Source organism: Oryctolagus cuniculus (assembly GCF_964237555.1).
Source record: "Oryctolagus cuniculus chromosome 16 unlocalized genomic scaffold, mOryCun1.1 SUPER_16_unloc_1, whole genome shotgun sequence".
Taxonomy (NCBI): domain Eukaryota; kingdom Metazoa; phylum Chordata; class Mammalia; order Lagomorpha; family Leporidae; genus Oryctolagus; species Oryctolagus cuniculus.
The window spans coordinates 649,853-710,800 of NW_027208201.1; the positions used below are offsets into that span (position 1 = coordinate 649,853).

A 60,948-nucleotide genomic window follows, 5' to 3' on the forward strand; every position below is an offset into this window, starting at 1 on the left:
CAACAACCCACTTAAGAGATGGGCCAAGGACCTCAATAGACATTTTTCAAAAGAGGAAATCCAAATGGCCAACAGGCACATGAAAAAATGTTCAAGGTCATTAGTAATCAGGGAAATGCAAATCAAAACCACAATGAGGTTTCACCTCACCCCGGTTAGAATGGCTCACATACAGAAATCTACCAACAACAGATGCTGGCGAGGATGTGGGGAAAAAGGGACACTAACCCACTGTTGGTGGGAATGCAAACTGGTCAAACCACTATGGAAGTCAGTCTGGAGATTCCTCAGAAACCTGAAGATAACCCTACCGTTCGACCCAGCCATCCCACTCCTTGGAATTTACCCAAAGGAATTTAAATTGGCAAACAAAAAAGCGGTCTGCACCCTAATGTTTATTGCAGCTCAATTCACAATAGCTAAGACCTGGAACCGACCTAAATGCCCATCAACGGTAGACTGGATAAAGAAATTATGGGATATGCACTCTTTAGAATACTATACCGCAGTAAGAAACAATGAAATCCAGTCATTTGCAAAAAGATGGAGGAATCTGGGACACATCATGCTGAGTGAAATAAGCCAGTCCCAAAGGGACAAATACCATATGTTCTCCCTGATCAGTGACAACTGACTGAACACCAAAAAGGAAACCTCCTGAAGTGAAACAGACACTATGGGAAACGGTGACTTGATCAGCATAGCCCTGACTGTTAATGAACAACTTAATACATTATCCCTCTTAGTATTTTTTTGTCTGTTCTACTTAATATGACTGGTTTAATTCTGTAATTAATACACAGTTATTCTTAAGTGTTAAAAATTAACTGAAATGTGATCCCTGTTAAACATAAGAGTGGGAATAAGAGAGGGAAGAGATGTATAATTTGGGACATGCTCAAGCTGACATGCCCCAAATGGTAGAGTTAAAAACATACCAGGGGATTCCAATTCAATCCCATCAAGGTGGCATGTACCAATGCCATCTCACTATTCCAAGTGATCAATTTCAGTTCACAATTGATCATAATGAAAGGACTAAGAGTCAAAGGGAGCACATAAACAAGTCTAGTACCTGCTAACACTAACCGATGGAATAAATAAAGGGGAGAGTGATCCAACATGGGAAGTGAGATACTCAGCACACTCATAGAATGGCAGATCTCCTAAATAGCACTCTGGCCTCAGAATCAGCCCTAAAGGCATTCGGATCTGGCTGAAAAGCCCATGAGAGTATTTCAGGCATGGAAAGCCAAGACACTCTGGCAAAAGATCTCTGTGAGTGAGATCCCAGTGGAAAGAACAGGTCTTCAAAGAAGCAGGTACCTTTCTCTGAAGGGAGGAGAGAACCTCCACTTTGACTATGAGCTTGTCTAAACAATATAAGAATCTGAGAACTCAGAGGGCTTCCATAGCCTTGGAAACTCATGACCGGAGCATAGGGAGACTACTGATGCCATAGACAGGAGTGTCAATTGGTAAAGTCAACAACAGGAGTCACTGTGCACTTACTCCTCATGTAGGATCTCTGTCCTTAATGTGCTGTACATTGAGACTTAATGCTATAACGAGTACTCAAACAGTATATTTCGCTTTGTGTTTTTATGGGGGTGCAAACTGTTGAAATCTTTACCTAATGTATACTAAACTGATCCTCTGTAAAAAAAAAAAAAAAAGAAATTGTCAACTCCCAACTTGACTCTCACTGGGATTAAACATGACAATAGGTCTGATCTGATTTCATCATCATTTTTAAAAATCATCTATTATTTTCACTTTATGTTTCTGTGTGGGAGCAAACTTTTGAAATCCTTACTTAATGTATACTAAGCTGATCTTCTGTATATTAAGATAATCGAAAATGAATCTTGATGTGACTGGAAGGGGAGAGGGAGTGGGAAAGGGGAGGGTTGTGGGTGGGAGGGACGGTATGTGGGGGAAGCCATTGTAATCCATAAATCGTACTTTGGAAATTTATATTCATTAAATAAAAGTTGAAAACAATAAATAGGATTTGGTAAACAGAATATCTGTATACAGAACGAATGAACTAGATTCGCATTCCTTACCAAGTGAGGAACATGATGATTCTTCTCCCCCATCTGTCCCCCAACCCATACTTTCTCCTTTCTTCCTCCTCCCTCTTCCTTTTTCATTATTATTTTTTTACAGGGATCAATTTTTCAGTTAATTTTTATACTCATAAATTAACTCTACACTAACTAGAGAGTTCACCAATTACTATGAAGAAAAAACAAAACAAAACAAAACAGACAAACAAAAAAATATTGTTCCTCAACTGTCAAGGCAGGGGCTGTTCAAAATCAATACATCTCAAAGTGTCAGTTTTGCTCCTATAGATTACATTTTAGGTACTCTATTAGTTACTGCAGATCAGAGAGACCACAATTGGAACAGAATAGACACTCCAGATATTAATCCACACACCTACAACTAACTTATCTTTGGCAAAGGAGCAAAAACAACCCCTGGAGCAAAGAGAGTCTCTTCAACAAACGGTGCTGGGAAAACTGGATTTCTCTACATACAGAAGCATGAAACAAGACTCCAACCTTACACTTTACACAAAATTCCACTCAAAGTGGATCAAAGGTATTTATCTACATCACAATACCATCAAATTACTAGAGAACATTGTGGAAACCCTAGAAGACATTGACATAGGGAAAGACTTCTTGGAAAAGACCCCAGAAGCACAGGCAATCAAGCCAAAGTTAACAACTGGGATTACATTGAAGTAAGAAGCATCTGCACTGCAAAAGAAACACTCAGCAAAGTGAAGAGGCAACTGACAGAATGGGAGAAAATATTTGCAAACTATGAAACACAAAGGATTAACTTCCAGAATCTATGAACAGCTCAAGAAACTAAACAACCACAAAACAAACAACCTACTCAAAAAATGGACAAAGAACCTGAACAGACAATTTTCAAGAGAGGAAATTCAAATGGCCAATATACACATGAAGAAATGTTCAGGATCACTAGCCATCAGGGAAATGCAAATGAAAACCCACAACAAGGTTTCACATCATCCTCGTTAGAATGCCCCTCATACAGAAATCAACAAACAGCAAATGCTGTTAAGGATGTGGGGAGAAGGGTACTTTAATCTTTTGTTGGTGGGAATGTAAACTGGTAAGCCATTGGAAGACATTTTGCAGATATCTCAGAAATCTGAATATAGACCTGCCATATGATCCAGCCATGCACTCCTGCGAATTTATCCAAAGGAAATGAAATTGGTTTATGAAAGTTATCTTCCCCCCATGTTCATTGCAGCACAATTTACAATAAAAAAGATATGGAATCAACCCAGATGTCCATCAGTGGTTGACTAGATAAAGAAATTATGGTATATATACACTATGGAGTATTACTCAGCTGTCACAAAAAGCAACAAAAGCCTGTCTTTTGCAATATGACTGTCACAACTGAAAACCAGTACACTTAATGAAACAAGCCAGTCCCCAAAAGACAGAAATCATATGTTTTCCCTGATCTGATGTAACTAATAGTTTATCAGAAATGTAATGTACTAGAGTGGAATAGACATTTTGAGAATAAATGATTGTTTATAGCCCTTTTCATTTCCATTGAGGAACAGTGTTTCATTTTGCTTGCTTTCTCTTCATACTATTTGTTGAACTCCTTTAGAGTAGGGTTAACTATATGATCATTAAGTATACTAAAAACAGATCATTGCAAAAATGACCTGGAGTGAGGGAAAACCTCACTGTGATTTGGTTTGCATTACCCTGAGGTTAGTGATCCTGAGCATTTTTGCAAGTGCCTGCTGGCCATTTTAATTTATAATCTTGAAAAATGTCTAAGTCTTTTGCCCATTATTCACTGGATTGTTTGTTTAGTTGTTGAATATCAGGTGCTCTTCTTTTTAAAAAAATATTTTATTATTCGAAAGACAGAGTTACAGAGAGAGGTAGAGACAGAGAGAGGTCTTTGATCTGCTGGTTCACTCTCCAGATGGTTGCAATGGCCAGAGCTGCACCAATCCAATGCCAGGAGCCACGAGACAGGAGTCTCTTCCTGGTCTCCCATGTGGGTGCAGGGGCCCAAGGACTTGGGCCATCTTCTGCTGCTCTCCCAGGCCATAGCAGAAGCTGGATCAGAAGAGGAGTAGCCTGGACTAGAAACAGCAGCCATATGGGCCAGGGCTTTAACCCACTGCGACACTGTGCCAGTCCCTTGTGCTCTCTTAATAGATTCTGGATGTTAACCTTTTATCAGTTGTGTAGTTTGCAAATATTTTCTCCCATTCTGTTGGTTGTCTCTTCACTCTGCTAAGTGTTTTCTTTTGCAGTGTAGAAACTTCTCAGCCTGATGTAATTCCATTTGTCAATTTTGGCTTTGATTTCCAAAATTTGGGGGTCTTTTACAAGAAGTCTTTGCCTGTGCCAATGTCTTGTGGCGTTTCTCCCATGTTCTCTAATGATGTAGTGGTATTGGTTCATAGATTTAGGAATTTTAACCCATTTTTAGTGGAATTTTATGCAAGGTGTAAGGTAGGTGCCTAGTTTCATACTTCTGCATGTGGAAATCTGGTTTTCCCAGCAACATTTGTTAAAGAGACTGTCCTTGCTCCACGGATTGAATTTAGCTCCTTTGTCAGATGTAGTTAGTCATAGTTGTGTAGGTTGATTTCTGGTGTTTCAGTTCTGTTCCATTGGTCTATCCATCTGCTTTTGTGCCAGTACTAGGCTGTTATAATAGTCTCTTGGTGGAGTCTTTTGGATTCCCTAGCTATAGCATCATGTGATCTGCAAATGGAGGTTGTTTGATTTCCTACTTTTCAATTTGTTTTTTTTTTCTTCCCTCATGGCTCTGGCTAAAACTTCCAGGACTATATTAAATAGCAATGGTGAGAGTGGGCATCCTTGTCTAGTTCCAGATATTAGGTGGAATGCTTCCAGCCTTCCCCCATTTAACAGGATGCTGGCCCTCGGTTTGTCATACATTACCTTAAACAAAGGAATGTTCCTTCTATACCCAATTTGCTTAAGGTTTTCACCATGAAAGGGTGTTGTGTTGTATCAAATGCTTTCTCTGCATCTACTAAGATAATCATATGGTTTTGTCTTGAGTTTGTTACTGTCATATATCACATTGATTGATTTGTGAATATTGAATGCATCCCTGCATCCCAGGGATAAAGCCCACTTTGGGTGAATGATGTTTCTGACATGTTGTTGGATTTGATTAGCTAGGATTTTGTTGAGGATTTTTGCATCTATGTTCATCAGGCATATTGGTCTATAGTTCTCTTTCTCTGTTGCAGCTTTTTCATGTTAGGAATTAAGGTGATGCTGGCTTCATAGGAGTTTGAGAGAATTCCCTCCATTTCAATTGTTTTGAATAACTTGTGAAGAATTGGAGTTAGTTCTTTAAATGTCTGGTAGAGGGGCCGATGCTCTGGCACAATGGGCCAAGCCTCTGTCTGTGGTGCTGGCATCCCATATGGGTGCTGGTTTGAGTCTCAGCTGCTCCACTTTGGTCTGGCTCTCTGCCATGGCCTGGGAAAGCAGTGGAAGATGGCCCAGGTCCTTGGGCCCCTGCGCCCACACTGGAACCTGGAAGAAGCTCCCGGCTCTCGGCTTCAGATCAGTGCAGTTCGGGCCTCTGTCAATTGGGGAGTGAACCAGCAGATGGAAGACTTCTCTTTTTCTACTTCTCCTACTCTCTCTATGTAACTCTGATTTCAAATAAATAAATAAATCTTTAACAAAATGTCTGTTAGAATTCAGCAGTGAAGCCATCTATCTGGTCCTGGGGTTTTCTTTGCTGGGAGGGTGTTTTTAACTGATTAAGTTTCTGCTTTGGTTATTGGTGTATTTAGGAATTCTATATTTTCATGACTCAATTTTGGTCAGATTTATGTTTCTAAATATCTAACCATTTTGCTAAAATTCTTAATCTCCTTATTACCACTCTTATATTTAACAGAGATCACTTTTCAGTTAAGTTTAAACACCTTAGAATAATTGTGGGTTAATTAGAGAGTTCAACCAATAGTATTAAGTAGAAGAAAAACATTGAGGTGCAGAGAGCTTTTTTGTTTGCCTATTTAATTTCCTTTAGGTAAATTCCAAGGAGTGGGATGGCTGGTTTCCTCCTTCTTCTTCTTCTTTTTTTTCACAGGCAGAGTGGACAGTGAGAGAGAGACAGAGAGGAAGGTCTTTCTTTGCCATTGGTTCACCCTCCAATGGCGCACCGTGTGGATCCAATGGCAGGAGCCAGGTACTTATCCTGGTCTCCCATGGGGTTCAGGGCCCAAGTACCTGGGCCATCCTCCACTGCACTCCCTGGCAACAGCAGAGAGCTGGCCTGGAAGAGGGGCAACTGGGACAGAATCCGGTGCCAAAACCGAGACTAGAACATGGTGTGCTGGCACCGCAAGGTGGAGGATTAGCCAAGTGAGCCACTGCACTGGCCATCCTCCTTCTTTGAAGGCCCTGTTCTTTCTACTTGGATCTCACTCGCAGAGATCTTTCATTTAGGTCCTCTTTTTTTGCCAGAGTTTCTTGGCTTTCCATGCCTAAAATACTCTCCTGGGCTCTTCAGCCAGATCCAGATGCCTTAAGGGCTGATTCTGAGGCCAGAGTGCTGTTTACGACATCTGCTATTCTATGAGTCTGCTGTGTATCCTGCTTCCCATGTTGGATCGGTCTCTCATTTTTTTATTATATCAGTTAGTATTAGCAGACACTAGTCTTGTTTGTGTAATCCCTTTGACTCTTAGTCAAAATAAGTGTGATCAATTGTGAACTGAAATTTATCACTTGGACTGGTAAGATGGCATTGGTACATGCAACTTTGATGGGATTGTACTGGAATCCCCTCGCACATGTCTAGTATATGCTTTGTGTTTCCTGTGATCTTTTACTGGGAGGTTTTATTCCTTTACCTTCTTTCATATAGATGGCCCTGTTTCGGTGTCTCTCTGTGTAGCACATCTTTAAGCATCTTTTGTAGGGCTGGACAAGTGGCGACAAATTCTTTCAATTTCTGTTTGCTGTGAAAGGTCTTTATTTCACCTTCATTCACAAATGAGAGCTTTGTAGGATATAATATTCTGGGCTGGCAGTTTTTCTCTTAGTTCCTGGGCTATATCTCACCATTTCCTTCTAGCCTGTAGGGTTTCTGATGAGAAGTCTGTTGTGAGTCCAATTGGAGATCCTCTGAGAGTAATCTGACATTTCTCTCTTGCACATTTTAGAATCTTTTCTTAATGTTTCACTGTGGTGAGTTTGATTACAACGTGTCATGGTGAGGATCTCTTTTAGTCATGTTTATTAGGGGTTCTATGAGCTTCCTGTACTAGGATGTCTCTGTCCTTCTCCAAACCCAGGAATTTCTCTGCTAGTATCTCACTAAAAAGGCCTTCTAATCCTTTGTCCCTCTCCATGCCTTCAGGAACTCCTAGAACCTGAATGTTGGGTTTTTTAATAGTATTCTGTATATTCTCCAGAATATTTTTTAGATTTCTAATTTCCTCTTCTTTTCTTTGGTTTCAGTGTATACTATCTTGTGCTCTGTCTTCTAAGTCTGATATTCTCTCTTCTGCTTCACTGATTCTGTTTTTAAGGCTCTCTAAGGTGTTTGTCATTTGATCTATTGAGTTCTTCATTTCATTTTTATGTCCCTTCACTATCAAAAGCTCATATTCTACTAGTTTCTTCATTTCATTTTGATTCATCCTTGAGATTTCACTTTAATGAGAGAGATTTTATATCCTGTCCAGTAAGGATTTCTATAGTTCAAGAATCTGTTTTTGAGAATTTCTAGATGTTCTTATCATAAAGTTTTTGAAATCTATATCTTGCATTTCTTCTCTCTCATCATCTTCATAGTCTTAGATTGGGGTGTTTTGTTCATTTCAGGGCATCATAGTGTCTTCCTTGTTCTTGTTTCCTCTGGTTCTGCATTTGTTGCTTGGCATTGTGGAGATATTCTTTGATTATTTCTTCTCTCACTGTGCTGTTTTTTCTCGTTATGCTATGACTATATTAAGTGGACTGTCTTCTTTTGATGGATCCTTAGAGGCTTCTTATGGGTGTGGCCAGAGAGCTCTGTTTGATTCTTCAGGCTTAAGCTTGCACCAAAGCTGACACACCCAGATTAGGCATGGTAAATCTCTCTCTCTCTTTTTTTTTTTTGATTCAGAAGGGAAGTAATTCTGCACAGCTGAGTGAATTGAAGGCAATCAATTTCTGATCTCTGACTCCTGTGAGTATAATATTCTTCTGCTCTATCCCAAGGACCACACAAAGGATTTATGCAATCCTCAGTGTAAACTCAAATTTCTCTGCTGTCTCCCACTGGGTTGCTAAAGTTACTGAGGTTGTGTACTCTCCAAAGATCACTCAGATCTCCATGAGTTCTCTCCCACACCTTCAGTACTTCACAGTCTCAATTCATTAGCTCCACACATTGACCAGGTCCCAACCTCCTGTCATTTCACACCACCAGAGTCAGGTTTTTCTGCTTGGCTAATGCCGAGTGCAACCCCTACATTGTCCAAAATGGCACCTGCTCTTTGTCTTGCTCGCCCTTGAAAGTTGAGTGGAGAGAGAGACTCGTGTCCATACTTGTCCCTTTTTTTCCCTCTCTCCTCTAGTTAGCCTGGTGAACTTTCCCCCATGGGGCCTCAAGCCTCATTCCCTCTAAGCTCCTCCTTCAGCTTTCCCACCGGTATCTTGGGCTACTGAGCTTCTGGCTCACCTTCCTTTCCAGCACTGGTGCATAGATTCTGCAGCTGATGTCCCTAGCTGTGGGTGGCCATGCCCTCCATGTAGGACCACCATGAACCTGCAGTTCCAAAAGAGTTTCCTCTGCTGTTTCTTCCCTAATTCTTCCTTGAAACTGCAGTATCTCCACTTTTATTAAACTGTCTTTTCCCGGACTGTCAATGTGCCCTCTCTTTTGCTTCACTGATTCTGTTTTTAAGGCTCTCTAAGGTGTTTGTCATTGGGTCTATTGAGTTCTTCATTTCATTTTTATGTCCCTTCACTATCATAAGCTCATGTTCTACTAGTTTCTTCATTTCATTTTGATTCCTCCTTAAGATTTCACTTTCATGAGAGAGATTTTCTTTCCTGCCCAGTAAGGATTTCTGTAGTTCAAGAATTTGTTTTTGAGAACTTCTAGATGTTCTTATCATAAAGTTTTTGAAATCTGTTATCTTGCATTTTCTATCGCATCACCTTCATAATCTTGAATTGTGCTTTATTCATTTCAGGGCATCATAGTGTCTTCCTTGCTCTAGTTTCCTTGGTTTCTGCATTTGTTGCTTTGCATTGTAGAGATATTCATTGGTTTCTTTTTTTTTCCTTACTGTGCTGTTTTTTATCCTTATACTATGACTCTAAATTAAGTGATCTGTCTGCTTTTGATGGATCCTTAGAGGACTGTGATGGGTGTGGCCAGAGAGCTCTGTTCAGTTCTTCAGGGTTAAGGGTGTGCCAAAGGTGACACACCCAGGTTAGGCCTGGTAAATCCTCTCTGTCTCTGTCTGTCTCTCTTTTTTTTTCAGAAGGGAAGTAATTCCACATAGCTGAGTGGAATTGAATGCACAGTGTCTGAGCTCTAGCCCCTGTGGATATAATATTCATCTGCTCTGTCCCAAGGACCACACAAAGGATCTGTGTAGTCTTCAGTGTAAGCTCAAATTCCCCTGCAGTCTCCCACCAGGTGCCAAGGTAACCGAGTTTGTGGCATCTCTGGAGGGTACTCACATCTTGGGTACTCCGTGAGTTCTCTCACACACCCTCAGTTGTTTTATTTTTTCACAGTCTCAGTTAATTAGCTTCACACATTCACTAGGTTCTAACCTCCTGTTATTTCTCCCCACCAGAGTCAGTTTTTTTCTGCTTGGCTGATGGCGGGCACAGCTTTGACCTCAATATCTCCATCCTTTTTTTATTTTATTTTATTTTGGACTAGCAGAGTGGACCGTGAGAGAGACAGAGAGAAAGGTCTTTTTTTCCCATTGGTTCATCCCCAATGGCTGCTGTGGCCAGCGCACTGTTGCTGGTGCACCATGCTGTTCTGAAGCCAGGAGCCAGATGCTTCTCCTGCTCTCCCATGTGGGTGCAGGGCGCAAGGACTTGGGCCATCCTCCACTGCACTCCTGGGCCACAGCAGAGAGCTGGACTGGAAGAGGAACAACTGGAACAGAATATCTGGCACCCCGACTGGGACTAGAACCTGGTGTGCTGGCACTGCAGGCAGAGGATTAGCCTATTGAGCCATGGTGCCAGTCTAATATCTCCATCTTTGTAATAACTCCGTTCGATCTGCAAAAAGCAGTAAATTCATCATGACAACATAAGGAGATACAGCTGCATAAAGAGCAACAGAAAAATCAAAAGAAACATCTTTGAAGTCTGTGAAAAACCCTAGGTCACAACTGCACTGGTACATGCAGTGTCATGCAGGTACATACATATAGCATGCATGTATGTAGGTGTGTGTGTGTGTGTGTGATTGCTTGAATCAAGGCACTTTAATACTGTTACGTCTGACTTCTTTCCACTAGCTGTCCATCCATCCATAGGGGAATCTGAAACCCTTTCTGACCCAAGGCTCCAGAGCTCAGGTCTTCTGTTCTGGTGAAAACACAAGAAGGAAAACATGTTTGTGAATCATTCTCTTCACCCAGGTGAAGAATTTCCTCCAAGTCCATGGATACAAAGACTCAGGGATAAACTCCTATTAGTTACTTATGGACCATTGGCTTGTCAATAAACCACTCCATGAATTTTTTGCAATTATGTACCTGGATTGCATGAGAGGGCACAAAGGGATGCATCAGGCAAGGTTCTCAGTAAAGTTTCATACCAGGAAACTCCAGTGTCACACACTTCAAAGAGTCAAAGAGCAATAGGGCAGCCTCCCATGCCATTGTTCTGGGCAGCCATCCATTGCCTTGATGCCACACAGACCCCAAACCAATCCTGTTTACAGAGATACCCACTAGGACATGCGGTTTTCAATCACTGTGGATCCAATAATCACCCAGAATTCAGAAGTTCCCATTCAGGATGTCAAATCACTTCATTTTTGTTGTAAATCATGAAACCCTTCCACATTGCTGTTAACCACAGTAATCCCATGATATGTTTTTGAACCTACAACATTGGTTGATGCTCTCATAAGGGCTAGGGATGATTTCAGTACTTTTTACTTTTTACTCTAAAGCAGAAAATAGCCACCGGAAGTCATCTTTTTATTCCCACCACCAGAAACACCAAGAGCAGGATGAAGCCTGCAGACACCTGTACTTCTTGAATGCAAGTGACTCTCAAGATTATTATGGACACCATCAGGAGAGCTATTTACCATTAAACCTTTGCCAAATTCACAGACTCATAATACACAATGGATAGAATGTCCTGTAAGCAATAATGATGATCAACGTTGGCTAATCATTTGTGCTTCCTTACCAGTGTGATGTATTGCTAATTGAGTAAATCTAAGAAGGATGGGACAAGAGAGCATATAAGAGAGCTCTATTGTTCCACTCAAAAGTTTTCTAAACTGAAACTGCTATCAATGAGATGCCTAAGAGTTTAAGCAAAACACATTTTCCATTGCCTAGCCACCATTCTGATGCAATTAGTGAGATTTTGAATAGTGGCTCATGCAAATGAAGATGCAGTAAAGGCCCAAAATACAGAACAGAATTCAATGACTTGTATAAAAATGAAAATATAATGTCTTGACGAGTTAGACTTATTACCTGTAAAATGATGAAACTTGTTGTCTATTCAGTAAATTTAAATCAGAGAGCGATTATCTCTTGCTCTCTGTAATGTGTAGAAACTAAAAGTAGAGTCACTCTGAATGTACACGATTCACTGAACAAAGGTTGGGAATGGAGAGAAATAACTCCATGCAATGAGGAGGCTTCAGAAAACTCATGGAAAATGTGTGTTATGAAATAATTTCAAAAATTTAGCAGTCAGATATATTTATCACTTTAAGTGTTTCTCTCATATTTAACACTTCTTATCTTCTACATTCTTCATGCTGAATTTGATGTTTTTTATAGCTTGAAATGAAGGCCTCAAATGTAGACCTTCAGTATTTTTATAGGGAAATATATATTCCAACTGAATAAATGTATAAAAATCTGAGATCATACATTTCTGTATAAATTGAATTATGCAGCACTATCTTAAAAGTTCATATATTATTCTTTGAGACTTAATATAATTTCTATTGAAGTCCACTAACATCTAGGTTATTGTAAAGCAATTTCCAAAATAAAAACATGAACACTTGAGTTGGTAGGTAAAGATATCTCTGTGTGAACAGGGAACACACACAAGAACTTACACTCAGTCTGTATTGAGAACACTGTCTCCAATGGACTCTATCCTGGAATAACTTCTCAGGCTCAACACACTTCAAATCAAAAGTAGAAATTACTGTAAGCAAGTTGTAAGATTAATGTCATAGTAAGCAGAAAAAGAAACTAAGAAAATCCACAATGCGGAGGTGATCTATCATGTCAGCACTCACTGTATCAATTCTCATTAGCTCCAAATTAGCTATGCTGGTATGTAAAGTCTACACAAGTGCATTTTTGTATTATGTCCCACCCAAGAAGCCACACATCATCCATCTTACATACTGAATCTTATGTAGCTCCTCTGAATGTAACAGAAACTGTTTCTAGCAATGTTCATCTAACCTAGGAATAATACCACTGATTACTGGGAAGAGTCCAAGATGGCTGAATAGGTAAGGGCTTACTGTTCTAGGCTAGGTGTAGACAGTAAAAGTAAAAGTGGAGGAAATAAGTTCTCAGTTGATAGAAAACCACAGTTGGAATTCTATGGAAGGAAGAAGAATGCCGTGGATCAGTGTGGAAGGTGCAGACATGCAGTATGATCAAGGACACAACACACAATCCCAGCAGCCGAGAGCTGGAGAAAGTAACAGCTTAGAGAGGGAGGGAAGACCAGACTACAGTGCCTGGGCCACTGGTTACATAACTGGAGGGAGTGTTTCAAGTAAACACCTGATAGAAAATGGGAGAATATGGCTACGTATTCTTCCAGATACATTTTTTTTTTTTGACAGGCAGAGTGGACAGTGAGAGAGAGAGAGACAGAAAGGTCTTCCTTTTGCCGTTGGTTCACCCTCCAATGGCCGCTGCGGCCGGCGCACTGCGGCCCGTGCACCACGCTGATCTGATGGCAGGAGCCAGGAGCCAGGTGCTTTTCCTGGTCTCCCATGGGGTGCAGGGACCAAGCACATGGGCCATCCTCCACTGCACTCCCTGGCCACAGCAGAAAGCTGGCCTGGAAGAGGGGCAACCGGGACAGAATCCGGCACCCTGACCAGGACTAGAACCCGGTGTGCCAGCGCTGCTAGGCGGAGGATTAGCCTAGTGAGCTGCGGTGCCGGCCCCTTCCAGATACATTTTAAAACTTACATTTTAAAAAGCAGAAGGAACAATAAAAATATCATCAAAAATGTGTAGAGGAATTGAGCAGACATTCCTCCACAAGTAGATGAGCAAAAGGCCTCACCGAGGGTGTTAATCCTCAGTAAACTTGGAATATTATTCAAAGCCACACTGATATACCACCTCACATCTTCTCCATTGGCTACAATATTATTGTTTTTAAAGATTTCATTTGAAAAGCAGAGTGAGAAAATGGGAGATAGAATGAGAAGTGATAGAATGAGAGATTGAGAGAGTTAGAGAGAGAGAGAGAGAGAGAGAGAGAGAGAGAGAGAGAATGTCTTCCATCCCCTATATCACTCTCTAAATGGTCACAATGGGGGAGAGCTGAGCAGATCTAAGTAGGAGCCAGAAGCTTCTTCCAGATCTCCAAAGCAGGCGCAGGGGACCAAGCACTTAGGCCGTCTTCTACTTCTCTCCAAGTTCAAAATGATTGAAAATGGAGCAGCCAGGACTGGAATCAATGCCCATATGGGATGCCTGAACTAGAGGCAGAGGCTTTACCTGTTATACCACCACACAAGCCCCAATAATAGTTTTTACATGAAGTTTGTATACCTTAAACAAATAAATAACAGAAAAAAGACAAAATATAAAAGTTAAAGTTTTTAAACTTCAAAGGTGCATGTCATGCAATGGAAATGGTTACCTGCCAGGCAGAAAATGATACCTTTGACCCATTGCTCATGGCTGCATTTCTAACTCTTGTGGAAGCATCTCATGAATGCTGTGGGCCACAGCATATATAGCATTGTCTATCCTGTAACCCCCATCACCCATGGTCATTTCAAATTCATGCCAAAGCTTTCATTCCAAGGAGGCATTCAGTGGACAGAATTAGAAGGTGTCGCAGGATGCCCTCAGAAACTGAGCAATAAAAAACCTCAACCAGAATCTGGTGATGTAAATGTCTTCTGGATTTTTGGAAGGGTTAGCTGTCTATAAATTTTGAAAGCTAGCAAATGAGTGGATAAAGTAAACGGAATGGAATGAGCAGGAAATGGAATGAGTGGAGCAGGAAATGTGTCTCACTGTTGTCAAAATCCCACTGGGAGATGGGGACCCAGAATTTAGACTTTGTTGTCTAAGCAAAGAATAACCACATTTGCTGATGATATCCCCATCAGTATATGACATGGCCAGGCTGTTGCATAACACGTCTTCTTGGTCACTGGAATCAGTCCCCCAAAGGCTACACATATGCCATTCTTGCCTATTTCTAACTTTCAAGTCTGATAGAAATCGAATACTTTGCAGGTGAAGAGCTGGCCAGTCCCACACAGGCTGGGCTGAAATGAAGCATCTAAGAGACCATGCATGGGTCAGAGTTGTGTTTTTCAATGTCAGCCGAGAGAATGAAAGCTGAATGGCCACAGAGGACAAGCTCAAAATGCCCAAAGGGCAGCTACAAGGGGAGAAAAAAAAAAACATGCAACATAAAATGACAGCCATGATGTACAATCTCAACACCAAAAGTTATTAATCATGCTTTAAAGTGGTGGGAGAGTAGAATATTCCATTTTCCTAATAATCTCCCGTGATGTGTTAGTCACCTGGAGTTTCCATGTAACAAAATACCATGATTTTTTTACTTAACAACAGGAATTTATTTTTTGAATTGCTGAGGCTGGGAAGATTGGGATCAAGTTACATGAGTTTGGCCTCTATCAAAGACACATTTCCTGCCTCAAGAAGAGACATTTTTCCTTTCCTTTTCACACTGTCTTCACCAGTTGGAGAGATGTAACAAGCTCTCTGCATATTCTCATCTTGAAAACATCTAAGAAAGTGGGTAGGTAAGTCATAAAAAATTGTATTATCCCCCCCCAAAGAACTCATCAAATATGATCATGCTACAGAGCAGCATTTCAACCTCTGCTTATTTGCACAAAAATTCATTCTATAGGATTGGGGTTGATAATAATTATGGTTGGAGTCTTTTCCCCTAAGGGTCCTCATGCCCTTTGAACAGGTTTCCATCCAAGAACTACCAGTATCTTCTGGCCCTGGTATTTACCATTGAGGACAGAAGATGGAACCCCTCTCTTTTGCCCAACATGACTCTGAGATTTGATCACTGTCATGTCATGCACAGTGACCTAAGGACAAAGGAGAGTGTCCTCATCTGGTTTCAGGGCTAGACAAAGACATCCCACACTATCACTGAAGGAGAGTGAGGCCTCTACTGTAGCAGTACTCTCAGGGACAAGAATTTCAGCTCCTATTGGGATACTCCTGGAACTCTACAAATTTCAGCAGATGAGATTGTGTAAGAAGGGAAGAGAGAGGGGCTGGCACCATGGCTCTCTTGGTTAATCCTCTGCCTGCAGTGCCAGCATCCCATGTGGGTGATAAGTTCTAGTCCTGGTTGCTCCTCTTCCAGTCCAGCTCTCTGCTTTGCCCTGTAGAGCAGGGGAGGATAGCCCACATGCTTGGGCCCCTGAACTTGCATGGGAGACCATGAGGAAGCACCTGGCTCCTGGCTTCGGATCAGTGAAGCTCTGGCTGTAGCAGCCATTTGGGGGATAAACCAATGGAAGGAGACCTTTTGCTCTGCCTCTCTCTCACTGTCTAACTCTCTCTGTCAAATTAAAAAAAATTAAAAAAAAGAAGGGGAAAGAGAAAACCCACATTCATTTGGGCGACCTTCTCAGGTGCATAAAGAGGTGAAAAATAGAAATTTTCTTTATCCAGAGTTATAATTTGAAGAGGAAGTACTCAGAGATTGGAGTAGCCGTATTTTCAGTGTTCTAAGTAGAGAGGAGGAAATGGAAAAGGTGAAAGGGAAGTTTCCTGAAGGTCTGTGTTAGAAGAGTTGTGATCTACAAAGCTCTAAAACCATGGGGGATTATTAAGATGAACACTAGTTAATTTCATTTGTGCCAACAGCTGGCTCTCCCAATTCCTTGGATTTTGTATTTGTAGCAAATGGCAGAACAGGCTCTGGAATGTTCTAAATTGCATGGGCCATGATGAAGAAAAACTGATTTTCAAAGGAAACTATTATTTATTAAAGACAAATCACTCTTGGTGAGTTTTTGCACATGGCCAAAATTGTTCTTTAAATTAGCGCATCATTATATAATTCCCTGAACAATGTCAACATGAACATGACTTTGCACAAGGTCAAGGGATTGAAAATAACTCAGCTGAGGTCTATGTGGTCAGCAGAGGCAGGATATCTAAGTGTGGACAATGGTGGAGCACAAGGCTTGGCATTTATAACTGTTAAGCCTCTTCCTTATCAAACCTGGGCATCAGCTCCCATCCCACATCAGGAAACTAACTCCAATTCATAGCCTCAAAAAGGAGAATCATGAATGCAGAACATTTAGAAGACATCAGAATCACTTACTGGGGGGAATTCAAAAGGCACTGCACCTAGTGCAGCTGAATGATTGCCATCTAATTTTCTATGGAAATCTGAAAAGTATGTTAATATAAATAATTAATATTGGTAGCAGTTTTAAAACCAAATAGGTCTTATTCTCTGAATCTTTCCTCCATATCTGCGTGCAGATAGACTTGCAGACACTGACACAAAACTTCCTCAAGGAGAGAACACAGGTGCCCCTTGTATTTCAAGTGTTCTGCATGTTGTGATGAACAGTCTATTTCAAGTTGATGGCTAGTTCATACTCGCTGTGTTTCTAAAAGGAAGGGGCATCTTTCAATTGTTGGGCACAAAATTTTATGTGTTTCCAACAAATAACATTGTAAACTTGACTTTTCAAGTATCTTTTTTTGGAAGATTTATTTTATTAATTTGAAAGACAGATTTACACAGAGAGGTAGAGACAGAGAAAGAGGTCTTCCATCCACTGGTTCACTCTGCAGGTGGCCACAATGGACCAAGTTGCACTTATCTGAAACCACGAACCAGGAATTTCTTTCAGGTCTCCCACATGGGTGCAGGAGCCTAAGGACTTGGGCCATCTTCTACTGCTTTCCCAGGCCATAGCAAAGAGCAAGATTGGAAGAGGAGCTGCCCAGACTTGAGCAAGTGACCATATGGGGTGCTGGCACTTCAGGCCAGGGCTTTAACCTGCTGCTCCACAGCACTGACCCTCAAGTATCTTTTTATTATCTATGTTACCATCTAGTGAGGTATGTTGAAAATTCTCCTTCTAAGCAAAAATGTATTTTCTGATCTGTATTTTTCCTCTTCTCTTCTTTGTCATTCTTCCATTTTCCTCTGATTCCTCTGTCCTTTTCATCTCCTCCTCTTCCTCTGCTCTATAAAGCTGTATATGATCTCTGCCAAACAGGCTTCTGCTGACAGTTTGCAAGTGGAAATGATATATAATTCCATTCTTTATATCTTCGAACAGGGAGTCAGTAATAAGATATGCTGACACTGTGAAATGTAACAGGTGGGGGTTCAATGTCTAAAGCAGTTATTTTAGATTTAATGTCATTTTATTCTGCTGTCATCAACAATGGTCTATTTGTCTTTCGCGTGTCTAATGAGGCTGCTTTATCCAGTCCTTCTTGCATGATTTTTCACCTGTGAATTATGTATATACTTATCACTATCATTTTCTGCACTTAATAACGTGATGGTTTCTCCTGGTCATGGTATGATCACATGTTGAGTGATATCATGTTTTTCTGCATACTCAGACTTTATCTGCAGTTCTCACATTAATTTGCTGCAGTTTGATGGAGAGCCCACACAAATCTTTTCCTACTATGATGGCTCTTGGCCTTTGACTGTTGTTGGTTCATGCAAAAATGTTCAAGTGTTTGCAATCCACTTCCTGTCTTCCTAGGGTTCTCTCCTCCAGTAAATTCAGCAAAGTAATCCAAATTATACTGTTTGAAAGAACTTGATGTTTTATGGTAGCTACTTTCATGTTTTCTTTGAGAAGAAAAAGAAGGGAATTTCAAATCAATGAGCTTGCATTTGTTTTAAAAGAGGAAAAAGGGAAATCCAAAAACACAAGGAAGCAGAATTGGGCAGAGGCTCCAACCCACCACAGGTTGATCTGAAAGCCACAGCCACCCCCAGGTCTACTATATAGTCATCACAGAGTGCAGCCCAACAGTCTCCCTATTTCAGTAAGTTCTCAAGGTGATTCTGAGGGTTGAAGAAACAAGCAAACAAATTAAACTTCCTCTTCAAATGTTAGAGTCTCCATGAGGTAAGACTTCCTGTTCCAGAATAAATGAATTCCACAATATGCTGCACAACTGAAGAGGTAAATTTCCAGCCCAAGGGAGACAAGGTGCACTGGAATTTTTTTACATTACAGGATTACTAGGTTTCACCAAAGTGGTGGGGAAGAAACTGGAAGCATTCTCCCTACTCATGATACCTCAGGGGAACTCCCACACTCACTCATCCCACTCCTCCCCAGGTCTCACAACTTGGGGCAGAGCCTGGGAGGGCCTGTTGAGCTGCAGAGCAGTGAGGAGCCGACAGGGGGCAGTGGCATGAACACACTTTGCTCCTCTGCAGCTTGGCCCTGGGAGTCATGCACATAAATTTCCACATCCTCATATTCTGCACCAAGGAAGGAAGTGGGGTGGGGCCTGTTCTCATTCCCCATGCCTCATGACCCATATTCCTGTACAGGACATGGTTCCTGCCTCTTTCCTCTCATGAGAAACCTGTGCTCACAGTGCTGAGGCTCCTGACTTTGGCTGCAGATCCGTGTGAGAGTACTCATTATGGCTGATGTGTGGATCTCTGTGAACTTCAGGTTTCACTCTGGAGGAGCTGACCTGAGAGGCTCCACAAGAAAGAGCCCTTGGGACCACACCCAACCCCCTTAGGTGCATTCACTGCAGTCTTGCAGGCAAGGACAAATCCATCCTCTGCCAAGGTCACCCTCAAGTGCCTGAGGGTGGTATTGACCCTGACTGAAAGGAAGGGAGACCTGGGCATTAAGAGGAGCTCCAAGTCAAGAGTTGGTGAACTGAAACATCCAAGAATAATGTAAGGGATCTCCGTGGAGACACCAGATGGCTCTGCAGAAATAAAATGTAAGTTAAAAAAAGTTCCAAAGAATATTTGGATAGGAATTCCCTCTGAGCAATGGGATTGCAGTTGGTTTTCTTTTCTCCTTTGTAAATACTTAGATCTATTTGCCTTAAGGATACTATTGAACAATGAGAACAGCCCAGTTTCACATTGACTGCCATGCCAATGTGTATCATTTTAATCAAGTAAACAAGCCTATCATGCAATAGACAACTCATGAAAGGCAAGTAAGCAAAGAATATACTATTCAGATAATACATAAACATATGTTCTAGCTATGAATATAGAAATTATAATCAGAGATGTCATTAGCACATTAAGTCAGGGCTTGGTTTTTGCATGCAAAAATAAAAATTTCAGTTCCAGTGATCTAGCCTTTGCACACACACATACACACACAACTGTTTTAAAATGCAAGGACTCAGTTACCAATTGACATGAATATTAGAAGATGCATATGCTATTGGCTATTAATACACATTTGAGTATGACTCAGGAAATGTTTCTATGTTCTGAGACAACCACATAAAGTTATGATATCTCCCATGCAAGTGCTTCTCAGACTATAGGATCTGAAGACACTGTTGGAGTGTTTGGGGAGAAATAAGTAATTCTATGAGGAACTTACTACTGTGTTTGAGATGATGGGGACATTTAAGATGGCTCAATTAGGGAAATGTCTCTCAAAAGGTGGTTGGAATCAGCATGATCTGGTTCTTCTCCACTTACCTTTTAAGAATAATGGAAATTGGAGCAGGGATGGGGTGTAGTATGTTAACTTTCCACCTTGAGTTCTGGCATCCCAAATGTCGACGGCTCCGAGCTCTGGCTGCTCCACATGTGATGCAGTTCCCTCTAAGACCAAAAAGAACTCAACAACAACAAAACAAACATCCAGTTAAGAAATGGGAAATGACTTCAACACGATTTTTCAAAAAGAAATTGAAATGGCCAAAGGCACTTGAAAAATGTTCAAGATCACTAGCCTTCAGGGTAATGAAACCAAAACCACAATCAGGTTTCACCTCACCTGTCAGAATGGCTCTCATATAGAAATCAACTAACAGCTTGTGCTGTAGAGGATCTGGGGAAAAAGGTACCCTAAGCCACAGGTGGTCGGAATGTAAACTGATGTAGTCATTGTGGAAGACAGTATGGAAACCTTGAGAACTGAACATAAATCTTCCATATGTCCCACAAACTGACTCCTTAGAATTTACCCAAACAAAATGAAATCAGCATGAAGAAGGGTCATCTGTATCCCCATGTTTATTGCAGCTCAATTCAAAATCGCTAATATATGGAATCAACCCAGGTATCAACTGATGACTGCATAAAGAAACCATGGTATATATACTCTAATGATATTAACCAGCAGTAAAAAAGAAAGAAATCCTGTCTTTTGCAACAAAATGTAATGAATTGGAGTGAAATTGATAATTTGCATGTCCATGTTTACTTATAGACTTTGTATCCATTTTTTTGTGGAATAGTGCTGGTTTCTTCACACCATTTGTAGAACATGTTACATACGGTAGGGTTAATCTCATGAGTATTAAGTAAACTAGAAAATAGTTCCTTGCAGGGCCAGCACCATGGCTCACTTGGTTAATCCTCTGCCTGCAGCAATGGCATCCCATATGGGTGCCAGGTTCTAGTCCCAGTTGCTCCTTTTCCAATCTAGCTCTCTGCTGTGGCCTGGGAGTGCAGTGGAGGATGGCCCAAGTGCTTGGGCCTCTGCAACCACATGGGAGACCAGGAAGAAGCACCTGGCCCCTGGCTTTGGATCAGTGCAGTGCCAGCTGTAGCAGTTATTTGGGAATGAGCCAATGGAAGGAAGATCTTTCTCTCTCTCTCTCTCTCTCTCTCTCTCTCTCTCTCACTGTCTGCAACTCTACCTGTCAAATAATAAAAAAAGAAAATAGTTCCTTGCAAAACTTAAGCGTGGGAAAAGAGAGGGGGGAGGAAGAAGTGAGAGATTGTGGACACAAGGGAGTCTTATGTGGGAGGCATTGCTATGTTCCTACATCTGTATATATGTAATGCATGAGACTTGTACACCTCAACTAAAATTTGAAATAAAAACATATTGAGTAACTTACAAACAATAAAATATATTTTTAAAATGCAAATGAACCAACAAAATATAAGTAATTCATGAACAATGCAGATAGGATGAGGGACATTTCTGCACAGATAAATATATGTCCAGAGGGCATTACAAAGAATGCTAATCAGCAATAAGCATGGACAAACTATTCCACACCAGAAGGAGCCACAACTTCACATTTACTCCATAGCTCAAATAAATTTCAAACTTTTCAAAGTGATGGAGAAGCCATAGGGAATTTGGAACCTTCAAACCATGATAGTGAGAAAGTTACAGCACATACGGTACAGAAGACAGTTGTCACCTCCTTAGCTAATTCAACATAAAATTCATTTATGACCAAAATGTTCCACACCTAATAGTACATTCAAAAATTATAAAATGCATAAAAATATTTGTACATCAGTGCTTGTCTCCACACAGGCAAGGTTGGAAACAATGCAAACACATTGGAAACACAAAACACAAAGAATTACTACAAGGAATTATCAGTTTGTCATGAAAAATGTAGATACCTGCAGTAATGTGGATTCCCCTTGAAAGTGCCATGCAAATGAAAGGTCACCTAAACCACAGAATCCAATACTTAATTTATAAAAAACCTGCAGTACCATAAATCTATGGAAACAGAAATGGATTGATGGTTGGGTGAATGGCAAGAGAAGGAACTGAGAGTAACCATAAATGGATAAGGAATTTGATTTGTAGTGACAAAAATATTTTAAAATATGACATAGATGATTGTCGTACAAAAGAGTGAAATGTCTAAATGAAATTTGTTTAGTTTAAATCTGTTACTTCGTTGAATTATTTTCTCCTCAAGATTAATAACCATTTTCTTATGTTTGGTATTGGCAAAAGTAAATTTAAAGCCAAAATTAATAATAAAAAGAAATGAACAGGTGAAAAGAAGTTTGCAGAATCCTTCTGCCAACATATAATTAAAAGTTGGTGTGTGATTATCACATCATTTTAAATCAATATGAAATGATATATAATTAAAATGATTTAACATGTCTAATGGTTGCACTGAAAATATGCATTCTATATTATAAAGCCCACTTTAATATAGACTCTAATGAAGGAAAACAGTAAACAAACATGTAACTCATTTTATTAAAATAAGAATATTACAGTGTTGACTAGCTGACAAAGCAAATAAAGAAATGAAATTTTCAAGGAGAGCCTTTATCTGAGAAAGGTTTGTGTTTGTGAACATGAAACCCAGGCTAAGAAACTTTTACACAGTATTATTTTGAAGAAGAGAGGAGGAATTGGGGCAGCATGGGGGTGTAGTGGATATAATCATCACCTGTAACCCTGACATCCCATGTGGGTGCCAATTCATGTCCTGGCAGCTCCACTTGCAATCCAGCTCCCTGTTGATGATCATGAGAAATCAGTGGAAGATGGCCTACATCTTTCCATCCATTACACTCACATGGACACCTGAATTAAATTCCTTGCTTTGGCATGAACTATCAATAGGCCACTGCAGATACCTTTAGAGTATATCACCAGATGGAAGGTTTCTCTCACTCTCCCTTTCTTTTCTGTGAATTGGTCCTTCAGAACAAAAACATTTGAAGAGAAGTATAAATTGCTCATAAGGAGGTTATATTCTGCAAGTTATTTTATAACATCAGAATGCAAGACTGGTTTCATAAATCTTGGTTTCTAATCATTGAAAACTGCGAGAGCCTTAAGAGCTACTCTTCAAAACATCTGTTCCCTTGGAAACTATTCTATCCCTGAATCCTTTCAAAGCATTCTTCTCAGGTCTGAAGAGAATAATGTAGCACTTGGGGACAAAGATGCAGCCCAAGAGCCCTGCACTGGAGGCCAAGATAGAGAAGACCTACACAGCCACCATGACCTTCCCCTTGGTGCTGTGGTAGACAGGCAGGAAGGTCACCCAGACACTGCAGAACACCAGCATGCTGAATGTCAGGAACTTGGCTTCATTGAACTTGTCAGGCAGATTCCTGGCTAGGAAAGCCACAGTGAAGCTTGCCAAGGCCAAGGAACCCAGGTAGCCCAGGACACAGTAGAAGGCAGTGACCGAGCCCTTGTTGCACACCAGGATGATGTGGCCATGCTCAGAGTGTGCATCTGTGTCAATAAAGGGAGGAGAAGCCCCAAGCCAGATGGCACAGAGAGCCAGTTGGATCAGGGAGCAGATGGGAATAATGGAGTTATGTAACCCTGATATCAGCTAGTGTCTCATCCTTCTCCCTGTGTCAGTGACCTTGAAGGCCAGAAGGACAGTGATAGTTTTGGCCAGGACAGTGGAAACAGCCACAGTGAATGCCATTCCAAATGTGGTCTGCTGGAGGGCACAGGTGGCTGTACTTGGACGACCAATGAACACTAAGGAGCAGAGGAAGCAGCAGAGGGTGATGAGCAGGATGTAGCTGAGACAACGATTGTTGGCCTTGACTATGGGTGTGTCTCGGTGCTTCACAAAGACCCCAAGAACCACAGTGGTGAGAACAGAGAAGCACAGAGCTGTGCAGTCCAGGGTCATTCCTAAGGGGTCATCATAAGCCAGGAAGGCCACAGCTTTGTGCAGGCAGTGATCTCGCTCTGTGCTGGCATATTGATGATCCAGACACTTCACACACTGGTGCATATCTGGTGAAAAATGTACAATAGCATTATCCAAATTCAGCTATTTCTAAATCACAAGGTCCTTCTTGAACACCTGACTAGCTTGTTTATTTTTATTTTATTTTTTTTGACTTTTGTTTAATATAAATTTCCAAAGTACAACTTTTGGATTATAGTGGCTTTTCCCCCATAACCTCCCTCCCACCCACAACCATCACATCTCCCACTCCCTCTGCCATCATATTCTTCTTTATTCATTTTCAATTATCTTTATATACAGATCAATTTAGTATAGTTTAGGCAGATAGTCCTTATTTGATTTTGAAGACAGCACACAAAAATGACATCTAGGACATTATTGGCCATCATTCATGCCCATCTCCCTCATGTTATCCAGAGTTATTACTTCACCTCCCTAAGTCCCTTCCATACTGATGAGTACATGCTGCTTTTCTCCTAACAAAGTCCTAAGGCCTAGTCCCTGAGTCTACTCATGGTGATTTAAAAACATACCTTAACTTGTGTCTTGTTAGCACCAACAAATTCCTTCTTCATTATTTCTTAAGATTAGGAAGTGTTGATCAAGGTGCCAGAGGATTCCATAGTGGTGAGGGCTACTCTGCCCTTATATATGGCGCATTCTTGCTGCATCCTCACTTTGAACAAGAGCAAGTAGAGCCCTTGTTTTTTTATTTTTAATTTTTTATTTAACAAATGCATTTTTTCATAGAAAGAACTTTAGGAACATAGTGGTTCTTTCCCCTAACCCACCCTCCCACCCCAACTCCCATCCCACCTTCCTCTCCCTCTCCCAATCCTTGTCATTATGGTTCATTGTTAGTTTGATTTTATATACAGAGGACCAACTCCATATTAAGCCAAGATTTCAACAATTTGTATCAATGCAGACACACAACATATACAGTTTGGGGGAAAATTTGCAGTTGGTTCTCATAGTACACCTCATTAGGGACAGAGGTCCTATATGGGGAGTAAGTGCACAGTGACTTCTGTTGTTCCTTTAGCAATTAACACTTTTATGCATGACATCACTGATCATCTGAGGGTCTTGCCATGCATTGTAAAAGCTATGGAAGCCTTTTTGTGAACATAGACTAAGTCAATATTTTGACATGGCCATAAGCAAAGTGGATGCTCTCTCTGCCCTCCAGAGAAGGGAATATTTTCCTTAGATGACTGTTTCTTTCCATTAAGGACTCATAGAGATCCTCAGTGTAGGCTATTTTTTTTTGTCAGAGTCTTGGATTTCCATGCCTGTGATGAGCCCTTATTTTAATGGTGCTATTCATTCTGTACTCTCATGGCCGCATCAACCACCCAAGGGCTCAAGTCTGTTTTCAATAAGTATTTGTTTATTTATTTATTTATTTGTAATTTACTTGAAAGACTTAGTTCCAAAATAGGAGAAGTGGGAGGGAGGGAGAGGGAGAAGGACAGGAGGACAGGTATAGAGAGGGAGAAAGGAAGAGATGGAAAAAGAGAAAGGGAGTGATCTACTACCTGGTGATTTAGACCCCAGATGGTGGTAATAGCTGGAACTGAGCCACTTTGAAGCCAGAAACTGGGAACTTCTTCTAGGTCTCCTATGTGGGGGTGGGCTCAGAAACCTGGGCCATCTTATGCTGCTTTCCGAAGCATCAGCAGAGAGCTGGACTGGAATTGAAGCAGTTGGGACTGGAAGTGGTACCCAGTTGGGATGCTGGCATCACAGCCAGAGGCTTAACCTACTATGCCACAGTGCCAGCTCCAGGTTCCTTCTCTTAGTAACATGGACTGGGAGATTTACTTTGTGAATTTTGGGTGCACAGAAAGCACACAACCATCTCACTAAAGCACATCTCTCTTAGATAACATCTGTATTAAGTCATTCTAGGTGCAAGCACTGATTGAGAGAACACCATTAGAAGGCAGGATTTCAAGTTCCAGAGAAACACAGAAGAGCTGTACACTTGATAGCAGCTGGATTAGTTGCCACCCTTGAGCATGTTTCCATCAAGGAACACACTAGGATGCTGCCTGTAATCAAAGTCAGTCTGTAGTTCACCTTGAACCCTACTGGCATATTTCTACTTTCTTGCCATTTTATCCTTGAACATGAATTTTCTCTCCAGGTCTGTCAGTATTCTCTTCTTTTCTATATATTACCCCATTGTTGTCCAATATCTCAACTTGCAGATGTCTGCCAATATTTAGTTAGTCATAAATTTGCTAGATGAGAAAACCCCAGGAAGAAAGAAATGGATTGTAAACAGTTGAGTGCTTTTGCAGACAAAACAACACACAAAGGCTAATAGCCACCCTAAATGGAAAAAATTTATGTGTATTTCACTATGAATCTGGGGCAAATTAATGTGGGAATCCCAGATAAATTCTGAGACATGAGAGGAAAATGAAATCACTCAACATGGGATTATTCCATGACCAAGAGAAACTCTCATGGTTCTTAAGTGGAGGAAAAGATTGTGATAAGGACACAGGTAACTCACAAGTAAAAATTCATGCAAGAAGCACCTTATAAAGCAATCTCATTAGACACATGAAGGAAAAATAGACATTTGTTGATGACAGCAGAATAAAAGAATATTAAATTTAAAATAACTGCTTGAGCCACTAAATCCCCAACTGTTAGATTTCCCAGTGTCAGAATCTCTTCTTACCACTGATGACCTGTTCGAAGAGATAAAGGATGGAATGATATATCGTATCCACTTGAAAACTCTCAGCAAAAGCCTGTTTGGCAGAGATCAGATACAGCTTTCTAGAGAAGAGGATGAGGAGGAGGAGATGAAGAGGACAGAGCAATCAGAGGAAAACTGGATGAATGACAAAGAAGAGAAGAGGAAGACTAAATACAGATCAGAAAATATATTTTTGCTTAGAATGGAATTTTCCACTTATCTCGCCCAGAAAGCACCATAGATAGTAAAGAGATACTTGAAAACGCAAGTTTACAATTTGTCGTGTTGGAAACATATAAAATCCTGTGCCCAACAATTGAAAGATACCTCTTCTGGTCAGAACATACGAGGGTGTATAAGCTGTCAACATGAAATCGACTGTTCATCATGACTGAATACTCAGGACACTTGAAACACAAAGGGCACCTGTGTTCTAACCTTAGGGAAGTTTTGTGTCAGTGCCTGCAGAAATGCACGATGTGTTTCTTGACCTGCAAGTCAATCTGCATGCAAGTCTTGAGTTAAGATTCAGAGAATAAGACCTATTTGCAGTTAGAACTGCTACCAATAGTCATTATTTATATGAACATACTTTTCAGATTTCCATAGAAAACTAGATGGCAGCCATTCAGCTTCACTAGGTGCAGTGCCTTTTGATCTACAGTACTTGAAGTCCCCCCAGTGATTCTGACATCTTCTAAATGTTCTGCATTTAAGATTCTCCTTCATTCAGGCTTTGAATTTGAATTAGTTTCCTGATCTGGGGTGGGAGCTGATGCCCAGTTTTGAAAAGGAGGAGGCTTAACAGTTATAAATGCCAAGCCTTGTACTCCACCATTCTCCACACTTAGATATCCTGCCTCTGCTAGCCACATAGCCCTCAGATGAATTATTCTTTCCCAAGACCTTGCACAAAGTCATGTTCATGATGATGCTGTTTGAGGAGTCATTTAATGATGTGCTAATATAAATAACCATTTTTGTTCCATGATGGAACATGTGCAAAATTCAGCAAGATTGATTTGTTTTTAATTCATTTTGCTTTCCTTTGAAAATCAGCTTCTCTTCCTTTTGGTACATGTAATTTAGACAGAACATTCCAGAGCCTGTTCTGGCATTTGCTACAAATACAAAATCCAAGGACTTGGGAGAGTCATCTGTTGACACAAATGAGAGTAACTAGTGTTCATCCCAATTTACTTGTGTTAGTAATAACATACCATGACTTTATGACTTAACAACAGAAATTTATTTTTCAGAATTTCTCTCAGCTGGTAAGACCAGGATCAATATACATGAGGTTGGTGTTTGTCCAGGACACGTTTCCTGCCTCCAGTAAAGATAATTTTCCTTTCCTCTTCTCACAGTCTTCACCTGTTAGAGAGATGTAACAAACTCTCTGCAGTCTCATATTGAAAATTGCGAGAAAGCAACTAGGTAAGCCATAAAAAATTGCTATTACCTCCCAAAGACCTCATCAACTATGATCATGCTACAGAGCAGTATTTCAACCTCCCCATATTTGCACAAAACCTTCATTCTCTAGTAGTTCTAAGTTTGGAGTTGATAATAATCATGGTTGGAGACATTTACCAAGGATCCCTAAGGATCCAAGTGCCTTTTGTGGCCAGGGAAAGCAGTGGAAGATGGCCCAAGTCTTTGGTCCTTTGCAGCTATTGGGAAGACCTGAAGAAGCCCCTGGCTCCTGTCTTTGGATCAGCTCAGCTCCAGCTGTTGTGATCATTTGAGAGTGAACCATGGGATGGAAGATACTCTCTCTCTCTCTCTTTCTGACTGTATCACTCACATTCACTCTCTCAATCTTCCATTCAAACAAAATCTTTAAAACAAAAATTATTGTAGCCAATTGAGCAGATGTGAGGTGATATCTCAGTGTGATTTTGAATAGTATTCCAAGTGTACTAATGTTCAGCACCCTTGGTAAGGCCTTTGGCTCATCTATTTGTGCATGAATGTCTGTTCAATTCCTCTATGCAGTTTGGATGATATTTGTATTGTCCCTTCTGTTTTTTAATTTGTATGTTGGAAACATGTATCTGGAAGGATATGTAGCCATATTCTCCCATTTTCTCTCAAGTGGTTGACTCTTGAAATCTCTCCCTCCAATTATATAACCAGTGGCTCAGGCACTGCAGTCTGATCTCCCCTCCCTCTCCAACACTGTTGCTTTCTCTGGCTCTTGGCTGCTGGGTTTTTCTGTTGTGTCCTTGAACATACTGCATGTCTGCACCTTCCACACTGATCCACAGCATTCTTCTTCCTTCCATAGAATTCCCACTGTGGTTTTCTCTCTAACTATCCCAGGAGAATGTATTTCTTCCACTTTTACTTTTATATCTCCTCCTAGATTATAACAGTATGTCCTTCTCATTCAGCCATCTTGGTCTCTCTTCAGTAATCAGCAGTATTATTCCTAGGTTAGATGGATAATGGTAGAAACAGAATCCTGATAGATTACCAGAAATGGCAAAACCAGCAAAGTGTCATGTTCTGTTATATTCAGAGGAGCTTCATCAGATTAAGTATGGCTGGAAGTTGGAGGAATTGGGGATTTTTGGCTGGGACATAATTCAGAATGGTTAAAAATGCAGTGTTGTAGACTTTACATACCAGCATAGCTAATTTGGAGTTACTGAGAATTGATACAGTGAGTGCTGACATGCCAGCTCACCTCTGCATTGTGAATTTTCTTAGTTTCCTTTACTGCTTGCTATGACATTAAGTTACAATGTACTTATAGCGATTTTTACTTTTGATTTGAAGGGTATAGAGCCTGAGAAGATAGTCCAGGATAGTCCATTGGAGACAGTGTTCTCGATGTAGAATGAGTGTAAGTTCATGTGTGTGTTCCCTGTACACAGAGAGAACTCTGTACCTGCCCACTCAAATGTCCACATATTTTTATTTTTGGAAATTGCTTTACAGTAACCTACATGATATTGGACTTCAATATAAATTATTAAAAGTCTCAAATAGAAAAAATATTATCAACTTTTATGATGTTGTTGCTAAAGTTCAATTTGACATAAATGTATAATCTCAGATTCCATATAAGTTTATGCAATTAGAATATATATTTCCCTGAATTAAGTCTGAAGTTCTAGAATTGAAGCATTCATCACAAACTATAAAAAATGTCAAATGCAGCATTAAGGATATAGAAGATGAAAATGTTAAATATGAAAGAAACACTGAAGCTAACTATATTGAATAAATCTGGGTGCTAATTTTTAAAAATTCATCCATAACTGTTTCATAACACACATTTTCCATGAATTTTCTGAAGCCTCCTCATTGCATGGAGTTCATCCTCTCCATTCCCAATCTTTTTTTCAGTGAATGGAGTGCATTCAGGTTGTCTCTATTTTTAGTTCCTACACATTAGAGAGAACAGTGGATGCTTGCTCTCTGATTTAGATTTATTTTTCTTGTTTAACTGAATAGACAACAAGCTTCATCAATGTACCAGTAATAAGTTTAACTCATCAAGAAATTATATTTTCAATTTTAGGCAAGTCACTGAATTCTGTTGTGTATTTTGTTTGTATACTGCATCTCACTTTGCATGTACCCCTAATCAAAATCTCAAACTGTTGAAATCTTTACTTAATATATGCTAAACTGATCTTCTGTATATAAAGAGAATTGAAAATGAATCTTGATGTGAATGGAAGGGGGGAGGGAGAAGGAAAGGGGAGGGTTGTGGGTGGGAGGGAAGTTATGGGGGGGGAAGCCATTGTAATCCATAAGCTGTACTGTGGAAATTTATATTCATTAAATAAAAGTTTAAAAAAAATCTCCCTAATGGCATCTGAGCAGTGGCTAAGCAATGAAGAATGTGTTTTACTTAAAATATTAGGCACCGCATATACAGTAATTTGAGTTTAGAAAACTTTTGAGTGGAAAAATAGAGTTCTCATATATGCCCTTTCTACCCCCTTATTAGATTTATTCTATTGGCAATACCTCACAGAAGTATACAAGCACAAATGATTAGTCAGTGTTGATCCTCATTATTGCCTATAGGACATGGTATCCATTTTGTTCACTCTTGTGTTGTGCAGTCTGTGGATTTGGCAAAGTTTTAATGCTACCTAGCTGCCCTGATGGTGTCCTACATAAGCATCCTGAAAGTCACTTGCATTCAAGAAGTATAGGTGTCTGGAGGCATCATTCTGCCCTTGGTGTTTGTGGTGGTGGGAATAAAGAGGTGACTTCCAGCTGGTATTGTCTGCTTAGAGTAAAAAGCTATAAGTACTCAAATAGTTCCAGGTTCTCATGAGAGCATCAACCAAGGTTGTAGGTGCAAAAGCAGATCATTATGGGATTACCAGGGTTAACAGCAATGTGGAAGTTTTTTATATTTTACAACTAAAGTTGAAGTGATTAGAAATGCAGAATGGAAATATCTGAATTCAGGCTGATTACTGGTTGCACAGTGATTGACAACCACATGTCTTAGTGGGCATCTCTGTAAACAGGACTGGTTTGGGGTCCATGTGCTATCAAAGTGATTTGTGGCTGCCCAGAATACTGGCTGAGGGAGGCTGCCCTGTTGCACTTTGGGTCATTATAGTGTGTGATGCTGGAGATTTCTGGTCTGAAAGCTCACTGAAAGCCTCACCTGATGCCCCCCTTCATGCCCTCTGATGCAATCCCGGTACATAATTGCCAAAAGTTCATGGAGTGGTTTATTGACAAAGCCCTTGGACCAAATGTAACTAGCAGGAGTTTCTCCCTTGAGTCTTTGTATCCATGGACTTGGAGGAAATCCTGGCACATGTGGTGAGGAGAATGATTCACAAACATGTTTTTCTTCTTGTGTTTTCCACCAGGACAGAAGACCTGAACTGCAGAGCCTCAGGGCAGAAAAGTATCAGATTCCCCCATGGACGAGTGGACAGCTGGTGGAAAGAAGTCAGATGGAGCAGTATTAAAGTGGCTTGTTTGAAGCAATCACACACACACACACACACACACACACACACACTATGTATCCACCTGCATGACCCTGCATGTTCCAGTGCTCTTGTCTCATAGGGTTTTTCACAGATGTTTTCTTTGATCTTTCTGTTGCTCTTTCTGCAGCTGTATCTCCTTGTGACATGTCAGGATGGTCCTGACTGCTATTCCCAGATGGAACAGAGTTTTTACAAGGATGGAGATATTGAGATTGCTGCTTTTTTGCACATTTACACATATGAGGTTCCCATAATCATGAAGAGGTTCATCAAATATCACAGATTCAGATGGTAAGTTCTTCTTGCAATAATCATTTTCCATTTATTTACATATTAGCTACTTGTTTTTCGGTCTGCAAATCTATAGGCAAATATGTTCTGTATGCCTGCCCTGTCCATCTTCTGTCCCTCCTAAAAACTACTGGTAATTGATTTGGGGCATGAAGAAGACATTTCTTTCCGCCTGGCACTGTGGATTGTTCAGGGAAATGTTGTCTCATCAGAGGAGGAAGCAGAGTCTGGTCGGTATCCTCCTGTCCTTCCCTGTCCACTTTCATCAGCTCCGGGGCCTATTGTGCCTCAGTAGCAGATTCTTACAGAACCCATGCACTGTAATGAATGAACTGAGTTACATGAGCTCTTCCACATGTGCTCACACTCTTTTCTGCTACGTACTAGATTTGTGGCCATGAGAACACTTCATTTTTTCTATAGTTGTAAAGGAGGAAAGATTCAAAGTTTTTTCTATGTAAAAGTAATCTCAGGGCAACACCATTGCACAAATATAGTAATTATATTTTAATGATGAATATACCCATAAGAATTTCAATGGTTATAATCTACTACATTTACAGTGTTTCCCTGATTCTGCCTTTTCTGGGAAAAATAGATTACTTAAGGGGGATTATTCTGTTTTTTTTTTTGCCCCTCTTGAAGATCCTTTATTTATAGCTAAATATAAATGTTTCATATACATATATAGTATATATAAATTATATGCATGCAGAATATAGTATCTTGTAGGACAGCAGAATTGGTTTTTTCAAACCTGTTTATGAAAGTGCCAATTTTCTAATTGGTTTCTTCTGTAAGGCTATAGGAAGTAGGTTGCAGCTGCATAGAACTTTGGTAGAAGGTAGGTATTAGGATATAGATCATTTCAGTATCATTAAAGCCAATGGATTTGAGAAGTATAGTTGGTGCCACCAAGGTGATGCAACTGATGAAGTATTTTAGGCATTTGTCCAAAGATCTCTGCAGAAAAAATCTAATGGATACTAGCTTGGTAGAACAATATTACTTCACATTGATTTTTATAAATTCACCTAATTTAATATGTGCACCTGGGGTCCAATTCATGAAATATATATGTATTACTACTAGTAGTATTCCCCATGGTTATGCATGCAGCACATCATTTTAGTGTACCCTTAATGATGGAGACCAGGAGGTAGTGAATTTCCAGTAGTAGGAAAAGAGGCTATGAATAGAGCCCAAGTTCCTCCAAGATGTATGCCATGCAAACTGGAGATCATAATCAAATCTTAGCAAACCCAGGGAAAATATCTGTGTTGATGATACTTGGAAAAACAAGAAATACTGAACTGTCAATAGATTTAGGTGCTATACCCTCCAATGTTAGATTCACTAACTTTAGAATATACAACAGTTACTGATAAACTGTTTTTAGAGATAAAGAACACAGCATAAAAGAGATAAACTCTTACAAATTCCAGTGTGTCAAAGAGCCGTCTAGACATTTTGGTATAAGGCAGCAGCTGGAAAAAGAAATTAGAGGATGTGGAATAATGGAAGTGTCATAGTAATGAGGAGAGAAACAGATATATGAAATACAAAACTGAATTTTATTTGATTCATAGCAATGATTTTCAAATTTCCTCATTCTACAAAGTATGAATGACATATTTGGATAGCAAATATGTATGCAAATTATATATACATAAAACACTATATATATAGCTACTGTGTGCATGGTTATAGTATACCTATGTATAGATATATAGAGAGAATACATATATAATATGCATACATATATCCATATTATGTTACAGCAAGGACCAAGAACTGAAAAACTGTCACTTCCTCTGGAGCACACAGTAACCCTTAGCAAGCAGTGTACGTGACCTAGTCTATTCATGAGGAATCAAAACACAGAACATCAGAAATAAATACAAGGGGCTCCTCATTTGCATTTTTTGTGAAATGTCAGATCCTAGAAAGTAGAAATGCATCATTTTCTTTGCATGGAAGGCTATTTATATTCAATATTGTAGGAAAAGTTGAGTGAAGAAGGCCTGTTTGGAGTAAATACTGATATCACTCATAATGAAAAGTAGAAATGCATCATTTCCTTCACATGGAAGGCTATTTATATTCAATATTGTAGGAAAACATGAGTGAAGAAGGCCGGTTTGGAGTAAATACTGATACTACTCATAATGATTTACTTTAACATATGTTTAGTGTTCTAAATGCATGACTGGCTTAATTGTAAAGCATCAGGTGCCTCGTAGCCCAGTGATTCATGCTCACCCAGGGAGTATTTCCAGCTTCTCTAAAGTGCTCCTCCCTTTTCACTATTTCCCTTCTTTCAATCTCTGAATTCGATTTTATTTTCTTGGCTTGTGATGCTGGTTGATGGGTAAGTATGATGGGGAAGAGATTTTTCAGGATCAATTACAGACTCCCATCTACCATTCTCAGTACTGTGACATCATCCCTCTTTTTGAACACATAGCCTTCAATTGAGTTACTATCTTTTCCATTTACAACCTGCAGCCTTATGATTGTATGACTGCTATTTCAAGAAGCACTTAATGATATGGTAAGATGAAGAATCATTGTAGTTTGTGGATGTAGGAAACATTTAGAGGCAGTGCTAAAGATGATGTGACTTTCCATGTCATGCTTTCTTTGAGAACTGGAGTGTACTCCTAGGTGTGCATGAACTTTAGAGAGGGCATTCCAGAGCCTGTTGTAGCATTTACTTTATATATCAAATACAAACACTTAGAAGAGGTAGCTGTTGCCAGAGATGATTTAAATTGATGAGGTTTGCATCCAAAAATAAGATCATGCTCTTTGGCTGCATGGACAACCATGGGATAACATACCCAAGACATTATGATGTAAAAGCAGATCTTATTTTTCAGAATCATTTAGGCTTGGAAACCAGTAAAAGTTGGTAGCAGCTTTGGTTCTGGTGAGGACATGTGTCCTACAAATACAACAGTTCACACTCTGTACACAGCAAATCTACACATACAGATTAGAACATATGAATTTTTGGCCATGACCAATCCATCTGTCACAGTAATCACAGAATTGATGATAATCTGGATTGGAGGCTTTTCCCTTAAAGATCCTTGTGCCTTTCATGCAGGTTTCAGTCCAGAAACTACCAGTATGCTCTGGCCTTGGTTTTTGCTATTGAGGAGATCAACAAAAACCCCCATCTTTTACCCAACATGACCTTGGGATTTGGTCTCCATAATGTCATGCACAGTCATATAACTGTGATGGAGAACCCCTTCATCTGGCTTGCGGGACTGGAAAAGCACATTCCTAATTACACATGTAGGAAACAGAGCAAGTCTGTTGCTGTAATATCACAAAGCAGCACTGCTGTCCAAATGGGGACACTGCTGGAACTCTACAAAATTCCACAGGTGAGTATGTAGTGAAAAAGGGGGATAAAGCACATCACCTTAGGTGCCTTACTTAGAACCAAAAATTAAAGTGACAGAGACCTTATACATTTGACACAGTATGTGATCTAAAGAGAATGTGTACAGAGATTTTGTGGATTAGCTACATTTCTTCTGAAGCAGCGGTGTGGGTGAGTGAAAAGGAGAAATGTTTTTCTCAACCTGTGAGTCTAATGATTCATGAACTAGGAAGATCTCATGTAGTGGGAGATGAGAAAAATGAAATATTCTAAAATCTGACATTTCCATTATCTGCTTAAATTTTTTTCAGGAATAATATTTTACACTATGACAATAACCTTACACAGATTTCTTGCCTTTTCCCTTAGCTGACTCTTGGGCCTTTTGAACCTCTTCTGAGTGACAGTGGTCAGTTTCCTTCCCTCTATCAGATCTCCCCCAAAGACACTTCTCTGGCCCGTGGCATGGTCTCCTTGATGCTCCACTTTGGGTGGACCTGGGTGGGTTTGGCCATCTCAGACCTCCCAAAAGGTATTAAGTTTATGACTGATTTGAAAGTAGAGTTGCAGAAGAATGGCATCTGTGTAGACTTTGTGGAATTGATCCCAGCCACTGTAGAGGCACTTTCTTCATTCCAAAGTAGGTTTCATATACAGATCCTAAAATCATCAGCAAATGTGGTAATTCTTTTCTGTGTCACTGAGTCACTCATAGGCACCACCTTTCATTCATGGAGGGAGTTAATGATGTGGAAAGTCTGGGTCACCACTTCACAATGGGATTTTGCCAGTTCTGAGGAACCTTTCCTGTTCCACTCATTCCATGGGACTCTCATTTTTTCAGACCACCATAGTGAGATCTCTGGTTTCAAAAACTTTCTTCGGACAGCTAACCCTTCCAAGTACCCAGAAGACTCTTACCTCTCCAGATTCTGGTCGCTGGCTTTTAATTGCTCAGTTACTGGGACATCCTGTAAAACTTTGCAGAACTGTCCACTGAATGCTTCCTTGGAATCATTGCTTCCGCATCATTTTGATATGAGCATGAGTGAAGGGAGTTACAACATATACAATGCTGTGTATGCTGTGGCCCACAGTATACATGAGATGCTTCTACAAGAGGTAGAAATGCAGCCAGTGAACAATGGGGCAAAGGTGGCATTTTCTCCCTGGCAGGTAACTTGGTTTCCATTGTTGACATGTACTCCTGAAGTGATCCCCTTAAGAGCTTCTGCAGGGGTTCAATCCAAGTAGCTTGGGAACCTTTCTCCAAAACACAAGATAAAAATTGAGCCTCTGCCTGTAATTTGTCATTAGCAAAAGGGCTCCAAAGAAAAGTGGGCAGGTAATTTGGATAAGCATCAATGCTGTGACTTAAAAATACTCTCCAATTTTGTCAATTTAATTTTGACATGTGAAATACCTAGACTGTGTTATTCCATTTTCAACTTCAGCAGTACAGTAATTATTTTCAGGTTCAAATGTCACTAAGGATGTTCATCTACAATGAACATAAGGAATCTCATATAATTTGCACAGTTCTTTATTCTAGTAACATTATTACAGGTAGTTCTCCTAGGTACACTGAGAAAATGAGTATTGGCAGCTTGGAATGTACTATTGGAAATGGTCTGAATCTGGCCAGCGCTGCAGCTCAGTAGGCTAATCTTCCACCTTGTGGTGCCGGCACACCAGGTTCTAGTCCCGGTCAGGGCACCGGATTCTGTCCCGGTTGCCCTTCTTCCAGACCAGCTCTCTGCTGTGGCCAGGGAGTGCAGTGGAGGATGGCACAAGTGCTTGGGTCCTGCACCCCATGGGAGACCAGGACAAGTACCTGGCTCCTGCCTTCAGATCAGCGCAGTGCACCAGCAGCAGCGTGCCAGCCACAGCGGCCATTGGATGGTGAACCAACAGCAAAGGAAGACCTTTCTCTCTGTCTCTCTCTCTCTCACTGTCCACTCTGCCTGTCAAAAAAAAAGGGAAATGGTCTGAAACTCACAGCTAGATATTTTTGATTCCCCTTGTTTTTGTAGAAAAATGAGTGAAATCATACTTACCTTGATGTAGTTCTCATCAGGTTTTTTTTTTTTTACTTCAATTCATTGGGTGGTCCTAAACAGGTTCTATTGTTTATATGTGATTACAGACAAAGAGAGGTTTTCTCTAACCTGGGTTTCATGTGTTATTACTTGGGCAGTCTTCATGAGAATATGATGCATTTTTTCAGTTGCACCCATTTCTGAAGAATCTCCAATTTACCAATCCAGCTGGTGACCTAGTAAATTTGAATCAGAAGAGAAATTTGGAAGCTGAATATGACATTCTCAACTTTTGGAATTTTCCATATGGTTTTGGACGTAAGGTTAAAGTAGGACGGTTTTCCCCATACGTTTCACAGAGTGAACAGTTGTCTCTCTCTGAGAATTTGATAGAGTGGGCCACAGGAATTACAGAGGTAAGTAGGACTGATCATAAGTTTCACATGACACATTGTTACCCCCCAACTGCTAAGGGAGTATGTGCAGTATGGCTTATTAGAAAGACACTTAGAGACATTAAATCACTCCACTTCCAATCCAAATACTTTCTTATGTTTTTAGTGTCTGAGGATGGACAGTACACACATTTGTTCGTGCAAGTCTTTTGAATCTATTTAAGAAAATCAAATTGAATGTTGTCATTGTGTCAGAAACAGGTGTTTACAGTTTCAGTGAACAGGTTTGCAGGACTTGAAAACCCTCTACTTGGAACTTATGTAATAGTCTGAATTACGACCAACACTCATCTGACTTTCGCTCAGACTCCACGCTCGGTATGCAGTGTGAGTTGCAGCCCTGGATTCAGGAAAAGCCCTCTGGAGGGAAAGCCTGCCTGTTGTTTTGATTGCACACCTTGTCCTGGGAATGAGATTTCCAATCAGACAGGTAAGTCAGTGCCTGCCTCTTGGAGAAGTTGCCACCTGTTTCTTAAATTATCAACTTACCATGGAAAGAAAGTATGTGGAATATGACTGCTGAGAACAGTCTTCCCCCCCTCAGGTAGCAATTAATCCTTATAATCAATAATAATCCACAAAAGGATAAAACTTTCCACAATACACTCTGTATTATTTATGAAAGCATACAAAAGACTGAATGTCTCTGGAATGCTGACCATGTTGGAGTTCAGGCTGATATACATATGGTAAAAAATGAATAGAAACCAAGATTGGAGAATATTCACCCCATAAAACAGTGTGGCATTTCTAAGATTTATTGCATGAATCAGAACTATGCTATCACATGTATCATAAAGATTTTCCAGTTTTTGCTTCTGTTGTATGAGTAGTTATTTGTACCATATATTTAGTATCATTCTAATTTTTTGAAACCTATTGTTGATAATGAAAGGTTCTGGTAACAGAGTACGGTCTATGGGAGTAGTGTGGTGTATGTGCTAATTCAGTATAGGAAAACTCATATCTGAGTTCCTTGTGCATGTATAGGTAAAAATACTTTCACCAAATTCAAGTGCACCATGCTTGGAGTGAGAAAGCACAACTCTAAACAAACTGTGTGTTATATGAAAAACTATCTTAGAAATCATAGAGTATATCATCCTGGGGATAATACTCATCAAATATCATAAATGGGGCTAATCTTAGCCTTTGACAAAAGTCATTGCTGCTCAAAATATAAATCTTCAAGAACCTTCTTATGCTTACATATGTACACACATTTATAAAATTCATATCAAAAGAACTCAAGCTGACATACACGGTAATAAGTATGCATAGTGGACCTGGCACTGTGGCACAGAGGGTTTAAGCCCTGGCCTGAAGCACCAGCACCCCATATGGGCGCCGGTTCTAGTCCCAACTGCTCATCTTCTGATCCAGTTCCCTGCTGTGGCCTGGGGTAGCAGTAGAAGATGGCCCAAGTCCTTGGGCCAATGCACACACATGAGAGACTCTGAAGCTGTCTTCAGATCAGCACAGCTCTGGCTGCTGCAGCCATCTGGGGAGTGAACCAGTAGATGGAAGACCTCACTCTGTCTCTACCTCCCTCTGTAACTCTGTCTTTAAAAAAATAAGTATGCATACCAAGGAAGGTCAATGACTGCAAGTTCAGCACAAGCCCTTAAAGGTAAAATGGGGACATTAAAAGGAAATTGAAGTAAGTAAAAATTGGAAGAATTTAAAGTTGGTGATCATAAACAAGATTTATGAACCTCAGCAAGATGGAACAGTGTGAACAGTAAGATTACTCTACCTGTGTGTGTGTGTGTGTATACACAGAGACCGCTGAAGGGGTCTATTTAGATGTAAAAATACTAATATTAGAGCTTATTAATCATTTAATTCTGATACATTGAAAAATATAGAATAAATTCAGATATTCTCAGATAGAAATATTATGAAATATGTTGAGCAATATTTGAAAAATCCAAATATCCTCACAGTTATTAAAATAATTCCCAATACTTGAGTTATGATAAACAATTTTCAGATGAACTCCTTTCTCAACTCCTATGGAGAACAGGAAAAATGGAAAAATTCTGTTTCTTCTATGGGAACATCTCAAGTTGATGGATCAAATACTGCCAGATATTTCAGCAGAATGAAATTGTAAGACACTGTTGTTGAAATAAATTCATACATTTGAAAGCTCAAACAATTTAAAACTAACAGTATTTTTTAAATAGGCTACATCATGCCCAAAGAGTTTCATAAAATCTAATTCAGTTTATAGTACATGAAAATTGTAATATTAATTAGCATAACTGAAGAAAAATAGTTAATAAAATCTAAGTGATCTATGACTTGTAAACAAAGAACAAAACCACTCAAACATGACAAAAAGAAGGATTAGCTTTCAATCCTAAAGTGAATTTTAGAATGCTACAAAACATGGAAATTACGGCTGAAGATTGGATACAAAGTTGACGAAAGAACGCATCTTCTACAGAAAATTACACAGCAGGTTTGGCTCCATGCATATTTTCAAAAAAGAATGACATTCAACTTACTAAAAAGTAAGATATAAAAGAGGCATCATTTAAAGTGATATTGGGATGGTGTAATGAAATCAGTGAATTCATAATTGAATTAAGTAGTGCTGGTATACAAAATTGTACAAAGGAGTTAATTTTCCTTACCAATTCTGGAAACCAAAGCTACAAATGATGGCACTTGTAATGTCTCAAAAGTTTGAAATATCCAAAGGTAAGACTAACAAAATATTGGAAGAAATCTGCAAGTTGAGACATCAGTCATCAATGGAGCAATATTTTGAAAATAGGAGGGTACAGATAGAGCTGGAGAGAAAATTCATGTTCAAGGATAAAAAGACAGGAAAGTGGAAATATGGAGTATGTTTCAAGCTGGTCTACAGACTGACTCTGATTACAGGCAGCATCCTAGTGTGTTCTTTGATGAAAACATTCAAGGGTGAAAGCTAATCCAGCTGGTATCAAGTGTACAGCTGTTCTGTGTTTCTCTAGAACCTGACCATTTGCCTTCTAATGGTGGTTTGTCAATCAGTGCTTTCCCCTATCATAACATAATCCAGATTCTACCTTAAAGAGATATGTTTTAGTGAGATCGCTAGGTGATTTCTGTGCAACCAAAATTCACAAAGTATATCTCCCAGTCCATGATTTTAAGAGTGGGAACCTGGGGCCGGTGCTGTGGTATAGTAGGTTAAGCCTCTGGCTGGGATGCTAGCATCCCAGTTGGTCAGCAGTTTCAGTCCCAGCTGCTTCACTTCTGATGCAGCTCTCTCCTGATGCTTGGGAAAGCAGCAGAAGATGGCCCAAGTTTCACAGCTCACATCAATACAGGAAGCCCAGAAGACACTCCCAGTTACTGGCTTCAAAACAGATGAGGTCCAACTATTAATGTCTTTTGGGGTGTGAATCACTGGGGGAAGATCATTCCCCTCCTCTTTTTACCTCTTTCCCTTTCTCCCTGTCTCTTTCTCCCTGTCCTACTCTCCTTCTTTCCCTCTCTCTCCATTATGCTTCTCCTCCTCCTTCTGAAACTCTGACTTTCATGTAAATTATTAATAAATGAATACTCACTAAAACAAAGACTGCAACCATTGGGTGGTTGAATAGGCCATGAGAGTACAGAGGGAATAGCACCATTAAAAGAAGGGCTCATTTCAGGCATGGAAAGCCATGACTCTGCAGTAAAAAATAGACTACATGGAGGATCTCTGTGAGACCTCTGTTGAAAGGAAAGGTCATCAAAAAGGGATGTACTCTTGTCTGAAGTGAGGAGAGAGCAACCACTTTGTGAATGACCCTGTCCAAATACCGATGGAGTCTCTGGTCACAAAAGGCTTCCATAGGCTTGGAAGACCATGGCAAGAGCCTCAGGTGATCACTGACATCATACATGCATAAACATGTTAATTGTTAAAGTAACAAGAGAGGTCAGTGTGTACTTAGCCCCATGTAGGACCTCTGTCCCTAATGAGTTGTACTATGAGAATCAACTGTAAATTTTGTTCCTAAACGGTGCTCTGTATGTGGTCTGTGTGTGTGGATACCAACTGTTGAAATCTATGCTTATCATGGAGTTGGTCCTCTGTATTTAAAATCAAACTAAAAATGAACCATAATGAAGAAGGAGATAGTATAGGAAGAGGGAGAAGGAAATGTGATGGGAGTGGGAGTGGGAGGCTGGGTATAGGGAAAAGAACCCCTATATTCCTAAAGGTGAATGTATGAAAAATGCAATCATTAAATAAAAACTTAAAAATCAAAGGCTGCTGTTTGCTCTTGTTCAAAGTCAGCATGCAGCAGAATATGCCCTGTATAAGGGCAGAGTAGCCCTCACCACACATGCAAACCTCTGGCATCTTGATCATCAGTTCCCTATCTGAAGAAACAATGAAGAAGGAATTTGTGGTGTTAAAATAACACAGGTTAAGGTATGTTTTTAAAGCACCATAAATAGTTTCAGAGAGTAGCCCTTCTGGCTTTGTTAGGAGAAATAGAGAATGTACTCATCATTATGTAAGGTACTTAGGAAGATGAACTATTAACACTGGCTAACATGAGGAAGATGGACATAAATAATTGCCAATAATTTAATATGTCATTTTATATGCTCTCTTTCACATCAAATAAGGATCATTTGCCTAAATTAGCTATGTTGGGTATTCTAGAAGGTACTTGTGAATCAGGAATAACTGAACTTGGGATGATGTTTATTACATTTGTCACCAGATATGGACCAGTGTGTGAACTGTCCAGATCTTCAGTATGCCAACACAGAGCGAGACCAGTGCTTCCACAAAAAAGTGACCTTTCTCTCTTTTGAAGATCCCCTGGGGATGACCCTGGTCTGCACAGCTCTGTGCTTTTCTATGCTCACAGTTGTTTTTCTTGGTATCTTTGTGAAGCACCGAGACACTCCCATAGTCAAGGCCAACAATCGTTGTCTCAGCTACATCCTGCTCATCGCCCTCATCTTCTGCTTCCTCTGCTCCTTACTGTTCATTGGTCATCCCAACACAACCACCTGTGTCCTCCAGCAGACCATGTTTGGAGTGGCATTTACCGCAGCTGTTTCCACCATCCTGGCCAAAACTTTCACTGTGCTTCTGGCCTTCAAGGTCACTGCCCCAGGGAAAAGAATGAGACACTGGCTGATATCAGGGGTACCTAATTCCATTATTCCCATCTGCTCCCTGATTCAACTGGCTCTCTGTGCCATCTGGCTTGGGACTTCTCCTCCCTTTATTGACACAGATGCCTACTCTGAGTATGGCCACATCATCCTGGTGTGCAACAAGGGCTCGGTGACTGCCTTCTACTGTGTCCTAGGCTACCTGGGCTCCTTGGCCCTGGTGAGCTTCACTGTGGCTTTCCTAGCCAGGAATCTGCCTGACACGTTCAATGAAGCCAAGTTCCTGACATTCAGCATGCTGGTGTTCTGCAGTGTCTGGGTGACCTTCCTGCCTGTCTACCACAGCACCAAGGGGAAGGTCATGGTGGCTGTGGAGGTCTTCTCCATCTTGGCCTCCAGTGCCGGGCTTCTGGGCTGCATCTTTGTTCCCAAGTGCTACATTATTCTCTTCAGACCTGAGAAGAATGCTTTGAAAGGATTAAGGGATAGAATAGTTTCCAAGGAAACAGATGTTCTGAAAAATAGCTCTTAAGTCTCTCGCAGATTTCAGTTGTTGTAGAGTAAGATTTATAAAACTGATTTTGCATTGTGATGTTATAAAAAAATTACACAGTGTAACCATATTATGAACGTTTTATGCCTCTCTTAAAATGTTTTTGTTCTGAAGCACCAATTCACAGAAAAGAAAGGGAGAGTTTTAGCAACCTTCCATCTGGTGATAGACGCTGAAGATATCTGCTGTGGCCCAGTGCTGGTTCTTGCCAAACCAAGATTATTTCAGTTGTCCATTTGAGTGTCAGCATCTTAGGCCATCTTCTACTGCTTTTTCTGGATCATTAACAGGGAGCTGGATTCCAAGTGGAACAGTCAGATTATGAACTGGCACCCACATGGGATGTCATAGTTACAAGTGGTGGTTATATCCACTACACCCTCATGCTGGTCCCAATCCTCCTTTCTTCAAAAATAATACTGTGTATAAATTTCTTAGCCTGTGTTTCATGTTCACAAACACAAACCGATCTCAGATAAAGGCTCTCCTTGAAACTTTTCATTTCTGTGTTTTCATTGTCACCTGGTGGACATTGTAATATTCTTATTTTAATAAAATGAGTTACATGTTTGCTGTTTTCTAAGATTTATTCATTTATTTGAGGGAGGAGAGCAGAGGGAGAGAGGTCTTCCATCTGTTCAGTTCACTTCCTATTAGCCGCATTGGATAGAGCTGCACTGATCTGAAGAAAGGAGCCAGGGGTTCCTGGTGCAGGGTCCCAGAGACTTGGGCCATTTTCTGCTGCTTTCCCAGGCCATAGCAGAGAGCTGGATGAGAAATGAAGCACTGGTTCTCGAACTGGCCCCCATATGGAATGGCGTAGCTTCAGGCCAGGGCGCTAACCTGCTGTACCACAGCATCCTCCCCTGTTTGCTGTTTTTATTCATTCATTGGTGTATTTATTCATTCATTATTCATTTACTATTAATGTCAGCTTTATAATAGAGCTGGAATATTTCAGTGTAAATATTAGACATGTTAAATCATTTTCATGTGTATAATTCATTGTCCTGAAACTCTTGTAGTACAACACATTAAGGACAGAGGTCCAGCATGGGGAGCAAGTGCACAGTGACTCCTGTTGTTGATTTAACAACTGACACTCTTAGCTATGAGGTCAGTGATCACCTGAGGCTCTTGACATGAGCTGCTAAGGTTATGGAAGCCTTTTGAATTCACAAACTCTGTCAGTTTTTTATTCAGGGGCATATGCGAAGTGGAAGTTCTATGCTTCCTTCAGCATAAAGTACATCCTTCTTTGATGGCTTTTTCTTTCCACTGGGGTCTCACTCACAGAGATCCTTCATGCAGAACCATTTTTGCCACTATGTCTTGGCTTTCCATGCCTGAAATTCTCTCATCATGTTTTCAGTCAGGCCTCAGGGGCTGATTGTGAGGTCAGAGTGCTGTTTAGGGTGTTTGTCATTCTATGAGTCTGTTGTGTGGACTGCTTCCCATGTTGGAACTTTCCCTTCTTTGTAATTCTGTCTATTGTTATTATCAGGCACTTGTTCTTATTTATGTGATCCCTTTGCCTGATGTTCCTATGTATATGATCAAGTCCATACTTAATATGATCACTTTTACACATAAGATGGGAACATAGCCACCCAGCTAAATGGGATTTGGAGTCCATGGAACATTTTTAGCTTCACCATTAGGGGTAGGTTTGTGTGAATGTGTGCTGATCTGTACAGCTCCTCACTCTTCCATTCCCATTCTTATTTTTAACTGGAATCTATTTTCAATTGATAATACATGTATGATTAATTCTAGCTTAAGTAAGGAGTTTAGCTAATGGTATTAAGTAGAGAAGAAAAAAAGAATGAAGAACTAGATAAAGTGAAATAATAAAGTGCTCCTCAACATTCAAACCAAGGCCAAGGGCAGTTCAAGTAATTCCTTCTCATAGTGTTTATTTCACTTCTACAGGTTTCCTTTTAGGTGCTCTGTTAGTTGTCACAGATCAGGGAGAAGATATGACATTTGTCCCTTTGGGACTGGCTTCTTTCACTAAGTATGATATTTTCCAGATTCATCCATTTGTTGTAAATGACCAAATTTCATTCTTTTAAACTGCTGATAGTTTTCCATATAGTACATATCCCATAGTTTCTTTCTTTCTTTTTTTGACAGGCAGAATGGACAGTGAGTGACACAGAGAGAAAGGTCTTCCTTTTCCATTGGTTCACCCCCCCCAATGGCCGATGCACCTGGAGCAGTGTGGCTGGTGCTCCAGGCTGTCCTGAAGCTAGGAGCCAGGTGCTTCTCCTGCTCTCCCATGTGGTTGCAGGTCCCAAGCACTTAAGCCATCCTCCACTGTACTCCTGGGCCACAGCAGAGAACTGGACTGGAAGAGGAGCAACCAGGACAGAATCCAGTGCCCTGACTGGGACTAGAACCCAGGGTGTTGGCACCGCAGGCGGAGGATTAGCCTAGTGAGCTGTGGCACCAGCTCCATAGTTTATCTAGTCTTTGGTTAATGGGCATTTAGGTTGATTCCATATCTTGGCTATTGTGAATTGAGCTACAATAAACATACAGGTGCAGATGTCTCTTTTATTTGCTGACTTCATTTCCTTTGGGTACATTCCAAGGAGTGGGATGGATGGATCCTAGGGTAGGGCTACATTCAGATTTCTGAGGTATCTCAAAACTGTTTTCCATGGTGGCTTTACCAGTTTGCATTCCCAGCAGCAGTGAATTAGGGTACCTTATTCCCCACATCCTCACTGGCATTTTTGTTTGTTGATTTCAGTATGAGAGCCATTCTAACTGGAGTGGGGTGAAACCTCATTGTGGTTTTCGTTTGCATCTCCCTGATGGCTAGTGATCCTGAGCATTTTTTCATGTGTCTGTAGGCCACTTGCATTTTGTTTTTTGAGAAATGTCTACATGCTTTGCCCACTTCTTGACTAGGTTGTTTGCTTGGCTATTGTTGACTTTTTGATCGCTTTATATATTCTGGTTATTAATCCTTTATCACTTGTGTGGTTTGCAAATAATTTCTCCCATTCTACTTGTTGCTTCTTTACTTTACTGTTTGTTTTCCATACAGAAGCTTTGCAATTTGATGTAATCCCACTTGTTAATCTGGGTTTTTATTGCCTGTGCCTCTGGGGTCTTTTCAAGGAACACTGTGCCTAGGCTGATGTCTTGCAGGGTTTCCCCAATGCTCTCTAGTACTTTGATGGTATTGGGTCATAGATTTAGGTCTATAATCATTTTGAATGGATTTTTTGTGTAAGGTGTAAGGAAGGGGCCTTGCTTCATATTTCTGCATGTGGAAATCCCTGTCCTTGCTCTAGGGAGTGGTTTTATCTACTTGAATGAATATAAGTTGGCTGTTATAGATTTTTGGATTGATTTCTGCATTTCTATTCTGTTCCATTGGTGTATGCATCTGTTTTTGTACCAATACCATGCTGTTTTGATATTAACTGCTTTGTAGTATGTCTTTAAATCTGGTATTGTGATGCCTCTGGTTGTATTTGTGTTGTCTAAGATTGTTTACTTTTCCTAGACCTCTTAGGTTTCCAAACAAATTTCAACATCATCTTTTCTACATCTGAGAAGAATGTATTTGCTATTTTGAATGGTATTGCATTGAATCTGTAATTATTTTCAGAAAAATGGACATTTTGGTGATGATGATTATTCTGATCTCTGAACATGGAAATTTTTTCCATTTTTCAATGCCATCTTTTATTTCTCTTTTTAGAGCTTTGTAATTCTCATCATAGGGATCTTTTTTCCCTTGGTTAAATTTTTTCCAAGGTATTTACTTTTTTGTAGCTATTGTGAATGGCATTGATCTTAGATATTCTTTTAAAAAAAAAAACTTTTATTTAATGAATATAAATTTCCAAAATACAGAATATGGATTACAATGGCTTCCCCTCATAACGTCCCTCCCACCCGCAACCCTCCTATTTCCTACTCCCTCTCCCCTTCCATTCACATCAAGATTCATTTTTGTTTCTCTTTATATATAGAAGATCAGTTTAGCATGCATTAAGTAAAGATTTCAAAAGTTTGTTCCCACACAGAAACATAAAGTGAAAAATACTCTTTGAGTACTAATTACAGCATTAAATTTCAATGTACAGCACATTAAGGACAAAGATCCTACATGAGGAGTAAGTGCACAGTGACTCCTGTTCTTGACTTAACAAATTGACACTTTTGTTTATGGCATCAGTAATCAACCTAGGCTCTTGTCATGAGCTGCCAAGGCTATGGAACACCCCTGAGTTCACTGACTCTGATAATTTTTAGACAAGGCCATGGTCAAAGTGGAAGTTCTTTCCTCCCTTCAGAGAAAGGTACTTCCTTCTTTGATGACCCATTCTTTCCACTTGGATCTCACTCACGGAGAAATTTCATGTAGTTTTTTTTTTTTTTTTTCAGAGTGTCTTGGCTTTCCATGCCTGAAATACTCTCATGGGCTTTTCAGCCGTATCCGCATGCCTTAAGGGCTGATTCTGAGGCCAGAGTGCTGTTTAGGATATCTGCCATTCTATGGATCTGCTGTGTATCTCACTTCCCATGTTGGATCATTCTCTCCCTTTTTGATTCTATTAGCTAGTATTTGCAGACACTAGTCTTGCTTATGTGATCCCTTTGGTTCATAGTCCTATCATTATGATCAATTGTGAACAGAAATTGATCACTGGGACTAGTGAGATGGCATTGTTACTTGCCATCTTGATGGGATTGAATTTGAATGCACTGGTATGTTTCTAACTCTACCATTTGAGGTAAGTCAGCTTGAGCATGTCCCGAATTGCACATCTCTTCCCTCTCTTATTCCCACTCTTATATTTAACAGTGATCACTTTTCAGTTAAGTTTCAGCACTTAAGAAGAATTGTGTATTGATTGCAGTATTCAACCAAAAGTATTAAGTAGAACAAACAAAAAAATACTAAGTGGGATAACATATCCAGTGCTCATCAACAGTCAGGATGAGCACTGATCAAGTCACCGTTTCTCATAGTGTTCATTTCACTTTAACAGGTTTCCTTTTTGGTGCTCAGTTAGTTGTCACCTATCAAGGAGAACAAGTGGTATTTGTCCCTTTGTGATTGGCTTATTTCACTCAGCATAATGTTTTCCAAATTCCTAACAGGGATCACTTCTCAGTTAAAATTTAAACACCTAAGAATAATTGTGTGTTAATTACAGAGTTAAACCAACGGTAATAGAACAAAAAACAAAAAAAAACCAAAACACTAAAATGGATACAGTATTACATTGTACCTCAACCGTCAGGACAAGAGCTGATCAAGTCACTGTTTCTCATAGTGTCCATTTCATTTAAACAATTTTTCCTCTTGGTGCTCAGATAGTTGTCATCGATCAGGGAGAACATATGATATTTGTCCCTTTGGGACTGGCTCAATTCACTCAGCATGATGTTTTCCAAATTCTTCCATCTTGCTGCAAATGACCGGGTTTCGTTGTTTTTGACTGCTGTATAGTATTCTATAGAGTACATGTCCCATAAATTCTTTATCCAGTCTACCATTGATGGGCATTTGGGTTGGTTCCAATTCTTAGCTTTTGTGAATTGAGCTGCAATAAACATTAATGTGCAGACAGCTTGTTTGTTTCCCAATTTCATTTCCTTTGGGTAAATTCCAAGGAGTGGGATGGCTGGGTTGAATGGTAGGGTTATATTGAGGTTTCTGAGGACTCTCACTCTCCAGACTGACTTCCATAGTGGCTTGACCAATTTGCATTCCCACCAACAGTGGGTTAGTGTCCCTTTTTCCCCCATCCTCACAAGCATCTATTGTTGGTAGATTTCTGAATGTGAGCCATTCTAAGCAGGGTGAGGTGAAACCTCATTGTGGTTTTGATTTGCATTTCCCTGATTGCTAGTGATCTTGAAAATTTTTTCATGTGTCTGTTGGCCCTTCTCTTAAGTGGGTTGTTTGTTTTGATCTTGTGGAGTTTCTTGATTTCTTTGTAGATTTTGGTGATCAACCCTTTATCTGTTGCACAGTTTGCAAATGTGTTTCCCATTCAGTCGGTTGTCTCTTCACTTTCCTGACTGTTTGTTTTGCAGCACAGAAACTTCTCAATTTGATGCAATCCTAATAGTTGATTTTGGCTTTGACTGCCTGTGCTTCTGGGGTGTTTACCAAGAAGTCATTGCCAATACCTATATCTTGCAGGGTTTTTCCAATGCTCTCTAATAATTTGATGGTGTCAGGTCATAGATTTAAGTCTTTAATCCATGTTGAGTGGATTTTTGTGTAAGGTGAAAGGTAGGGGTCTAGCTTCATGATTCTGTATGTGGAAATCCAATTTTACCAGAACCATTTATTGAATAGGCTGTCCTTACTCCAGGGATTAGTTTTGGATCCTTGATCAAATATGAGGTGGCTGTAGATGTTTGAATTGATTTCTGTTGTTTCAATTCTGTTCCATTGGTCTATCCATCTGTTTCTGTACCAGTACCATGCCGTTTTGATTACAACTGCCCTGTCGTATGTCCTGAAATCTGGTATTGTGATGCCTCCGGCTTTGTTTTTGTTGTACAAGATTGCTTTAGCTATTCGAGGTCTCCTGTGTCTCCATATAAACTTCAGCACCATTTTTTCTAGATCTGAGAAGAAGGTCTTCGGTATCTTGATTGGTATTGCATTGAATCTATAAATTGCTTTTGGGAGAATGGACATTTTGATGATATTGATTCTTCCAATCCATGAGCATGGAAGATTTTTCCATTTCTTGGTATCTTCTTCTATTTCTTTCTTTAAGGTTTTGTAATTTTCATCGTAGAGATCTTTAACGTCCTTGGTTAAGTTTATTCCAAGGTATTTGATTGTATTTGTAGTTATTGTGAATGGGATTGATCTTAGAAGTTCTTCCCCAGCAATGGCATTGCATGTGTATACAAAGGCTGTTGATTTTTCTGTATTGATTTTATACCCTGCTACTTTGCCACAATCTTCTATGAGTTCCAATAGTCTCTTAGTAGAGTTCTTTGGGTACCCTAAATTCTTTATTCTAAATTCTTTAGAATCATATTATCTGCAAAGAGGGATAGTTTGAGTTCTTCCTTCCCAATTTGTATCCCTTTAATTTCTTTTTCTTGTCTAATAGTTCTGGCTAGAACTTCCAGAACTATATTGAATAGCAGTGGTGAGAGTGGGCATCCCTGTCTGGTACCAGATCTCAGTGGAAATGCTTCCGACTTTTCCCCATTCAATAGGATATTGGCTGTGGGTTTTCCATAGATTGCTTTGATTGTATTGAGGAATGTTCCTTCCAAACCCAGTTTGCTTACAGTTTTGATCATGAAAGGGTGTTGTATTTTATCAAATGATTTTTCGGCGTCTATTGAGATAATCATATGGTTTTTCTTCTGCAGTCTGTTAATGTGGTGTATCACATTGATTGATTTGCGCACATTAAACCATCCCTGCATACCAGGGATAAATCCCACTTGGTCTGGGTGGATGATCTTTCTGATGTGTTGTTGCATTCTATTGGCGAGAATTTTATTGACGATTTTTGCATCTATGTTCATCAGGGATATTGGTCTGTAATTCTCTTTCAATGCTGCATCTTTTTCCGGCTTAGGAATTTAGGTGATGCTGGCTTCATGGAAAGAATTTGGGAGGACTCCCTCTTTTTTGATTGTTCTGAATAGTTTGAGACGAATTGGAGTTAGTTCTTCTTTAAATGTCTGGTGAATTCAGCAGTGAATCCATCTGGTCCTGGGCTTTTCTTTGTTGGGAGGGCCTTTATTACTGTTTCAATTTCTGTCTCAGTTATGGGTCTGTTTAGGTTTTCTATGTCTTCATGGTTCAATTTAGCTAGGTTGCATGTGTCCAAGAATCTATCCATTTCTGATAGATTTCCCTGTTTGCTGGCATACAAGTCCTTGTAGTAATTTCTGATGATTCTTTTTATTTCTGTGGTGTCTGTTGTTACATTTCCTTTTTCATCTCTGATTTTATTGATTTGGGTCTTTTCTCTTCTTTTTTTAGTCAGTTGGCCCAATGGGGTGTCAATTTTGTTTATTTTTTCAAAAACCAGCTCCTCGTTTGGCTGATTTTTTTTAAATTTTTTTGGATTCAATCCTGTTGATTTCAATTATTTCTCTTCTCCTACTAGATTTGGGTCTTGTTTGCTGTAGGTTTTCTAGATCCTTGAGATGCAGTGAAAGCTCTTCTATTTGGTGCCTTTCCAATTTCTTGATGTAGGTACCTATTGATATAAACTTTCCTCTTAACACTGCTTTTCCTGTATCACATAAGTTTTGGTATGTTGTGCTGTTATCCTCATTTACTTCCAGAAAATTTTTGATTTCTCTTTTAATTTCTTCTATGACCCATTGTTCATTCAGGAGCATGTTGTTCAATCTCCATGCATTTGCTTATCTCTAGGGATTCCTGAGTTGCTAATTTCCAACTTCATTCCTTTATGGTCTGAGAAGCTGCATGGTATGATTCTAATTCTTTTGAATTTGCTGATACTTGCTTTATGGCCTAGTATGTGGTCAATCCTAGAGAAGGTTCCATGATCTGCTGAGAAGAATGTAAAATATTTAGCTGTAGGATGAAAAGTTCTGTAGATATCTGTTAGATCCATTTGGGCTATAGTGTCATTTAAATCTACTGTTTCCTTGTTGATCTTCTGTCCTGTTGATCTGTCTATTTCTGAGAGTGGGGTATTGAAGTCCCCCAGTACTATTGTATTGGGGTCTAAGTCTCCCTTTAAGTCCCTTAATAAATCTTTTAGATAAACCGGTGCTATGTAATTAGGTGCATATACATTGATAATTGTTATATCTTCCTGTTGAATTGATCCATTAATCATTATATAGTGCCCCTTTTTGTCTCTCTTAACAGTTTTTGTGGTAAAGTTTATGTTGTCCAATATTAAGATGGCTGCACCTGCACTTTTTTCATTTCTGTTGGCATGGTATATCTTTTTCCAGCCTTTCACTTTCAGTCTATATGGATCTTTACTGGAAAGATGTGTTTCTTGTAAGTAGCAAATAGATGGGTTTTGTTCCTTAACCCAATCAGCCAATCTGTGTCTTTTACCGGGACAGTTCAGGCCATTAACGTTCAATGTGACTATTGATAAGTAGTAGCTTTACCCTGCCATTTGCCAAAGATATTTTCTGATATATGTTTTGAACTTCCTGTGATCTTTTGGTGTGAGATTTCCTTCCTTTACCTTCTTTCATATTGATGACCGTGTTTCTGTGTTTCTGTGTGTAACACATCTTTAAACATCTTTCGCAGGGCTGGACGTGTGGCAACAAATTCTTTCAATTTCTGTTTGTTGTGAAAGGTCTTTATCTCACCTTCATTCACAAATGAGAGCTTAGCAGGATATAATATTCTGGGCTGGCAATTTTTCTCTCTTAGTACCTGGGCTATATCTCGCCATTCCCTCCTAGCTTGTAGAGTTTCTGATGAGAAGTCAGCTGTGAGTCTGATTGGAGATCCTCTGAGAGTAATCTGACATTTATCTCTTACACATTTTAGGATTTTTTCTTTATGTTCACTGTGGAGAGTTTAATTACAACGTGTCGTGGTGAGGATCTCTTTTGGTCATGTTTATTAGGGGTTCTATGAGCTTCCTGTACTAGTATGTCTCTGTCCTCCAAACCTGGGAAATTTTCTGCTAGTATCTCCCTTAAAAGGCCTTCTAATCCTTTCTCTCTCTCCATGCCTTCAGGAACTGCTAGAACCCAAATTTTGTTTTTTTTTTAATAGTTTCCTGAAGATTCCCGACAATATGTTTTAGATTTCTAATTTCCTCTTCTTTTCTTTTGTCTAACTGTATATTTTCCTGTGTTCTGTCTTCTAAGTCCGATATTCTCTCTTCTGCTTCACCCATTCTCTTTTTAAGGCTCTCTAATGTGTTTGTCATTTGATCTATTGAATTCTTCACTTCATTATGATTTCTCATCACTATCACAGTTTCCTGTTCTACTAGTTGTTTCATTTCATTTTGATTCCTCCTTAATATTTCATTTTCACGAGAGAGATTTTCTATCTTGTCCATTAAGGATTTCTGTAGTTCAAGAATTTGTTTTTGAGAACTTCTTAATGTTCTTATCAATTTTTTGAGATCTGCTTCTTGCATTTCTTCTATCTCATCATCTTCATAATCTTGAATTGGGGTGTCTTTTTCATTTGGGGGCATCATAGTGCCTTCCTTGTTTTTATTACCTCGGTTTTTGCATTTGTTATTTGGCATATTGGAGATATTCTTTGGTTTCTTCAGTGTGGTGTTTTTTCTCATTATACTGTGACTCTAGGTTAAGTGGACTGTCTGCTTTTGATGGATCCTTAGAGCTGTGATATGTGTGGCCAGAGAGCTCTGTTTGGTTCTTCAGGGTTAAGGGTGTGCCAAAGGTGACTCACCCAGATTGTTCTCTCACTTGCGCTCTCTCTCTCTCTCTCTCTCTCTCTCTCTCTCTCTCTCTTTGACTCAGTTGGGAAGTAATTGCACACAGCTGAGTGGAATTGAGGGTAGTTGATGTATGAAACTGGCTCCTGTGGGTATTCATCTGCTTACCCCTGGGACCACACAAAGAGTTTATGCAGCCCTCAGTGTGGTCAAATTTCTCTGCAGTCTCTCACCAGGTTGCCCATGTAACCAAGTTTGTGTACTCAGTGAGTTCTCTCACCCCCATCAGATTTTCAGTCTCAGTTCATTAGCTCCACACTTTCACTAGGTCTTATCCTCCTGTTATTTCTCCCTACCAGCATCAGGTTTTTCTGCTTGGCTATGGCGGGCGCTGCTTTACATATGTAAAATGGTGCCTGCTCTTTGTCTTGTTTGGCTTTGTAAGGTGAGTGCAGAGAGAGGCTAATGTCCATGCCAGTTCCCCTTATTTATTCATTTTTTTCTCTCCTCCAGTCAGCCTGGTGATCTTTCCCCCTGTGGGGCTTCAGGCCTCATTCCCTGTAGGCTCTTTCTGCCTTTCCCTGCCAATGTCTTGGGTTACCGGGGTTTTTGTCTCACCTCCCCTTCCAGCGCTGGTGCGCAGACTCTGCAGCTCGGTTTCTGCGGCACCTCGGCATCCGTGGCTCAGCTTCCATATGGTGGGCGACTTTGCTCTCCCCGTATGTCCTCCGTGTCACATCTACTAGATCCAGAAGAGTTTCCTCTGCAATTATTCCCTGAGCCTTTTACTGAGGCTACAGTAACTCCACTTTTATTAAACTATCTTTTCCCGGACTATCAGTGTGCGCCCTCACTATTCCACCATCTTGGCTCTGCCCCCCAGAAAACCTATTTTTGGCACATCTTTTCTACACCCAGGTGCTTTGATGATATCAAAGTTTATGGTTAGCAAGATCCTAGAGACAAACTGCTATTAGATTTAATCCAAAAACTTTGCTGTTTAATATGACACAAATAGACTGCCTCACAGGATGCAATGGGAGCTGTCAGGTGAGAACCTAGAAGGGCCAGTCTCAGTCAGCACTTAGCCAAGAGCATTCCAGCATCAGATTCCCCAGAGGACAAAAGAGGAAGGGGTCACCTCACACACCCAGTATCCTCATCTCTGGCCTCAAGAATTCTGAAAAATAAATTCCTGATGTTAAGTAAGAAAGTCATGGTATGTTGTTATATTGAAAATCTAGGTGACTAACACAACAATCAAATTAATATGAACACTAATTAATTTTATTTGAGTCAACAGCTGACTCTCTCAAGTCCTTGGATTTTGTATTTGAGCAAATGTCAGAACAGGCTCTGAATATTCTGTCTAAATTGCCTGCACCATGAAGAAGAGAAACTGATTTTCAAAGGAAACCATAATAAATTAAATGCAAATCACTCTTGTTAAGTTTTTGCACATGTTCCATTCATGGGCCAAAATGGTTATTTAAAATAGCACATCATTAAATGATTCCCTGAACAGTGTCAACATGAATACAACTTTGTGCAAGGTCATAGGATTGAAGAATAACTCACCTGAAGGCTCTGTAGCCAGCAGAGACAGGATATCCAATTCAGGAGAATGGTGGAGCACAAGGCTTGGGATCTATAACTGTTAAGCCTCTTTCTTATCAAACCTGAGCATCAGCTCCCATCCTAAATCAGGAAACTAACTCAGATTCAGAACCTGTAAGAAGGAGAATCATGAAATGCAGAACATTTAGAAGATGTCAGAATCACTTTCTGGGGTACTTCAAGTACTGTAGATCAAAAGGCATGGCACCTAGTGAAGCTGAATGGCTGCTAACTAGTTTTCTATGGAAATTTAAAAAGTATCTTAAAATAACTAATACTGCTGATAGAAGTTCTAACTCCAAATAGGTCTTATTCTCTGAATCTTTCCTCCAGACTTGCATGCAGATAGACTTGCAGGTGAAGAAAAAACATCATGCATTTCTACAGGCACTTTCACAAAACTTCCTCAAGGAGAGAACAGGCGCCCCTTGTATTTCAATAGCCCCATGAATTCAGTCGTGTTGTACTGGCTACTTCATGTTGATGGCTTATTCATGCTTGCTGTGTGCCTAAGAGGAAGAGGAATCTTTCAATTTTGGGACACAGGATTTTATGTTTCCAACATATCACTCTTTTCAAGTATCTTTATATTATGTATGTTGCTTTTTGAGGAGATAAGTTGAAAATCCTCCTTCTAAGCAAAAATGTATTTTCTGATCTATATTGTTCCTATTCCTTTATTTATCATTCTTCCAGTTTTTCTCTAATTGCTCTGTCCTCTTCATCTCCTCCTCCTCCTCTTCTCCATAAAGCTGTGTATGATCTCTACCAAACAGGCTTTGTCTGACAGTTTGCAAAATAATATGATATATAATTCCAGCCTTTATCTCTTCAAACAGATATAAGTAGTAAGAAGATATTTTGACACTGGGAAAGCTAACAGTTGGGGGTTTAGTGTCTGAAGCACTTATTGTAAATTTAATATTGTTTTATTCTGCTGTCATAAAAATCATCTATTTTTGTTTCACATGTCTAATGAGGCAACTTTATAAGGTCCTTCTTAGTGATTTTTCACCTGTGATGTACCTGTATTCTTATGAGGATCTTTTCCTCTACTTAAGAATCATGTTGGTTTCTTCTGGACATAGGATGATCCCATGTGGAGTGCTTTCATTTTCTTGACCATACTCATTGATTATCTGGTATTCCCACATTTATGTGCCCCAGTTTGATATAGACCTACACACAAATCTTTTCCTATTAGGATGAATCTTGGCCTTTGTCTGTTTTTGGTTTATACGAAGATGTTCAAGTGTTTGCAATCCACTTCCTTTATTCCTGGGGTTTTCTCCTCAAGCAAATTCAACAAAGTAATCAGAATTATACTGTTTGAAAGAGCTTGATGCTTTGTGTTAGAAACTCTCATGATTTCTTTGAGAAGAAAGAGAGGGGAATTTCAAATCAGTAATTTTGCAGAATTGGGCAGAGGTTCCTACTCACTTCATGTGGGGCTGAACCCCACTGGCCACACCCAGTTCTACCAGATAAGACATCACAGAGTGTATCTCAGCAGTTCCCCTGTTTAAGAATGTTCTCAAGGTGATTTTGAGGTTTGCAGAAACAAGGAAAGAAAAAAATAACTTTCTCTTCATACACTAGAGTCTCAGTGAGGTAAGACATCCTATTCCAGAATAAAAACAATCCATAATATACTGTTCAAGTAAGATGTAAATTTCCAGCCCAAGAGAGACAAGGTGCATTAGAATTATTTTCCATTACAGGATTACTAGGTTTCACCAAAGTGGTGGGGAAGAAGCCATAAGGACTCTCCTTCCTCACAATTCCCCAGGAGAACCCTCACATTGACCTATCCTGGCTCCTCTCCAGGTCACACAACCTGGTACAGAGCCTGGGAGGCTCATCAAATTGCAGAGCAATGAGGAGCAGATGGAGCATTGACAGGAACACACTTTTCTCCTCTGCAGCTCAGCTTTTGGAGGCCACACTCATAAAGCCTCTTATCTTCAGAGTCTGCACAAAAGAGCCAAGGCAAGGTGGGACCTCTTCTCATTCCCCATGCCTCATGACCCATATTCCTGTACAGGACATGCTCCCTGCCTCTGTCCTGTCATGAGAAACCTGTACTCACCATGCTGAGGTTCCTGCCTTTGGCTGAAGATCAATGTAGGCGCATTCATGATGGCTGATGTGTGGATCTCTGCAAACTTCAGGTGTTGCTCTGGAGGAGCCGACCTGAGAGGTTCCACAAGAAAGAGCCCTTGGAACCATCCCCTACCCACTCAGGTGCATTCACTGCAGTCTTGCAGGAAAGTTCAAAACCATCCTCTGCCTCAGGCACCCTCTAGTGCCTGAGGGAGGTATTGACCCTGACAAAAAGGAAAAAAGACCTAGGAATAAGAGCAATAGACAGCTCCAAGTCAAGACTGGGTGAACTGAAAAGTCCAAGCATAATGGAAGCAATCTCCATGGGAACACCAGATGGTCCTTCAGAAATAAACGTGTGTGTGTACAGGAAGTCTGAAAGACTATTTAGATAGGAGCTGCCTCCGAGCAACGGGATTGAAGTTGGCTTTCCTTTCTCCTTTATAAATACTTGGCTTTATTTGCCTTATGATACTATTAAACAACAACTGAGAACAGGCCAATTTCACATTGAATGTAAAAATCAATGTCAATGTGTTTCTTTTTAATCAAATAAACAAGCCTATCTTAAAACAGACAATTCATGAAAGGCAAGTCAGCAAAGAATATACTATCCACTATACACTAATTTAATAGCTATGACCTAGCTATTAATGATAAAAGTTGTAATCAGAGGTATCATTGCCACATTAACTCAGGACATAGTTGTTGCATGCAAAGAATATGGAATTTCAGTTCCAGTGATCTTGCCTTTGTAATAAAAAATGACTAATGAGAAGAAACTTCACATGGTGCTACATGCCTTACATCTTGGAACTGCAGAGCCAAGAAGAAGCAGGATTGGGCAGAGGCACCATATCACTGCCAAGGGCAGGTGCTCATCCTGTGACCTCCACAAAGAGTTATTGAATGTGAAGTCCACCAGCACTCCTACTGTATCAATACACCTGCCTGGCTAATCTGATACCAGGTAAGATTTGAAAGTCCTGAGGGCTCCCATGCAGGGTGAAGCTCCTGCCTCTGCTGTTGCCTGAGATGCCTCACCTGAGCCTGTGCAGCCTAGGCTCCTGACTTGACTGAAGTTCCAAGTTAGGGGCTAGTGGTAGTCCACATGAGGGTCTCTGCAAACTTCTAGTGACACTGGGGATGTGGCAACCCCAGAGGTCACGATGAAGAGCCCCAAGTAGGGCATTGTGGTATAGTAACATAAGCCTGCACCTGCGGCACCGGCATCCTATGTGAGTACCTTTGCTAGAATGAGAAGGCTGTGCCTAGATGGCACTGGTGAGCAAGCAAGACATGCATTCAGTTAAGCTGCTGCACCAACTGAAATTAATGAGTCTGTGTGTTGCTCACCACAGGCCCACTATCACCTGACTCTCAGGGTCTTTGCTATGACTCCATGCTCTCTTGCCCCCAATGCACTTCTCCTCTTAGAATGAATCCACAGAAACAAGCACCAATACATGTCCAGCTGCTCCTCTTCTGATTCAGCTCCATGCTTTATCACCTGGGAAAGCAGTGCAGGATGGCCAAGTGCTTGGACCCCTACAATCCTGGCTCCTGGCTTTGCTTCAGCCCAGCTCCATACTTATTGGCCATTTAGGGAGTGAACCAGTGGATGCAAGATCTCTCTCTTTCTCTCTGCCTCTCAAATAAGTAAATAAATGTAATCTAAAAAATTTAATGAAGAGGCCCAGAGGTATCCCTAGGTGGAATTTAGAAAATTCTTGAGGAAAAATTCAAATCCATCATCAGCCATGGGTGTACTCTTAGGGTCCAAAGCCAACCCTGATCCCCTGAAAAAACCCAGACTTGTGCAGAATAACAGGAACAGACTCGCTAACCCCAACCATCATTTAACGGCAAAGACAATGTCAATGTGGTTCTGTACCACCAATGTTTGCCTGGTTTCTATTTTTTAAACTTTTATTTAATAAATATGAAATACAACTTTTGGATTTTTCAGGTTTCCCCCCATAACCACCTCCCACCTAAAAACCATCCCATCTCCTACTCCCTCTCCCATCTCATTCTTCATTAAGATTCATTTTTAATTATCTTTACAGAAGATCAACTTAGTATATACTAAGTAAAGGTTTCAACAGTTTGCACCAACACAGAAACACAAAGCATAAAGTACTGTTTGAATACTAGTTTTATCATTAATTTGAATAGTATAACACACTAAGGACACAATGTAAGGGATACTACAGGACCCCAGAAGATTCAGGAAAAACATATTTGTATACAGCATACTCTGAAATAACATTTTCATAATGATTGCCTCTGAGTAATATGACTGTTTATGGTTTATCTATTTTTCTTTATATCTAATTTTTGATTTAATTTCCCATGTCTACATCTTGTACAATAAAGGAGTAAATCATGCTTCCACATGGAAAATAAATGCTTATGTGTTTCTACATAAAATATGAACACTCTTATGTTAAAACAGAAAAGTAAAGAAGCCAAGTCAGAATAGAATAGATCTTTACATAATGAATACACATATGTGTGACACAATTATCACTTGTAGGCAGCCTTTGGACAAGTCAAGGCCAATATTGGCTTGTGGAATTCCTGGGGTAAGAAAGTCACATACTCCCATCCTGAAGGAGGTTGATGATCAAGAACACTGTGTTAAAATTATCTGTGTTAACAGAGGCCCAATAAGTTGCTTGCGTATGTTGTTATCTTTTGTGCTTCTTTGAGCTGTGGCTGGTTATGTATAAATATTGTTGACACTGGAATAAATGAGCCTTGATCAGCCTTTTTGTCTTGGCTCCATTCTCTGGCCCATGTCCCTCTTTTCATTCCCATTCCCTCCTTTAGGTTCTGTTTGACTGGTGCAGCAGGCCCACACAAGTGGTGCCTGAACAGGGACCTGAATATGAGGGACAATGTGAGGAACCCTACTCTATAAGGTTGCACCTCAACATGTCTGTTTAACAAGTAACAATGCCTCAGATCTCCATGCCATGAGATTGTCTAGCCAGTTCTGAGGCTGTAGGCAGCAGCTTGAGTTGTTGTATTGAAACGGTGATGATATTATGTCCCTCACATGGGTGCCCAAGA

The 60,948-nt window shown here is 40.1% G+C and overlaps 1 protein-coding gene across 1 annotated transcript; it reads left to right on the forward strand.

Annotated features, from left to right (window-relative positions):
* Positions 1–31,830: 31,830 nt before the first annotated feature.
* LOC100352460 (vomeronasal type-2 receptor 116-like) lies at positions 31,831–43,741 on the forward strand. The gene is made up of 8 exons (XM_070067572.1): positions 31,831–31,872; positions 32,031–32,194; positions 35,307–35,592; positions 35,961–36,767; positions 37,819–38,046; positions 38,392–38,515; positions 40,550–40,552; positions 42,807–43,741. Exons 1-8 carry the CDS (start codon positions 31,831–31,833, stop codon positions 43,739–43,741), a joined length of 2,589 nt encoding a protein of 862 aa, XP_069923673.1.
* Positions 43,742–60,948: the final 17,207 nt, after the last annotated feature.

Excerpts from the sequence above, each read along its gene's own strand:
- LOC100352460 (XM_070067572.1), top strand. The coding sequence starts at position 31,831 with ATGGACGAGTGGACAGCTGGTGGAAAGAAGTCAGATGGAGCA. Across the intron at positions 31,873-32,030 it reads GAAAGAAGTCAGATGGAGCA|CTGTATCTCCTTGTGACATG; the intron begins GTATTAAAGTGG and ends CTCTTTCTGCAG. Across the intron at positions 36,768-37,818 it reads TGGCATTTTCTCCCTGGCAG|TTGCACCCATTTCTGAAGAA; the intron begins GTAACTTGGTTT and ends GCATTTTTTCAG.